The sequence below is a fragment of the Eptesicus fuscus genome, chromosome 5, assembly GCF_027574615.1.
Source record: "Eptesicus fuscus isolate TK198812 chromosome 5, DD_ASM_mEF_20220401, whole genome shotgun sequence".
Taxonomy (NCBI): domain Eukaryota; kingdom Metazoa; phylum Chordata; class Mammalia; order Chiroptera; family Vespertilionidae; genus Eptesicus; species Eptesicus fuscus.
Window position 1 is genome coordinate 75,807,403 of NC_072477.1, and position 72,089 is coordinate 75,879,491.

The following is a 72,089-nucleotide window of genomic DNA, read 5'->3' on the forward strand; positions in this document are numbered from 1 at the left end:
AGAGAGAGAGAGAGAGAGAGAGAGAGAGAGAGAGAGAGAGAAACATCTGCATACCCCCTACCTGGGATCAAACCCACAACCTAAGTATGTGCCCTGATCAGGAATTGAGCCGGCTTTTGGTGCACGGGATGATGCCCAACCAACTGAGCCATACCGACCAGGGCTGTACCACAGCATTTTAATCCACTCATCTGCTGATGGGCATTTGAACTGTTTTAAGATCTTGGCTGATGTAAACAACGCTGCTATGAACTGAGGGGTGCATATTGGTGCTTTGGGATTCTTAGGATATATTCCCAGAAGTGGGATCGCTAGATCAAGTGGCAATTCTATTTTTAAAATTTTTGAGGAAATCTCATACTGTTTTCCATAGTGGCTGCACCAATCTGCATTCCCACCAATAGTGCACTAAAGTTCCCTTTCTCCACACCCTTGCCATCACTTGTTTGTTGATTTATTGATAGTAGTCATTCTGGCATGTGTGAGGTGATATCTCATTGTAGTTTTAATTTGCATCTCTCTGATGACTAGTGACGTTGAGCATTTTTTCATATGTCTATTGGCCATCTGTATGTCCTCTTTGGAGAAGAGTCTATTCAAGTCATTTGCCAATTTTTAAATTGGGTTGCTTGTCTTCCTGGTGTTGAGTTGTGTAAGTTCTTTATGTATTTTGGAGATTAACCTCTTGTCAGATGTATCATTAGCGAATATGTTCTCTCATTCAGTGGGTTCACTTTCATTTTGTTGATGGTTTATTTTTGTTGCGCAGAAACTTTATAGTTTGATGTAGTCCCATTTGTTAATTTTTTCTTTTGTTTCCTTTGCCCTAGGAAACATACTGGCAAAAATATTGCTATGAGAGATGTCTGCCTATGAGCTTTTACTGCCTATGTTTTCTTTTAGGATTTTTATGGTTTCGTGACTCACATTTAAGTACTTTTTCCATTTTAAGTTTATTCTGTGGATGGTGTAAGTTAGTGGTCTAGTTTCATTGTTTTTGCATGTACCCGTCCAATTTTCTTTAAAAAATGTTTTTATTGCTCTCAGAGAGGAAGGGAGAGGGAGAGAGAGATAGAAACATCAATGATGAGAGAGAATTATTGATTGGCAGCCTCCTGCACACTCCCTACTGAGGATCGAGCCCACAACCCAGGCATGTGCCCTGATAGGAAATCAACCTTCCTGGTTTATAGGTCAACACTCAACCACTGAGCCACACTGGCTAGGCTACCTGTCCAATTTTCCAACACCATTTGCTGAAGAGACTGTCTTTCTCTTGCCTGCTTTGTCAAATATTAATTGACCATATAGATGTGGGTTGATTTCTGGGCTCTCTGTTCTAGTCCATTGATCCATACATATACCTGTTCTTATGCTAGTACCAGGCTCTTTTGATTACTATGGCCTTGTAGTATAGTTTGATATCAGGTATTGTAATATAGTAGCACTAGAGGCCCAGTGCACGAAATTTGTGCATGGGAGTGGGGCCCCTCAGCCCAGCCTGCGTCCTCTCACAATTCGGGAAGCTGCATGCACTAGTGACTATACTTTTCATACAAGTGAAAGGCATCTTGCTGTTGTATGGGCAGCTACATGTTTTGGCCCTGATTATAAACAGTAGTACATAACATGATCCTTCTGAGGCAGTAGTACCATTTTCCCCATCTTATGGGTGGAAAAACTGAAGCAGAGAGAAGTTAAGTCATTGGCTTTGTCCCACAGTTATGTGTCAGAATCAGGGCTGACCACAAAATGTGCCAGCCAGAGTCTATGCATGTCATCACTTCATCATCCTGTTTTTTTTTTTTTGTGTTAGAGTAGCCTTGCCAGGTTTAAATTTTAAATCTAAGAGACTATTCTCAATATATAGGGTAGGGTCCCTCGGCCTGGCCGGTGATCAGGGCCATCTGTGGGGTGACTGGCAGGTGGGGTGATCGGAAGGCCCCCGCTGGCACCTGCCTTGGCTGGTGGCCTGGCGCCACCTGCTGGCTGGCCCCACTATCCGATCGCCACAGCCAGTTGCCTCCCTCTGGGCGGGAGGGGGGCAGACACTCAACGCAGGAGCTGCCCCCACTTGGTGGTCAGTGCGCGTCATAGCAACTCGTCGTTCTATGCCATTCAGTCAATTTGCATATTAGGATTTTATTATATAGGATCTTTGTGATAAGATGAGACCAATATTTATGGTTTGTTTTCTGGGAAACTCCCTTATTCATAACTTCTTTGAATTTTGTAACATCAGTTCGGACAAAGTCTGTGGGGCTTAACAGGGCTTATGGATGATTGCATGCCTGTGATTTCTTTTACCTTCCAAAAACAAATTTGCAAAAAAAGGAAGAAAAAGCTAATGTGGTTGTTATCAGTCAAAATATTATTTTATTGGCATATTCACATTTCACGAAACTCCTATTTCTTTGAATTACTACAGTGCTAACATAGATCTGCACAGACTAGGAGAAACAAGAGTGTCAGGGTTAGGGTTAGAGGGACATGAGAAATCATTCAATTCAACTATCATCTACAGTATTTTTAAGTCATGCTCCCTGAGTAGTGAATTTTATTAGTATTTCTTAGTTCTGTTTCTTTGAGTACTTTGAGATTCATTTGATTTTTCTGCTCGTCTGACCTTTGGAACTGTCTGAACCTTTTCTCAAACTTTCTTCAAATGTCTAGTGATGGTCTATATCTTAAGAGAATACCTTGAATGTGATCATTCCCCTGCCCCCAAACTTTTGTGGTGAACTCTGTAGCTCCCAAGTCACCTTGGTGTTGAAGTATCTAGCACAGAGATCGGCACATTTTTTCTGTAAAGTGCAGATAATAAATATTTTTGGCCTTGAAGACCATATAATCTCTGTTGCATCTATTCAAGTCTGCCATTGTACATGAAAGCAGCTATAATTAGTACACTTAAAAATGGACATGGCTGCCAGACCAACATGCTCAGTGGCTGAGCATCGACCTATGAATAGGAGGTCACGGTTAGATTCCTGGTCAGGGCACATACCTGGGTTGTGGGCTCGATCCCCATTGGGGGTGTGCAGGAGGCAGCCAATCGATGGTTCTTTCTCATCATTGATGTCTCTCTCTCTCTCTCTCCCCCTCTCCCGCTCTCTTGGAAATCAATAAAAATATATTAAAAATGGACATGGCTATATTATAATAAAACTTTATTTATAGATAGCAAATTTTATATAAATTTTGTGTTTCATAAAAAATTCTTCTTTTCTTTTTTCCCAACTATTTAAAAAGTGTAAAAACCATTCTTAGCTTGCAGGGTTTACAAAAATCAGGTAGCAGGTTAAATTTGGACCACAGGTGAATAGAGGTGACAGGGGAAGAACAAAACTTGTTTGTGACTAATTAGTGAGAACTGGCCAAAAAGTGTGTGTGTGGGTAAATAGAGCCAGGTGAAAATGTTTGTCTTACCTTTTCACAGCCTGGCCTTTTCTTATATTTTGCTGCTTCCACTATTCCAGAAAGCATCATTTCAGTTGAAATAGTTTTCAGAAAGGAAACTGTTAAATTTTATGGGTCCAGGTTTGTATATTAGAACCAGAATATGTGTGAAGAAGTACTTTGTGAAATAGGGCTGTACAGGTACAGGTTCATGATTTCCTAAGTTGTTCACAACTTAATCTAGTTTCACCGTTTCAGTTGACCACCTTCTAGATCTGTTCCACAAAACTCACTCTTTTCCACAATAGTAGTTGTGTTCATTGATTAAATTAGCAATTGTGAGTGTGAGAACAAGAAAAAAGGCCTCTCTTTTTCTTTGCTGTGTTATAGAAGACTGGAGAAAAATCAAACAACGCTTAGGGTGAGGAGGCTAAAAGGGCTAATTCCAATGTAACCCTGATATTTGGGGCTAGTGATCTGAATCCAAGCCAGTAAGCTCAGTGTACATTCCTGATAACCTATAATTAAGTCACTACCTCTTTCCCAGATACTGGTCTTGCAGAACCGGTTACAGAGGCCATTGGACTGTGGACAGTACACTGCCCAGAGGGAGGGCTCCTAACTCTGATGCCAGGCCAGACCACCAGATATGGCCTGGAGACCCCCAACACCTGGGGGCCTTCTTGCAAGGCATGAGAAAAGGACCAGAAGCATGATCCATGCTTGTGGGACAAAGAGCACAGGGAGGGAGATATAAGGAAGGGCCCCATGCGTGTTCCTTCACTCAGATTTGGAGGCTGTTCCCCGAGTCCACTGGCGTTATTAAACAGTGTCCCTCCTACTTCCTTAGAAGCGTCCTTGGTCTTCTTGGTCTTCTGCAACAGCGGAAATGGAGTTACACAGTTTTATTACACCAGCGGACTCAGAGGAGGTTGCCTCTCAAATTCTGAGCAAACCAGTATGGTGGAAGCCCCTCTTTTATCCCCTTTTGGTGTCTTTGTCCCCCAAATATGGATTATACTTCTGGACCTTTCACGGGCTTTGCAAAAAGCCCCAGGTGTTGGGGGTCTTGAGACCATACCTAAGGGCCTGGCCTGGCGCCAGCGCTGATAACTCCTCTCTGGGGGCTGTGTCATTTTTTATGGCCTCTGTAAAATGTGAGCCTTTAGGTAACAGGTCTTGCAAGACCAGTTTGTGGAGAAAGGGACAATGACTTAATTATAGGTTATCAAGAATGTATACTGGGCTTGCTGGCACAGATTCAGATTGCTAGCCCCCCCAAATATCAGGGTTACATTGGAATTAGCTTTTTAGCCTTCTCAGCTGTAGCCTTCTACAATTTATGAGGAGCATCTGGTAATTAAGCCTCAAGATTGTTAGCTCCTCTGTTTCAAACAGCCCCTCTGTTCAAACTGCAAGACAGGATGAGTTATTCTCAAGGCTACATTCTTGCATACACCTCCTTCCTGCTGGTTTAACAACTCAAGGATAATTATAGAAAGTTCCTTTCCCCCTTCTCTTCTCTTCAAACATTTTGAACTCTTCATAACTTTTACTGTAAGCATGTTTTACAGGCTTGGGTGAAGATACTGATAAAGATACCTCCCTAGGACATCTGCCCAGATTTAAAAAAGCAAATCATAGACAGCCCCAAATCCTCCTCCCTTCCTTGTCACCTAGCAACAACAGCCATTATCCTTTAAAAGATCAGGGTAATGTTTATTTTTTGCCCTTGTATTGATTAGCAAGGCATCAGACCTTTCCCTTGGGGAAAGTAAAAAAAAAAAATAAACTTTCTCTCTGCATCTATCTCTTCTTTTAGTTGTGAATGCTTTCACAGCTCCTGTCACCCGCCAAAACGATAACAGTAATGATACACATACGTCTAAGAGAGTAGTTAGGTTTTATGAATTAAATGTGCATATAATCCCAAGATCTCACAGGCTTCACAGCATCTTATCTCCTCTGGTAACAATAATGAGGCCCATGAGGTTAAGTGCTACACAAAAGACATATATATTAACTCTCATTTCTTTCTAACATTATTTTAGTTGTGTCACAATTGGCAATTTTATTGCTTCTGATGAGAGAGATGCAGATAAAGAGATGGGCAGCCATTGTTGTTGCACCTCCCTCTATGTTTACAAGCTTCTCCTCTTCCAATTGAGGTAACTACCAGGGGATTTAAAGAGCTTGTGTCTTTTTCTCTTCCTTTATTTTTGCTTTTTATCTCTTCAGGAGACAGACATGAAGATATGAATATTAAAAAACAACTGCAGCCTAAGCAGTGGTTGGAGCACTGTCCTGCATATTGAAGGGTCACGGGTTCCATTCCTGGTCAAGGGCATATACCTGGGTTGCAGGCCCATCCCCAGCCCCAGTCGGGTTGTGTGCAGAAGGCAACCAATAGATGTCTCTCTCTCACATCCATGTTTCTCTCTCCCTTCCCCCTCCCTCCCTTCCATTTTCTCTTAAAAAAAAAAAAAAATAGCAACTGCACACACAGGGAAAATGAGAAAGTGACCACGTACACCCAGGGAAAAGTTAGAAAAGGCCTCAGAATATCTTAAGTTTACATTTCAGGCAGAAGTAGACTACATGCGCAACCACCCCTACCAATGAAAAACAAAACCGAAAACCCCCCAAAACCAATAAACCTGGAAAGCCCTGGGGAAGGAGGAGAATCTGATTTTCAGAGTTGCCACATTAATAGATTCAAATGTCTAGTGTTCAACAAACAAACAAAAAAATCATAAGACATTGCAAGAAATAGGAAAGTATGGCCCATTCAAAGAAAAAAAAAACAAAAACCCAACAGAAACTGTTCTTGAAAAAGACCTAATGGAAGATATAATAGACAAATATTTTAAGCAAGTGTTTCAAAGATACCCAAAGAACTACAGGAAGATGTAAATAAAATAAAGGAGAAAGTAAATAAAATTATTTGTGAACAAAATGAAAATACCAAAAAAAGATAGAAAACCTAAAAAGAAACAAATATAATTCTGGTGTTTTAAACCAGGGCATGTGCCTTGACCAGGAATCAAACCTCAACCTCCTGGTTCATAGGTGAATGCTCAACCATTGAGCCACACTGGCCAGATAGGGACAGTCTTTTTGACAGATGGTGCTGGGAACACTGGATATCCACATGTAAAGAATGAAGTTGGACCCTTACCTAACGCCATATACAGTATAGTCCCTCCTTATCTATTGTTTTGCTTTCTGTGATTTCAGTTACCTGTGGTCAATAATGGTCCCAAAATATTAAATGATAAAATTTCAGAAGTAAACAATTTATGCTTTAAATTTCTCACTGTTAGAAGTGGCATGATGAAATCTTGTGCCATCCTGCTCCATCCTGGGCTGGACATAAATCATCCCTTTGTTCAGCGTGTCCACGCTGCATATACTATCTGCCTCTTAGTTACGTAGTAGCAGTCTTGGTTATCAGATTGGCTATCAGAAGGAGAGAAAGACCATATCCACATAACTTTTATTACAGTATATTGTTATAATTGTTCTATTTTATTATTAGTTGTTGTTAATCTCTTACTGTGCTTAATTTAGAAATTAAACTTTATTACATATACAAAAAAACCTCAGACTATATGGGGTTAGTACTATTCGTGGTTACAAACATCCACTGGAAGTCTTAGGACATATTCCCCACAAATAAAAGGGAACTACTGTACAAAAGTTAATGCATAATGGATCAATAACCTAAATGTAAATCTAAAATCAATTAAACTCTTACAAGAAAACATAAGACAAAAGCTTCACAAAGTTGGATTTGGCAATGATTTATTGGCTATGATCCCAAAGGCACAGATAACAAAAGAAAAAATAGAGAAATTGGATTTCATAAGCATTAAACATGTTTGTGCATCAAAAGACACTATTAACAGAGTAAAAAGATAACCCAGAGAATGAAAGATAATATTTGCAAATTACATATCTGATAAGGGATTAATAAATACCCAGAACAGTTAAAACTCAATAAAAAACAAATAACCATATTCATTAAAAAATGGGCAAAGGAATTGAATGGACATTTTTCTAAAGAAGATATACAAGTGGCCAACAAACCATGAAAAGATTCTCAACATCACTAATCATTAGAGAAATGCAAACAAAAACTACAATGAAATACTACTTCATACCCATTAGAATGCTATTAGAAACCCCCCCAAAACGTCAAGTGTTGGCCAGAATGTGGAGAAATTAGAACTCTTGTACACAGTTAGTGGGAATGTAAAAGATACTGCTGCTGTGAAAAACAGTATGCTGGTTCCTCAAAAAATTAAAAATAGAATTAACACATGATCCAGCAATTCTTCTGGATATATACCAAAAATAGCTGAAAGCAGGGTCTCAAAGAGATATTAGAATATCCATATTCATAGTAGCATTATTCACAATACCTAAAATGTAGAAGCAACCCTAGTATCCATCAATGGATGTGTAGATAAAATGTGGTATATACATACAATGAAATATTATTTATATTTAAAGAAGAAGAAAATTCCACAATATGCTGCAACATGAATGAACTTTGAGGTGATTGAAATAGGAATTTTTATGGGTGAAATAGGCAGACTTAGGGAATTTTTAAAATTAAGGGGGTCCATGGATAAAACATAGGGTTACAGAGCTACAAAGGTTACATTTCCATAAGACAAGGGAACTGGGAGTAGCCAAAGGTATATATTTACAAAATAAAGGAGGGCCTCACATGTCCATGTGAGGTTTGACCTTTGAGCTCAGGAGTTGCTATAGTGACCAAATCACAGGGGAATAGTGGCTAATCAGAGGGGATATCGAGGCACAAAAACTGCAGCCTTCATAAACTTGGGAAAAAAGGAACTCGGTGGGACTCTTTCCCCCTCCCTACGTGAGAGTCTGTACTTGTTCTTCAATAAATTTCTACCTTTGCTATACCATCTTACATCCGTGGATTCATTTTTCGACTCCCATGAACAAAGAATCCAGGGAAGCCATCCTGCCCAGGGGAATACCACATGTTCCAGTCCAAAAATCCCATATCATTATTATGCTTAATGAAATAAACAATCACAAAAAGGCAAATACTATATAATTCTACTTATATGAGGTACTTAAGGGTAATCAAAGTCATAGAGACAGAAAATATAATGGTGATTGCCAGGTGCTGGAGGAAGGGGAGAATGAGGAGTATTATTTAATGGGCATAGAGTTTCAGTTTTATAAGATGAAAGGACTTATGGGGATGGATGATGGTGATGGTTGCTCAACAACATGAATGTATTAAATCCCACTGAATTGTACACTTAAAAATGGTTAAGATGGCCGGGCCGGCATGGTTCAGTGGTTGAGCATTGACCTATGAACCAGGAGGTCATGGTTTGATTCCCAGTCAGGGCTGTGGGCTTGATCCTCAGTGTGGGGGATGCAGGAGGCAGCTGATCAACGATTCTCTCTCATTATTGATGTTTCTATCTCTCTCTCCCTCTCCCTTCCTCTCTGAAATCAGTAAAAATATATTTCAAAAATGGTTATGATGGCAATTGTTATGTGTATTTTACCACAATAAAACAATCTGCAAAAAAAAAAAAAAAAAAAAAAGGGCTAACATGAACATACACTGCTGAGTGAAAAAACTGTCAATAAATGAACACATTTACCTGGTCTTTCATTTTCTGGAAGGAGCTATTGATACTTGTTCTGAACACTGCCCTGTACTTGAGTTCTCTGTTTCCAATTTCTTTTAAATGCTTTCTTGTTCCTCCAGGTAAGACCCGGACAGGTTACAGGGATAAATCAAGGTTATTTACCTCATTCTGGCCTAGTTAGAAGGACATTGCATGATTAATTGATTGGCTCAATGACTGACTGGCTAGTTGGTGTCCAGATTTTTGATGTTTGGCATTATGATAATTGACCAAAAGCTTTCCTGGATGCTTTGGGTAATTCAAATGTAGTTCAAAAGACTTTCCTGGTGCTGTTTTTTTTTTTTTAAATTTTAAATTCTCACCTAAGGATATGTGTGTTTTTTTTTTAAAATTGATTTTAGAGAGAGAGGAAGGTGGAGAGGGAGAAAGAAAAACATTGATCAGTTGCCTCCCATACGTGCCCCAACTGGGCATTGAATTCACAACCTAGGTATGTGCCCTGACCTGGAATCAAACCCTCAAACTTTTGGTATATGGATGACACTCCAACCAACTGAGCCACCTGGGCAGGGCTTTCCTGGTGCTGTTTTAATTTTTTTTTAAATTGTCGATTGAGCGAAATATTAATTAGGATGTGGTGAAGCTGCTATAACGAAGTAACCCAATAACAAATCCGTGGATTAAAGAAGTTAGAGGCTTATGTTCCTCTGACTTAAAATTCTGAGGTGAGTGTTCCAGCTTGGCAGATGACCCATCTCCACGTGGTTACAAAGTACTGCTAACGGATCTGGGTTCCTGTCATATGCCATTCCATCTCAGAGCAGGTAAAGAACATGGGAACGTTTCTGGGCCAGTTTTGAGGGCCAGGTCTGGAAGTATCACATATACATAAACTCTCCTCGTATTCACATTGGGAGAACTTAGATATATAAATACACTTGACTGCAAGAGGGACCGGGAAAAAGCCTAAGTGAGGCAGCCACATTCTAGCTACAGCTCTCTGACTAGGGAAGATGGGGAGAATGGATTTTGGTGGGCAATGATCCATCTCTACTACAGTGCCTACTAGTAGATATTAGGGAAAAGGGGGCTACAACACAAACACTAATAAAACATTATTTCTGGTCTCTAGGGACTCTGATCTAAACTACAGTACAGGCCAGCCTATGGTAAGTGCTGCTATAAAATTCAAAGGACTAGAGGAGTACAGGGAGGAAGTGGTAAGTTCTGACTGGGAAAAATCCAAGAAAACTTGTAGGAATAAGAATTTTTCATGGGCCATGAAGGAAGCACAAAACATCAATTTAACAATATGAGGATTATTTCTGATATAGGGATATCTTAAGCAAAGGCTCAGAGGCCCCAAAGTAAGGGGAATGTTTAAAGAATGGCACGTAGCCCTAACTGTTTTGGCTCAGTGGATAGAGTGTCAGCCTGAAAGTTCCCAGGTTCCATTCCGGTCAAGGGCATGTACCTTGGTTCGGGCACATCCCCAGTAGGAGGTGTGCAGGAGGCAGCTGATCGATGTTTCTCTCTCGTCGATGTTTCTAACTCTCCATCCCTCTCCCTTCTCTCTGTAAAAAATAAAAAATAAAAATAAAAAGAATGGCAGGTAAATTAACGGAGCCAGCAGGGAAGAGATATATTTTAGGAGATAAGGTGTGTTGGGATATGATTGTGGGGGACTTTGAATTCCAAGCTAAGAGGTCTGGCTTTATCTATATGCAGTGGAGAGGCAGTGAATATTCACAAAGAGAGAAATGACACCATTGAGTCTTATGTTTCAAAAAGGAAAATCTGGTAGCGATATGGATGAGGATGGGGATAACAAAAGGATCACTTAGGAAGCCAGAGAGACATTCCTGAGACGGAGTGAACAGAATTTGGTGAATTATTGCATGGGGGATAGAGAAGGGCTGGAAGGAAACACTGACAATCCACAGAGATTCACACCAAGTGCTTGGGAGGATAACTTTGTTTTGACCTAAGCAAAGCAATCCTGAAAGCCTAGTGCCTTGGGAAATTAGGAATGAAGAAAATGGATGAAGAGTGATGGGATGGCATTATGCTGGTTTCTCCTAAATTTGCCTGAAATAATCCCCTCTCCTCCTAGATAGAGTATTTATTCCTCATATTTATTCATGTAGAATGTGCTTTCTTCTGAGAGATGGGTTAGAAACGTGTAAAACAATTCTGGCCAATATACTGAGGTTAAATATAGCACCAGAAGCTCTTCATAGCAGATTTACATTCAATTAAGCTGAAACTAACACCTATTTGTTGAATGTTTGCCACATGCAGCAGTAGCTCTAAAACGTGGTAGCAATGAAGATGTAGGTAGTTCCTGAGCCTATGGCTACTTATTTTCACTTCCAGCCCCTCGACCTGCTTTTAGTCTCTTCAGAGCAGACTTCACTTCCTGGTTCCTCAGTGTATAGATGAGGGGGTTCAGTAATGGAGTGACAACAGTGTAAAACACAGCCACTGCTCCATCCAGGGGACTCTTGGAGCCTGGCCTGAGGTAGATGAAAATACAGGGGACGTAGTAGACTGTGACCACGGTTAGATGGGAGCCACAGGTGGAGAAGGCCCGCCGTCGCCCATCAGCAGTGCGTATCTTCAGGATGGCATGGACTATGTTGGCATAGGAGAGCAGAATCAACATGAAGCAACTGGCAGCCACTACCCCAATGTCCACAAAGGTCACAAGCTCATTGACAGTTGTGTCGGCACAGGCCAGTCTCAATACTGCAGGGATGTCACAGAAAAAATAATCCACCTGGTTGGGCCCACAGTAGGGCAGGCGGAAAGTCAAGGTGGCTTGGATAGATCCATGGATGGAGCCAGCCACCCAAGCTCCAGCCACAAGGATGGCGCATAACTTACTATTCATGAGCATGGGGTAGCGCAGAGGCCGGCATATTGCCAGGAACCTGTCGTAGGCCATCAAGGTGTAGAGGAAGCACTGGGTGCTGCCCAGGAAATGAAAGAAATACAACTGAGCCACACAACCACCAAATGGGATGGCCTTGCTGGAGGGAGTGAAATTTAGAATAATTCGAGGAACAATGACTGAGGAGAGCCACATGTCCAGGAATGAGAGCACACCCAGGAGGATGTACATGGGGCGAGCATGGAGCTTTGGGTCAGCCCACACGGTGAGCAGAATGAGCAGGTTGCCCAGCTGAGTGAGGATGTAAATGATGAAGAAGACCAGGAAGAGGAGGATCCTTAGATTTTGGGGGTGAGGTAAGCCCAGGAGAATGAAATCTGTCACCACAGTGTCCAGGGATGTGTTTTCAATGTTTTCCATGTTCTTTCTGCAGTCTGTTAAGATGAATAGTGAAGTTAGACAAGGGAAATACAACACAAGGAGGTGGTAAGAATGCTTTTTTTTGGTCTGATGACCAGGGTCTAGGAGGTAAATAAAGGATTTCTATATTTTAAGTGGAAAGCATTTGCCACCAATCATCTAGGTTTGTTTGGCAAGACAAGTCCTCAGAGGCTGCTTACTTTCTAGCTGCCCTGAAATGCACCTTCTATGGGAAACACTACATACAAGTGTTGAAAGCCAAGGCACTATCTATACTAATAAAAGGGTAATATGCTAATTAGACTGGATGTCTTCCGGACATCCATCTGGACGTCCTTCCAGACAAAGCCATGGTGGCGGGGGCTGAGGCAGAGGCGGATAGGGGTGATCAGGCTGGCAGGGAGGGAAGTTAGGGGCAACCAGGTCAGCAGGCAGAGGTAGTTAGGGACAATCAGGCAGGCAGGGGAGCAGTTAGGGGCAATCAGACAGGCAGGAGAGCAGTTAGGGGTGATCAGGCAGGCAGGGGAGGGCAGTTAGGGGAAACCAGGTCAGCAGGCAGAGGTAGTTAGGGGCAATCAGGCAGGCAGAAGAGCAGTTAGGGGTGATCAGGCAGGCAGAGGCCATTAGGGGAGATCAGGCAGGCAGGCAGAGGTGGTTAGGGGTGATCAGGCAGACAGGAGAGCAGTTAGGGGCATCAGAGAGGCAGGCAGAGTGGTTAGGGGTGATCAGGCAGGCAGGCAGTTGAGCGGTTAGGAGCCAGCAGTCCCGGATTGCGAAAGGAATGTCTGACTGCCAGTTTAGGCGTCAGTCGGACATCCCTCAAGGGGTCCTGGATTGGAGAGGTTGCAGGCCAGGCTGAGGGACCCTCCCCCTCCGTGCACACATTTTGTGCATGGGGCCTCTAGTCTGTAATAATAAAAGGGTAATATGCTAATTAGACCAGATGTCTTCTGAATGTCATTCTGGACGTCCTTCCTGATGAAGCTGGGGTCAGAGGGAAGCCAGCCTGGGTCCAGGGTGCCAGAGGGAAGCTGGTGCTGGCAGCTGGGGGAAGGAAGGCCTACTCTTGCATGGATTTTCATGCATCGGGCCACTAGTTAATAATAATAGTGTTAATGCATTTGATGGGTCTATGCCCAAAGGGGAATCACAGAGAAGTGGGTTTTGGGGCTAGGTAGCAGTGCCATCCCTAATTATTGGTCTCTGACTTATCCTTAAAATGTCTCCTTTGATGATATACAAGAATCTTTGTGATTTGACCCTTGCATATTTCCAGTCTTTTTTCCTTTGGTTCCCTCAGAGCACCACACCCTCCTTCTTTCTGTACCTACTCTTTCTGGAGTTTCCTTATTCATCCTAACAGCCTCATTCCTCAGGATTCACTTTGGCTGCCGCCTGCTTTGGGAAGAGTTTTCCTTTAGAAAACAGTCTTCTGTGAGATAAGAGTTTATATTATAAAAGTCAGTTGCAGTATAGTGTGATAAGAGCTATTTGCTTAAATGCTCATTGGTTTCTTCTACTAGGTTACAAACTCCTTTAGAACAAAACTATAGTCTATTTTGTTCTTTTTATGTTTCTGCAGCACCTGCCTTAGTGCTTGGCAATAGTAAGTTAATTAATAAATATTTATTAGCTGATTGATTGATTGCCTGGATTTTGCCAGTTCCCACTAATTCTGCATCCTGGTGCCCTCTGTGATCACATTTCTCATGCTTTATGTCACATATATTTCAGCAATTGAGTCTATTCCCAGTGTAAACAAAGTCCAAGGCATTATCCATGCTTTTCATTTGCTCTAGAATGTTACTTAAATTTATTGATTGACCCAAGTCGTTTAATAGTTTCGATGTTTTGGATTATAATAGCATTGATTAGTATTGGGTTTGACCTTTAGTATGCTGTTATTTTAAGATCTTATTTGCCTTTCAACAGATTAAATTCTTAAAAACGCTTTAAAGGTATTAAACATCTGAGTCAGATGTTATTTGAAAACTACCTTTGATGAATAGTTTGTTCCAAAAGAAATTTGCCTATTAACAAATTTTCAAATACAAATTTTCTTTTGTATTTTTACTTGTTCCTTAACCTAAACCATCGTATAATTCATAAGAAACAACAAAAATTAAAATATATTTAGATTAAACTTTAATTAAACAGATCTAAACATTAATAGATTCATCACTAAATATACCCTTTTATAAACACTAATCTCAAACATATTTAATCTTCATTATTATTTAACCTTCAAGGTCATTATCAATTAACCTTTATTATTATTTAACCTTCATTATTAATAAGCTTCATTATTATTTAACCTTTAGAGGGTTAAGTATGCCATAGCATATTACCCTTTTATTATTACAGACTAGAGGCCCCATGGAACCAAGGGCCTCTTGGTTCCTAAGTGTGGTCATCACTGGGAAAAGAAGGGTTAAGTATGCCATACTTGTGTTTGCTCAGTAATGCTGAATCTGATGCATCACTTATATCTGTACTTATACTGAACTGGAAATTAAGTCTTTGCTCTTGGCTTTATTTCCTCCCTCAAATTGGGAAAAGAAAAAATAAATGTTTAAAATTCAATTCAAAGAAGAAAGTTCCCAACTCTGGAGAGAGGCCAATTTAGTTAAAAATTAATATGCCTAACTTATTAACTCTGTGAATAGAGGTTCAGTGAGGTAAGGAAGAAGATGGGGGAGAGAGATAGACTAAATACAATTTTTGACAAAGTTACTGAAACTTTTAAAGTCTAGAAATGAAGTCTTTCCTCCTGTTGTGAATTGACCTGGCTTTAGGAATGCTTCCCTTCTTGGACTCACATGGACACGGCAGCAGAACCTTGGAGGAGACTGTTCTTTCTCAGGTAGAATAGCGCAGCAGGCGAAGCAAGTGTCTTTCAGAGCATCTCCTAGGCTTGTGATGATGCTGGATCTCTGCTTTGGAGTGGAATTAAAATCTTCCAGGGGATTGACACATTGACTATTTCAATAATTTATCAGGCCCCTTGCCCTTGGAGGCTCTTTATAGATTGCGACTTCTCTACCTAAGTGGTTTGAATTTTACATTAATTATGTTATTGGCTGTATCGCCTTTGATAGTCTTTTCTTAAAAAACAAAACAAAAACATTGTCAAGAGATTTATGGAAAACTATTTACCTCTTGAGAGTTCTACCCTGAAACATTTCCCCATGAGACATTCATTCCCTCGATCCTCATTATATTTTGTTTTGACAGCAACCTGGAATCATTTCTACATATCTAGAAAGTACACCCTGAAGAACAACATGATCTCATTGAATGACCTCCAATTTTTGTGATTCCGTTCTTTAAAATGTTGTGGGATCACATATTTACCCACATTATCTCCAGAAATACATTGAAAATGTACTTAATTTTCAATAATTGAGCTAATCTTCCCCCCATGTTTTGATCTCTCTGAATCTATATAATAAAAGTCTAAGCAACCCTTATGGTGGAATGACTGGAACCACTGGTCGCTATGATGTGCACTGACCACCAGGGGGAAGACGATCAATGCAGGAGCTGCCCCCCAGTGGTCAGTCAGAAGCTGGGATCACAGCTGGTGAGCACAGTGGCGATGGCAGGAACCTCTCCTGTCTCCGCGGCAGTGCTAAGGAGCAGCAAGCAGGCAGGTGGTAAGGAACGAGAGTTCCTGGACTGTGAGAGGGATCCCGGACTGTGAGAGGGCCAGGCCAGGCTGAGGGACCCCCTCAGTGCACAAATTTCGTGCACCGGGCCTCTAGTATTGATATAAAAATCCCTAAATTTAGAGAAGTTGAGTAAAATTTAGTCACCTCCAGTTTAGTCTTGAGGACTCCATTGTTCTCATTGCAGTAGAGACAGAGGATGGTTTCAAATAGTTGGAGTACTCCTTGGATACTTGCTCTCTTTGTTGGGGTGTGGCAGGTTTGGTAGACAACTTGGACCATACAGGTGAGAATGGTCCCATTTAAAATTATGGGGTGACTTCCTTCCCCACAAATTTATTTGGAATCAGTTGTGTGCTGGGTTTTGTTTGTACTTTCTTACAATAGCTTACTGTTAAATTTTCAGAAAATTTTAAAGCTCTGCGTTAAACTTGCTATTAAATGTAATCCTCAATTAAATATACATTTTCTTTGAAAAATATATTCAGTCTTTTTAAAAAATATGTTTTTACTGATTATAGAGAGAGGGATAGAGAGATAGAAACATTGGTGAGAGAGAAACATTGACAGGCTGCCTCCTGCATGCCCCCTTCTGGTGATCTAGCCCATAAACTGGGCATGTGCCCTGACTGAGAATTGAGCCGGTGACCTCTTGGTTCCTAGGTCAACACTCAACCACTGAGTCACCCTGCAGGGCAAATATACATTTTCAATTAAATAAATTACATTAAAATGTAATATAATATTCAAAGCTCATCACTTTCTAGTTTTTTTTTTTTACTATGTTTTACTAGTATCTATAAAGTTATTTTTAAGAACAGAAAAATGACCTTTCTTTTTCTTTGCTGTTGCCTTCCATAGCAACATGAGAAGCACCTGGTATTAAACCCCAAGATTCAACCAAACCCTCTGTTCAAAATGCAAGACAAGATAAGCTACTCTGAAGGCTACATTTTCTCTCTTTTCTAAAAATTGTCTAAAGTTTTACATATGTCTCCTTTATCCCCAATTGACCCCTCCCCTCCCCCCTCGCAGCCATTCCCACTCCGGGCAAGCCCCCACCGCCCCAGTGTCTGTGTCCATTGGTCATGCTAATATCATGTGTACAAGTCCTTTGGTTGCTCTTTAACGCCCCCCTCCCCTGCCATTTGTCTCTGGATTCTTATTTTCTCATTTTTAAAATACAGTTATTTAACTTCTTTTTTAAAATCTTCAGCAGCTTAATTCAAAGCCCATTTCTTTTGATTCACTAAGGATCACTGATATTAGCTGCCTATGTGTGCAAGTGACTGACTGTTCAGGAATTTTCTATTGTGAGTATAGTGGTTGTAAAGTTTGATAATCTTTGGCTGTGTGCCTGAGACCTGAGAAAAGCCCCTGAAGAATTTTGACCCTCAGTTTCTATGTTTCTAGCATAAAAATGAGTGAATTTGGTGTCATGTTTAAAAGGTAAGTCCTGAGTCAGACACATTTAAATAACTTAGTATTAATTGACTCAGAAACACACTTTGAGCTTTTATTTAAAAATGAATATGACTTTTAAAAAATAAAATTCTCACCCGAGGATATCTTTCCATTGATTTTTAGAGAGAGGGAGAAGAGAGAGGGAAAGATAGAGAAACATTGATGTGAGAGAGACACATCAATTGGTTGCCTCCTGTGTGTTTTCACAACTCTGGGATAATTTGCACCAAGGAGCCTTTAGTTCAGATGTGGATCTAGCCTGTGGGCCTTGTAAGGTCCAAGAAATCATTAGGTCTGGCCCTGCCAAGGCATTAGGGGTGAATTAATGAAATGTTTGACCGAATATAGCAGGCTAATTTTTAAGTTGGTAATTTTGTGTGGCCCGAGAATGATGTTATAAATATCCAAATGTCCCTTGGCAGAAAAAAGGTTCCCCACCCCTTCTCTAGTTGTTAGAAAGTTCCCATACTACCTCCCCTTCAAACAAGCCTCTTTTGAACTTTTCATAACTTTTGCTCTAAACATGTTTTACAGGTTTGGAAAAATACTCCTTAGGACATCTGTTGGACTGTCTCCTGGAAAGCAAACAAACTGTAACTTTTAAAGATAACCCCAGATATCTGTTCAACCTTAACAGAATTACCCTCCCTTCCTTGGTGCTTAGCAACATCCTCTGCTTAAAAGAGTAGGCTACCCTTTGTTCCCTGCCCTGTATTGACTAGTAATACACAGGCCCTTTCCTCCCTTGGAAATGAAAATAAACTTTCTTTGCATCTCTTCTCTTAGTTGTGAATTCTTTCACAGTCTGCATCACCAACCAAACCCTAACAGTTATTAATATTATATCTTTATGATGGAAATACTATATAATGGTGTACTGTCAAATACAATGATGTCATGTTGGAGTTTGAAATTGACTGTGCTGGGAGTATTTAAACCATGGAAATTAGCAACCAAGGGCTGTTTGGGAGTTTGAGGGTTGGGGGAGTCAGTTTTTAAACATTACTAGCATGCCACTAGCTGGAATCCACAGTCTCTGTTCTTGGCCTCAAGTTTGAAAGTCACTGCATGCAATGATGACTTCGCTTTGACTCCAGCTGCTGCATGTCATTTCCAATACTTTTCTGTCTTCCCTGGCAAATATGCAAGCATGGGTGGGCTTGAGAAGTTCTGTTATGTTCTGAGTGTATGCCTGCTCACACCTCTAATTATAAACTTGTTTAGAATAATGTAGCAGAGGACTCTGAAAGTTAATTCTAGTATTTCTGATCCTTGGATTTCTACAAGGATGGTTGAACTGCTCTCTCTTTTGTTATTGTTAATCTTCACCAGAGGATATTTTTTCCATTGATTTTTAGACTGAGTGGAAGGGAGGGAGAGGGAGAGAGAAAGAGACAGAGAGAGAGAGAGAGAGAGAGAGAGAGAGAGAGAGAGAGAGAGAGAGAGAGATATGGATGTGAGAGAGACATATTGATTGGTTGCCTCCTGAATGCATACCGACTGGGGCAGGGATCGAACCTGCAATACAGGTTCATGTCCTTCACTGGGAATCGAATCTGAGACCCTTTAGTGTGCAGGCCTGAACTCATGCAAGTATAGGAGCAACACTGGCCAGGGCCTGCTCTCTCTCTTTCTTCTCTTTCCCCTCCTCATCCTATTTATCCTGTGGTCCTAAGGATGGAAGATAGAATTTGTTTTTAGAGAAAGCTCATTATTCAAAGGAAGGACACCTTGCTGAGTGCTTTTGTTTATGCAATGGCAAGTCATATACTTATTCATTTATCCCTGGAGGGCTCTAAAACTTTTGAAGTAAAGGGAAATGCCTCAGCTTGAGATATTAAGATTCCATTTAATTCTGAAAAATCTGTCCTTATTTTTGTATTTCTTGGAGGAATTATTTAAATTTTTTAAAAAAATATATTTTATTGATTTTTTACAGAGAGGAAGGGAGAGGGATAGAGAGCTAGAAACATCGATGAGAGAGAAACATTGATCAGCTGCTTCCTGCACACCTCCCACTGGGGATGTGCCCGCAACCAAGGTACATGCCCTTGACCGGAATCGAACCTGGGACCCTTGAGTCTGCAGGATGACGCTCTATCCACTGAGCCAAACCGGTTTCGGCTATTTAAATTTTTTGTGGTCCAAAGTTGGAGCAGTTTGGTGAGTGCAGCATCTGTGGACTTAAGGAGTGAAGGGAAGATTGAGGAGAACTTCTCTCCACGGAACAGAAGACTGAGGCCATGCAATGAGGTAGAGAGTGGGGTGGGAAAGACATGGCCAATAGGGAATTCCCATGAAAGCACTGGACGATGAACATGAAGAAGAGTAAAATCTGGTATCCAGTTTAAAGATTTTCTTTTTCTGAATTGTAATTCTTGTATGCTATCCCAAAGTCTTTGATGTTATTTAAGCATTATAGCCTATGTATTCTGTATATAGAGGGAAATACAGATTTTCCCCCTTATGTGTGAATTCCGCTTTCTCTACATCTTATTACATACTAGAGGCCTGGTGCATGAAATTCATGCGGGGGGGGGGGTAACGGGGGTCCCCCTCAGCCCAGCCTGCACCCTCTCCAATCCGGGACCCCTTGGGGGATGTCCTGGGGATCAAGCCTAAACCAGCAGTCAGACATCCCTCTCACAATCTGGGACCACTGGCTCCTAACTGTTCACCTGCCTGCCTGCCTGATCGCCCCTAACTGCCTCCTCTGCTGGCTTGGTCGCCTCCAACTGCCCTCCCCTGCTGGCCTGGTCATCCCTTACTGCCCTCCCATGCCAGCCTGGTTGCCCCCAACTGCCCCCCCTGCTGGCCTGGTCATCCCTTACTGCCCTCCCATGCTGGCCTGGTTGCCCCTCACTGCCGGCCTGGTCGCCCCACGCAGCCTGCTGCTCAGTCGTTTGGTCTCCCCTCACTAATTCCCCTGCCAGCCTAGTTGCCTCATGCAGCCTGTTCGGTCGTCCATTCAGTTGCGATGGTTACTTAGGCTTTTATTATTATAGATACTTATTTCTATATATTTTTACCTTTAATTTTGGATGCTTACATTTTTCTATCAGTTAATTTTGGTTCACTCTTTTGGGAAAAATAGGATAAGAGGGATTTAGTGGTAGGAGCTAGGAGATAAAGATAAAGTGAATGTTTTTCATGCGAAAAATACTTTATTGAGCACCTAATATGTGCCAGGCTTTCTTTCAGTTTCTGGAGTGCATAACTGAATAAAATATCCCTGAACTCATGCAAGTATAGGAGAAATAAACTTGACCCTCAGAATTGGACTTCATTGTCTTTAGGAGGAAGAAAACTGAGATGTATAAAAACAATGCTGATGTCATGTGCTTATAGTATATGGAAGGAGACTTGACTTTGGATGGTGAATGCATAATACAATATACAGATGATGTATCTTAGAGTTGTACACTTTAAACTTGTATAATTTTATTAACCAATGTCCCCCCAATAAATTCAATAAAAAATTTAAAAATTTTATAATATGAATTAGTCGTGAGCTGAGTAAGGGTCGGATAATTACAAAACTACAAGTCAAGTTGTCCAAAGAATATTTAAAAAATAATTTTATTGATGTCAGAGAGGAATGGAGAGGGAAAGAGAGATAGAAACATCAATGATGAGAGAGAATCATTGGTCATCTGTCCCCTGCATGACCTGCACTGGGAATTGAGCCCACAACCCGGGCATGTGTCCTGACCGGGAATCGAATCATGACTCCCTGGTTCATAGGTTAATGCTCAACAACGGAGCCACACCGGCTGGGCTATACAAAGAATCTTAATTTTCAAATTACTCAAAGATATCTGGGTTCATAATGGGAGACTCTAAGATATAAAAGCAGAATGATACTGAACATTTGAATGGAGAATTTAACACTGTAGCAAATGACTTATGTGCTATTAGTAAAAATAAAAATTCAAGCACCTCATTGAGATGAGTAGGTAGATTCTAAAAGAGTTCCAGCAAATAGTAAATGGTAAATGGAAATGAACTATAGAATATCAACTATCTGGAATTTGAAGACATGTAAGTTATTGATATTTTCTTTACTCAGCATGCTATCCTAGTATTTAATTAAATGACTATGAGGAATATTCATAAGGACTTATGTAGGCTCATTCTGATCTTGTTTTCATACCTATTTCCCCCTAAAGTTTTAAGTTTTAAAACCACATGTTTTTCAACCACAGAGATTTTCAAGGAGCAACACCTCTCTTTTTTATGTCTGCCAATAGAATTTCTCTCCTCTAGCTGACCTTTTCCCATTTCCACCTGGGTGCTAGAGTTGGAGCAAGTCATTGTTAGAGGGTAGGAACCAAGGTATTTAGAAGTACTGTGGTTCAGACTGGGGAGTCAGCTTAGTTGTCACATTCAAAGAGCAGTAGCTGTGTAAAGACTCAAGAGTCAGAAACTTCTAAGTTCAACCCTGGCTCCACAGGTGCTCAGATAAAATCTCACTGCATAAAAGAAAGGTAGGTTCTCAAGATTAGGAGGAATGTGGGGTGCATCTAATTCAATGATCTACTATGTTTAGAGTGAAGCTTCCTGAGCTCTGATTTTTGAACATCTCTCCACCTTGTTCCCTTGGGTATGTAGGAATGAATCCAGCTTTAGTGTCGTTTGACTTGAGACTATTGGTGCTCTCTGTTCTCAGTGTGAGCAAGATAGAACATCCTTGTCCAGTTATTTTCTAGTCCTTGTGGTGTCTGTGGAGTTTCCAGAGCCATACTGATACTCGGATGTTTGGAGCATGTTCTCACTGTAGCAGTTTAATTCTCTTTAGATCTAGTTCCTGGAAAAAATAACCAAAAGAGTGGTGGTAGAAGATACTCTCATCAACAAGAGTATACCCTATCTCAGGGGTAATTGTTCACTGTTACACATGTAGCTCAGGAAATCCAAGACATGTATAGGGCTGTATATAAGTGTGTCATTACTCTGGAGGAGAGGAATTGGGAAAGTTATGTGACCCCTTTTCTTCTGGCTCTCCTAATTTCCCCCTTCTTTGTCTTATCTGGTCTAGGGGTGGTAAATAGTTTGAATGTCACTAAGCCCCAGGTTACTCAACTTTTTTTGTGTGTGATTCCCCTACTCCCGCATCTTTGTAAATAGAAATCCTCCTCAAATTATCCTGTTTTGAGTGTGCCATATATTTTATTTTGGGAAATCAGAACCATCTATATGCCTTAAGAGTTACTTGCATGTGTACTCTGGGGTTCAGGGCATTGAAAGAGATCAGTTGGAAGAAATGTAAAGGCCAAGATCCTCATTAAAAAGTTTTTTTTTTTTTTTTTTAAAGAAATTATGAAGGCATAGTTGGACACTCTTTTAAGAAAAGTCCTTAAGAAGTTAGACAATATGGATTTGGTTGGGAAGTGTATTCCATGTAGAGGAGAGAGCTTGGCAGGCAAGTATTAGGCATGCTGAAGGAATGGTAGTAAAGCAGTGAGGATGGGAGAGGGAAAGGAGAGTAGAGATGTCTTGGGAAATAAGGTTTGTTGGGTCCAGATATGTTTTGGACTTTAAATTTCAGATTAAGGAGTCTGGCTTTATTTTACATTCATCGGAGAGTCCTAAAAATTATATGTTTCAGAAGGATACTTTTGACTGTGGTGTGGATGAGAAGGGAAAAGGACAAATGACTATTTAGAAATTAAGAGAGACATTCTAAAAGTAAAGGGGACAGATTTTGATGTCTGAACTCATGGGAAGAGTGAGAGACAGGAGGGAAACATAAATGATCCAGTATTTTCAAGTTCAAGTGCTTTTAAATGTTTATGCCATGCACAAACAAAGAAACAGAATTTATAGAAGTCTAGGGTTTAGGGACAGAAATAATGAAAAGGGGCTAGGCCAAACATTATATCATTTTTTCCTCTTTTGCACTTTCTGGCATAATATAACTCTGAAGAAGTTGACACATTCTCATTCTATTCAAGCTTTGATAAGGCATTTTCTTATACCACAAAAAAGGTGGTAGAAGTAACATATTCATATTTCTAAACAAATAATGTAAAACATTTGAGCCAGTTTAATGAGATGAAAAGATTATGAATCCAAAGAGTTCAGAAGTTTCTTCTAAATATAATTAAATTGAGTTTAATTCATTAACAGTTTATTGAAGGTTTGCCACATGCTACAGTAGCTCAAACGAGTGGTCGTGACAGTGATGTAGGTAGTTCCTGAGCCTATGGCTACTTATTTTCACTTCCAGCCCCTCGACCTGCTGTTATTCTCTTCAGAGCAGACTTCACTTCCTGGTTCCTCAGTGTATAGATGAGGGGGTTCAGTAATGGAGTGACAACAGTGTAAAACACAGCCACTGCTCCATCCAGGGGACTCTTGGATCCAGCCCGAAGGTAGATGAAAATACAGGGGACATAGTAGACTGTGACCACAGTTAGATGGGAGCCACAGGTGGAGAAGGCCCGCCGTCGCCCATCAGCAGTGCGTATCTTCAGGATGGCATGGACTATGTTGGCATAGGAGAGCAGAATCAACATGAAGCAACTGGCAGCCACTACCCCAATGTCCACAAAGGTCACAAGCTCATTGACAGTTGTGTCGGCACAGGCCAGTCTCAATACTGCAGGGATGTCACAGATAAAGTAATCCACCTGGTTGGGCCCACAGTAGGGCAGGCGGAAAGTCAAGGTGGCTTGGATAGATCCATGGATGGAGCCAGCCACCCAAGCTCCAGCCACAAGGATGGCGCATAACTTACTATTCATGAGCATGGGGTAGCGCAGAGGCCGGCATATTGCCAGGAACCTGTCGTAGGCCATCAAGGTGTAGAGGAAGCACTGGGTGCTGCCCAGGAAATGAAAGGCATATAACTGAGCCACACAACCACCAAATGGGATGGCCTTGCTGGAGGGAGTGAAATTTAGAATAATTCGAGGAACAATGACTGAGGAGAGCCACATGTCCAGGAATGAGAGCACACCCAGGAGGATGTACATGGGGCGAGCATGGAGCTTTGGGTCAGCCCACACGGTGAGCAGAATGAGCAGGTTGCCCAGCTGAGTGAGGACGTAAATGATGAAGAAGACCAGGAAGAGGAGGATCCTCAGATTTTGGGGGTGAGGTAAGCCCAGGAGAATGAAATCTGTAACCATGGTGTCCAGCGATGTGTTTTTGGTCTTTCTCATGTCTTTTTGTAGTCTGCTAAGATGAATGGTGAAGTCAGACAAGGGAAATACAACACACAAAGGTGATAAGAATGCTTTTGTCTGATGAATAATGCCTATGAGTTGTGAGAGAAATGGAATACTATTTAAATAGTTTTTTTTTTTTAAAGAAAAGATGATGTTGCCATTAGTTATTTTGGTTTACTTGACAAGAGAAACCATCCAGAGGTTGTTTAGTTTTTTAGTTTCCTAGATGGATGGAAACTTACCTGTTGGGAGATACTGAGAAGCAGTATTTGGCAGATCAAGGAACAGGGTAACTTGTGACTGATAGGGAAGGACTTATAACTCCCACCAAAAAGGTTCAACAAAGAGGGGCTAATGTTGAGGCTGAGCAGTGTGGAATGTGTATGCTACAATTACTACATCTACTTCTCCCTCCATTTACCATCATTGCAATGCCTCCTCTTTGTGCTCAGCTAAAATCCCATCTCCTCACAATAGCATGCAGAAATATTCATTTTCTGGCCCTTACCACTGTGTCACATCACTTTTATTTATTTTCCACGCCCCTTACAATTCCTTGTTGTTCAGATGCTAGGACACCTAAAGGCTTTCCCAGTAGCATGCTCCATGCACAGGCTGTCTTCTCTGTCCCTTTACCTACATAATGCTCCCTTCATCACTTTTCCTTTAAGAAGGCTTTCTTGGTTCCCAGGGACCATGCTTCCACTTTCAGAGCACGCAACCCATTATATTGCTATTGCCAAATTTCTTAAGTAACCTCCACTAATTGTCCCATCTAGTACAGCACAGGTGATAATTATTTTCTGAATGACTGAATGGCTGATTGAATGGATGTTGCCACATCCCACTCATCTGATTCAGTGCTTCTTTCTCTCCTTGATCTTGTTTGCCAGTCCCTTGGCTCACCTGGCTGGCTGGGGACCATCTCATTGGGTCTAGTTTTATTATAACAAACTCCGTGGATCATTTATGGCTTTTATTGCTTCAGGACATTGCTTATATTGATTGATACGTTTATGTGGTCCATTGGTTTGGGATTGGATTTTTTGGTACAGAGGAATTATTATTGTTTATTATTAATGGAGGACTTGATTTTTAGTTTATATATATAAAACTTGAAGTACCTAATTCAGATGATAAGAAAAAATAGAGGGATAAAATGTGTTTGTTCCACTCCTTCTGTTGAATATCCCTACACTAGAGAGTTTGAGATACATTCATCTGTCATTTAACCATAAAATATCTTATAATTTAATGACTATTTTCAGGAAGCAATTAAAATTATAAGAGAGTTTTACCAACTTAATCTCCATCAGAAAATTATATTGGCTATTTTCTAAAATAACTTAATTCCTATATTAACATTTAAGGTCTATCAATAGTAATAGTAATACTTATTATAACTGGCTCTTCAGGATCCACAGAAAATGTTAAGCATGCCCTTTGCCACAAAGGAAGAAGAAATACCAGATGTTTACTGCTTGAGTTTCAGGAGGACACCTTGGTTTATTTGAAAATGGATGAGGCCCTGACCAGGTAGTTCACTTGGTTAGAACATCCTTCTATCGTTCTTGGTTAGAACGTCCTTGTTAGGACAAACACAAGAAGCAATCAATACATGCATAAATAAGGGGAACAACAAAATCTCTCTCTCTCTCTCTCTCTCTCTCTCTCTCTTTCATCTTTCCCTCTCTCTCTCTCAAATCAATAAATAAAAATTAAAAAAAAATTAATGGGAAGACTATTTCTTATTTCTTTAGTGAGGGTATAGAAAAGAGACAGAGTTAAGAGTAAGGTTAGACATAAAATACTAACTTTCTAATAAGGGAAAGTAACATTTTTGTCAATACAGATATTTAATATCAATGTGTTTCTACTTAGGCAAATTATATATTCCTGAAATGTTTTATAAAAATTAATTGTATATCAAATCAGATAAAACTACCATTTGGGGGATTATTTGAAGGATTTCCATAATGCAGGTTGATGTATGGTAAAAAAACTCTCCCTAATTTATTTGCTTTGCCAGTCTTACGTTTCCCACTTGTTGTGCATACATCCGATTCCACTTCTCCCAGGTGCCCTGTTGGAAGAAAGCTCCTTTACCTTCTCAGTTCTGAGTGCCCTGACTCGGTAGGACCAGGAAACAGAGGTGGCTTACAGCTGGTGGGTGTGAGGATAGGTTACCTTTTTGGGTCGACTGGGCAGAAGATGGAGGTTTTGATGTGGGGCGTGGTGTTTAGGGGTTGCAGAGGAGGGCAGTCTGGTGCAGTGAGGTGAGCACAGTGGATATCCGGAAGTGGGGTTTTGGAGAGAACAGTCTCCTCCCCACAGTCCCTGCTATTCCCCCCTCTCCTCTGGTAGATTCTTGTGTCCACTATGTAAATAATTTTAGTATATCTATCCTTAAGTAGCCAAAGAATTTACAAATTTTACAAATTTCAGACTATTTGATGTTGCTAAAACCATGTAAAATAAGTTGGAATTTAAATATGAAAGCACATTAAAACAGCACGAGGTTAAAATTCAATACAAAAACTATCTGCAAATAAGGGCCTAGTGACATTAGAGGATAAACCATACTTGCTTAAAAAGCAATTATCCTGGAAACTCTAGGGAAAGGCTGTGGGGACAGGGTGGAAGAGTGGTACTGAGAAGATAAGGACGGGTTGGGGAGTTGCCAAGAGCACTTTTTAGAGAACTCTACGGAGCCATGGGGCCATGAGATAGACTGCTTCCTGTGCACTCTGTCCACACCCCCACCCTCCCACCCCTGCTCAATTAGGCCAGTTTGATGTGAGCATATCCAGCTATTTTAAACTTTTGATTTCTATGGTGAACATTGGGATCTGGGCCATTAGGGAACAGTTATGAGATCCCAAAGACGAGGAATGAAGACTGGTCCAGTGTTAGACATTCTAGGATCAAAGGGCTTCTGTTTACCCTTGGGAGAAGACCCAGCCCAAGTCTGTTTCTGGAAAGATTTCCCTTCCTTCACATTCATTCAGTTAGAGATCCTGGTAGAGCTAGGGCAGAGTGAGGGAAACGGATAGGGTTTGGGGCACCCTAGGTATATTTTATTTCTCTCCACAAGAGGATATTCTTGCGCTTCTACCGAAAGCTTTAAAAAACGAGCTTGCTGAAAGAAAGGTACTTTGTGTCCCCCTCACTGGAAACAGAAAAAGTGACCAGTTTGGCCTGTGTTTACAGAATTACCAAAGACTCTTCCTCACAACGTCTATGACCTCATCACTGCCCAATGTGCCCTTTATCATGGCAAGAAAGAAAGAAAATAAAATAGTGTTAAGATTTATTTTCTCAACACAAAAAAGGAATTCCCTACATACAGGAAGAAGAAACTTAATTCTAGCAGTTTGTTAAAGAGGCGGTGAGAAGATAGAGAAAAGAAACTGGCTAAATTTATATTTGAATAAAGTAACAGAAAAATTTAAAGTTTCAGAATTGATGGCCTCATTCTGAAGGGAGCTGGTTTCAGGCTGGCTTTTCCATCCTCTTAGACTCACATGTACAGAGCTGCGAAATCGTGGAGGAGGGAGGCTGTCCTTGAGTGGATGGTCCAGCAGAGAGAGAGAGATGTCCTTCAGAGATTCAGGTTAGCCTGTTGCAAAGGGCTCCTGGGACTGTTTTGGAAAGGCTTTAGAATTCTTTCAGCGGTTTACCTGGCAAACAAGCATTCAGGATCTCTGAGAGCACCTGCCTTTCAGGGCTCTTCGAAGAGTGTGATTTCTATATCGCTTGAGTCAGATTTTACATTTGTTTTCATCAGCTGTTGCCTCTCTTGCTCCGAATCATAATAATTAAAAGAAAAACATTGTCAAGAGAGTTGAAGAAAAATTCGAACCTCAGGGGAAATTCTACTCTAAAGTAGTATTTCCCTAATGAGATCTTCCCTACCCAAATCTTTATTATTTTGTTTTGAGAGAGCAGCAGCAAACCTTTCTAGCAGGTCCCCCTGGAAAGGGGCTGCGGGGAACAACCTCGTCCGTATAGTTTTGGCTGGGTTCCAATTTCTTAGGGGTGCTGTGAAGTCTCAACTGATCACTGTCTCCCCCAAATTGTTACCAGGGGTCCTCCACCAGCCCTTCTGGTTTCTGTTCAGAAGTCACCTAATTAGTGAGCTCTCTTTGTAATCCTCCCCCAAGGATATGTTTTTATTGGTTTTTAGAAAGAAAGTAAGGGGGGGGGGGAGAAAAAGAGAGAGAGAGAGAGAGAGAGAGAGAGAGAGAGAGAGAGAGAGATCAATGTGACCGGGAATCGAACCCGAACCTGTTTAGTGTTCGACCAACTGAGCCACCTGGCCAGGGCAGTGAGATCTCTCTTGATCTTCCTCTCTTTCTTTCCCTGTGTTATTTTTCTCAGAAGCACTTAACACCATCTGACATATTATATTTGCTCTTATACTTGTTTATTGTTTGTTTCCCTTCACTAGAATGTAGACTTCATGAGAGGAGGTGGGTTCACTCACTATGGAATCCCCAACACTACCGCATTCCCTGGAACATAGTAGGGTCTCAAAGAAACCCCACACTTCCGAACATATGAATAAGAGAAACCGCTACACATATTAAATGCTCTGACAGAAAAAAGAGCTGTGCTCTTAAATATGAACCTCCAATTTAAAGTTACCACGTATCGATTTGATAGCAAATTGATTCTCACATTCATTGCAGGTCTAGGTAGCATATACAGTACAAGTAGCTTTGGGTATTCATTTGTTTCTTTTACAAAAGTTAATGTTAAGTAGTGGGGAATTGGCTAGCAAGGAAGAAATGAAGCCTGGAGTGTGATATAAAAGGATGTAACTGGACAGAGACTAGCTGATTCCTGAGATTCTTTTTAATTTTAAATTATTAAAGATGTTTAGCACTTTGTGTATGTACATTGCAAAGCTACATCTGGCCACAAGATGACAGTATTATCTGTGTTAAAACCAAGTACTGTACTGTGTCTGCTATATGGACTAAATCCAGAGGAATCATGAGAGATATAAATTCCTTTAGCAAAAATACTGTATTTGAGGGGTACATACATTAGCTTGGGAAAACTAAGTATCAAAGAGATAAATATTTTTGGTGAAAACTGGGAAATAGTTTGAAATATCCCTCCTTCCCTCCCTCCCTCCTTCCCTTCTTCCCTCCCTCCTTCCCTTCTTCCCTTTCTTTCTTTCTTTCTTTTCTTTCTTTCTTTCTTTCTTTCTTTTTTTCTTTCCTTCCATTTCCTTTTTTTCAAATTCTCATTTTATTACATAAAAAAATGACAGGTCAAATGAAACAGAGATGTAAAAGAAAAGGTTAATAGTCTCACCATTTCCTTTAAATCGCAACCTTCTGAAGTAACTAAAGTTAATAGTTTCCTTTCTTGTTTCACATTTCTTTCTCTATACATATGTACAGACAGATATATTGTATTCCTTTAGCTATTTTAAAAAAATCTCATTAACTGTTGGGAGATACATTTAGATGGTAGAAAACATCTCCCATCTCTTCTGTACTGTCACAAATATCACCACTGCACCACACACACACACACACACACACACACACACACACCCCCCGCAAATAAAGTGTGCATAACCCCCTCTACCAGCACCTTTTCCCACTTTCTCCTGTTTTGAGAAAGGGAAACTTGTAATAGAGAAATTGACCACTTCTGCCTTAGCTTTATGTCATTTTCCCATTTCTTATCTCTGTTCTTTACCACACAATTCTAACGTTCAATGTTCACTAAGTCACTCGGACTAAAACCTGTGGATTCATACACAGGAAATTTTCGTGTGAATACACCCCGCCAGGGGAACCCAGAGCAGCTTGGGCGGAGGCTTCACGTCACCCCTTCAGGAAAGGAGCTCCGCCCCTTGCTTTTTCTTCTCCTGGGTTTTGCATCCAGATTGAACTTCTTCCCTCCCCACAGGGCGGGGGGCCGGAGTGGACCTTCTGCTGGCTCCGGGGATGCAGTGCCTGGCTCACGGCGTCCGGCAGCAGCTGTGGGGAGTTTTCCTTCTTTGTGCTTTTCTGACAATGGGAGGTAAGTCTCCAGTGAAAAGGAATCATTGCTGGGGATGTTTGAAATGGCTTTCTTACAGCTAAATGAAGTGATGGCAACTTCTCACGCTTGTCGTGGAAGAGTCTTCCCTGACTCACATTTTCCTTATGTGGTGCTGATTGTCCCTGTTCTCATCCTTGCCCTTCTCCTCCTCCTTTTACCATAGTTTGTTTCTATCGAAGGAACTTCTCTACCAATGGCAGTTTTTTTTGTGTGACTACATGGAAACGAAGCCTTTTCATAATGGTGTGGCTTCCAGGAGCGCCGCCCTGGTAACGGTCGTGTGTCTTCCGTAGGCACCGCGGGACCAGGCGTTCAGCAGCCCGCCGAGCTGACGGCGATGGAAGGAGCTTCTGTCCAGGTCAACTGCACGTACCAGACATCGGGGTTCAACGGGCTGTTCTGGTACCAGCAGCGCGATGGCGGAGCGCCCACCTTTCTCTCTTACAACGTTCTGGATGGCTGGGGCAGGAGAGGTCGTTTGTCCTCCTTCCTTAGTCGCTCTGACACTTACAGTTACCTCCTTCTGAGGGAGCTCCAGAGTAAAGACTCCGCCTCTTACCTCTGTGCTGTGATAGACACATTGCCCACGAGGCCCCTGCAGCTGCACCAAAATCCAAAAGGCAGCCATGGCAGTGAGAAGTTACGTTTCCTGAGCAGGTACCTTCTGTGGGTTAAGACGACATTTCGGAACCAGACTGCCCGGATTGGCAGTGCATTTTAAGAGTTTCCTTCCCTGCTTTGTAGTTCTTTTATATTGTCTTCAGATTTTCAATGAAGTTTGTTACATGTTACAGCCTTCTACTATCAGCTAGATTTAAGCAGGGGTGGGGAACGTCCGGCCGGAGGGCCGTATAAGGCCCGAGAAATCATTTGGTCTGGCCCTGCCAAGGCAAAATTCAATACATCTAGGTGTTTATTCATAGCAACATACATTCATAGTAAGTGAATTATATTAAGGGAATGATGTTATAAATATCCAAATGGCCCTTAGTAGAGAAAAGGTTCCCCACCCCTGGTAGAGAATAAGTAATTATTGCTGTGGCTTTGTCCAGAAATAATACAAGACAAAGCTGATCAAAGCCTAGATGGTCAAATTGTAGGTTATTTGGCTATCAAAAGTAAAGGCCGCCTAAGTTAAAATAAGGTATAGTCAGTCATATGTTACATAATTTGTTGGAATCAAAGATTAAGCAAAATTCTCTCTGGGTGAACTTTTGAGATGGAATTTGGATGGACATAATTGTGTTGGAAAGCAATCTAACATTATGAATCAAGATCAATAAAATGCCTGTGTTTTTTTTTTTTTTTTTTTTACTGGATAATTCCATTTTTGAGCTCTCACTTAAAGAGAGGCAGTTAGAAAAGAGAATTAGGTTTAGAGGCTTTAGACTTTGGCATGTTTATATTTCTAAAATATATTTTTTATTGATTTTTTACAGAGAGGAAGGGAGAGGGATAGAGAGTTAGAAACATCGATGAGAGAGAAACATCAATCAGCTGCCTCCTGTGCACCTCCTACTGGGGATGTGCCCACAACCAAGGTACATGCCCCTTGACTTGAATTGAACCTGGGACCTTTCAGTCCACAGACTGAGGCTCTATCCACTGAGCCAAACCAGTTAGGGCTGGCATATTTATATTGCAACATTATTCATTGGGCACAATATGGGCAACAATCTTAAGTAAGTTATGATTAATGGAATATTTTTCTTTCATTTTTATTTATTGATTTGAGAAGAGAGAGAGAGAGAGAGAGAGAGAGAGAGAGAGAGAGAGAGAAGCAGAGAAACACAGAGAGAGAGAGAAAAAGAGAGAATTCTGTTTCTTGTGTTTATAGGACTGAGTCCTCATTTTCTTGCTGTTTGTGGGTCGAGGGCATCTTCTGCTCCTTAAGGGTACCTACATTCCTTCTCACATACTCCCCTACATCTTTAAACCAGCAACATCACTTCTCATGTTTGGAATCTTTGGACTTCATCTTCTGCCTTCTTCCTCTGCCACCAGACAGAGAAAGTTCCTGTACTTTTTAAGGCTCATGTGATTAAGTGAGGCCTACCTAGATATCTCCCTTTTTATTTATATTTATTTTTATTTTATTTTTTAAATCTATTTTTATTGATTTTAGAGAGGAAGGGAGAGGGGAAGGGAGAGGTAGAGAGAAACATCAATGATGAGAGAGAATCATTGATCGGTTGCCTCCTGGATGCCCCCTACTGGGGATCAAGCCTGCAAACTGGCATGTGCCCTTGGCTGGAATCGAACCTGGGACCCTTCAGTCCTCAGGCCGACGCTCTATCCACTGAGCCAAACCAGCTAGAGTGATATCTCCCTTTTTAAAGGTCAGCTGTGTCATGTGACACAACACAATAGAGTGATATTTCATCACATTCAAGGGTCTGGGGATTAAAGCATGGAATCTTGGGCCATACCTTGAAATTTTACCTACCACACAGCCAATAAAAGACATTTATAAAGACTATAAAAACTCTGAGTTACCAGAAAAGGGGACAAAGCCCAAATACACATTTATTACTACAAATCATAACATCATGATTGACTTAAAAAAAACACACAACGGTTATAAACTTTTATTACAAATTAAAAATGAGGTTTTTAAAAATCTCAACTTGACCAGATATGAAACAATTGAAAACCTTTAAAGGTGTATTGAGAAACACCAGGCTTAAAGAAAACAACTCACTATTTGCCTTTACCCAAACAGATGTGGATAATGTAAACCCCCCAAACTGACTAGATAATGCAGATAGTTTTGCTTATCTGGTCAATGGACAAAAAAAAAGAACGTATGGTCTTCAGCTCTAATCTTTTGTTCATTCCTTATTGCTGGAATTGTATATTCATTTCTTCTTTTTGGACAACTGAACTGACTGATGGTAAAGGCGGTAAGCTGACCTTTACTCAGGCTGGGCCCTGCTCAGCCTCAGACAAACAAATTCTCAGCTGGTGAATCAGCTGCTTTTGTCTCTTTGCCATGTTGTGATTTAGGTTTTTCTGGGCATCTGTAGAAGTAATTGAAGTTGTGGTGGTACTGATATTGGGGTGGATACTGACCTTGGGTCTCATCTCCTTGATTTTCCTTCTCTTTATTGCTGTCCTCTGTGCTGTCTTTGGTGAGGAGGGTCCCTGAGGAATCGTGATCTATGACCCCGATACCTATTCTATCTCCCTGGCCTACCTTGTTCTCCCGCATTCTGGTTGTCAGCACCCTCCATCACTTCTTCCTGCACAGGAGAGCTGGGATAATGTGCTCAGTGCTCAGAGGGTTTCCACAGGTAATAAGGTAAGAACTGTGGTCTGAGGTAGGCTGACACTATTGGGCCTGGTCTTCACGATCATTTTTTCATCCCTCTTTTTTTTTTTCCTACTCTCACTGTTCTGGTAATTCTGGTAATTGCATGGAGGATCCCTACCATGTGGCTAGCATATAATGGATACAGTCTACTGTATATTTACTGCCTTGCACTGGGGGAACTCCACCAGGGCCTGTAACATTTTCTGCCCCCATATCCTTTTCTCCTCAACAATTTCAAACTCTATGCACGGTCTCTCCATCTCTCACACTGCAAAGGTGGATACATGTTGTATTATATATTAGTACTCATTCCTTTTTATTACTAAACTAGTGGCCCGGTGCACAGATTTGTGCACATTGAAAGGAAATTAATTAGAAGAGATATTTTAATATCGCTATTCGCCCTTTCTCTGTAATGGAAGTGTCAACCAAATTCACGATCGACAATGACAGATCGAAACACACGTGTATGATTGGCGCCAGCGAGAGCTTTATATGTATCACACATGCACGAGTCAACATTTATTTTTAAATTGCCAGTGCACATCATACGTACCACCGGTCGGTCGGATGGTCAGACGTACATACAGTTGGTCACTTAGTCTTTTATATACAGTATATAGAAAATATTGCATTTTATTGTTATACCACATTTTGTTTATCCATTTGCCAATTAATAGACATTTTGATTATTTCTACTTTTTGGCTATTATGAATGCTGCAATAAATATTTGTGTACAAGTTTTTGTGTGGACAAGTTTTCAATACTCTTGGGTATATGAGTGAATTTTCTGGGTTATGATAACTTTGTGTTTAATATTTTGAGGAGTGGCCAAATTATATCTAAAATTGTCTGCACCATTTTACATCCCTGCTAGTAATATTTGAGGATTCTAATTTTTCCATACCCTTTTGACACATGTCATGGTCTGTTTTTTCCAATTATAATCATTATAGTGAATGTGCAGTGGTACCTCATTGTGGTTTTGATTTTCATTTCCTTGAAGGCTAATTATGTTGAAAGTATTTCATGGGTTTATTGACCATTTGTATATATTCTTTGGAGAAATGTCTATTTAAATTATAAACCAAAGAACTTATATACTTACATGCATAGCCCATGGACCTGGGCAATAGGGTGGTGAAGACCTGTGGGGAGGGGGGGTGTCTGGGCAGGGTCCGGGAGGAAATGGGTATGGGGGTGGGGGAGGGAACGGGAGACATCTGTAATACTATCAGCAATAAAAAATGTATTAACAAATTACTTGCCCATTTTTAAGTTGGGTTGTTTTTTTATTGTTGAGTTATGAGAGTTCTTCATATGCTCTGAATACAAGTTAGACTATTTATATTTAATATAATTATTGATGGGGTTTGGTTTAAATCCACCATTTTGCTATTTGTTTCTTATCCTCATTTTTCTATGCTCTTTCTTGAATTTGGATTGAGTTTTAAAAAATATTTTGTTTTATCTCTACTATTACATTATTAGCTATACCACATTGTTTTAGCTGTTTCTTTAGCATTTATAATATACTAGAGGCCCGGTTCACAAAATTCGTGCATTGGGGAGGGTGTCCCTCAGCCCAGCCTGCACCCTCTCCAATATGGGACCCCTTGGGGGATGTCTGACTGCAGGTTTAGGCTTGATCCCACAAGGATTGGGCCTAAACCTGCAGTTGGACATCCCTCTTACAATCCGGGACCGCTGGCTCCTAACCACTCACCTGCCTGCCTGATTGCCCCCTAACTGCTCCCTTGCTGGCCTGATTGACACCTAATTGCTCCTCTGCTGGCCTGATCACCTCCAAGGCTTTTATTAGTATAGATATGACCCTTCACAGAAAATTTTACTAACCCTGCTTTACAATAAGGGCTTGATGATTGAATCATTTGGACCAGACACCAAGATTTTCTTTCTTTGAATAGTGGAGGGAATAATTATCTTGTCTTTAAGTTGCTCTGAAATTAAAATGAGATAATGACTTAGAAAAGTATAAAAGCACCATATAAAGACAACTGTCTTTTTCATGTACTGAAAAGATAATAAAGTGGTAAAATGAAAACCACTATTTTTATTCTCCCCCTTCCTTCCTTTACAGCCTTTATTTAAACTTTGAAATTTATAAAAATTTCACTCCCAAAAGGAGATCCAAGATGGCGGTGTAGGTAAACATCTGGGCTGCTGCCGTCCACAACAATTTCCAAAACTACAACTAAAAGACAGAACGTCTGTCACCCAGAACCACAGGAAAGCTGGCTGAGTGGAAGCTCTACAACTAGACCAAAAGAGAGGGGAGCAAGCAGGGCACAAACACTGAAAAACTGAGGTACAGGGGAGCGCACACGTGATACAGGCTGGCTGCGGAACCCAGCTAGCGGCGAGCGTTGCTTTCTTCAATCCGTAGAGAGACAAGCTCCCAATCTCTCTGAAATCCAGTTTCTGGGGAGAGACTGGGCTGTCTGCCATTGGGTCAGAGAGTGAGGGTGGCTTGCTAGCAGAGCTGCATGGAGGTACAATTGTTGGCTGCGCTGGGGCACGAGACTTGGGGACCCGGTTGGAGGTGGCTCACTGCCAGTCATCGCTGTTTGCCACGCCCTAGCCTAGTGACACCCTGAGACTCCACCCCGCACAATCTACAAACATACCCAAGCTCCTAGCAGTGGCTTTTGCATATGAATGGCCTTCTCTATTGCAGTTTAAGCTAGTAAACTTGCAACCCGGTGCAGACAGCTCCAAAGCCTCCAAGCTCTAAGCAGGAGGAGAGGATGGCAGTTCTCGCTGTAGCTCCTGCAGGGTGGCCTCAGACAGTAGCTGAACTGCACCCCATTGGAGATCTAGAAGCCAGTGTACCTAGTGGACAGTGTGAGACACCAGATTTCAACTCCTCACATCCATAAGTGACACATTCGGGAGGCAGACTCAGTGAGCACCAAAGCCCCACTGAAATAAGTCCTGTACCATAAGCGTGTCTCCAGCGCAGCAGTGCTTCCATTATAGACACAGCGGGTCCTCACAGCCAACTGGCCTGGAGGTCAATTCCTCCCAGTGTACCAACAGCAATCAAGGCTTAACTACACCAAGACTTTGCACGCAGCCCACAAAGGAGTGTACCAAGAGCGACCACCTAGGGTGATTGGGGAAGCTGAGCTACCGGCCCCTGTAGGTCACTGACCATACAAAGCCACTCCATCAACACAGGGAGACAGCCCAAATGCGAAGACACCAAAGCATGTCACGAATAGGAGAGATGGAGGAAAGTAAACTACTGGAAGACACAGTGTTCAGAACCACATTTATAAGGTTACTCAAGAATCTTCTAAAAACCACTGAGAAACTTGAAGAGACCTCCAAGGAACTTAGTGAGACCTTCAAGGACCTTAATGAGAATGCCAAAAAAATGGAAAAGGACCAGTCAGAAATTAAGCATACACTGTCTGAAATAAAGAATATACAGAAACTCAACTGTAGATCACCGTACCCCAAGAGTCAAACCAAAGATCTGGAATATGAGGAAGCAAAAACCACCCAACCAGAGAGGCAGAAAGAAAGAAGAATCCAAAAGTGTGAGGATAGCATAAGGAGCCTCTGGGACGGCTTTAAGCGTACCAACATCTGAATTTTGGGGGTGCCAGAAAAAGAGAGAGAGCAAGATACTGAAAACCTATTTGAAGAAATAATGACAGAAAACTTCCCCCACCTGGTGAAAGAAATAGACTTACAAGTTCAGGAAGTGCACAGAACCCCAAACAAGAGGAATCCAAAGAGGACCACACTAAGACACATCATAATTAAAATGCCAAGGACAAAAGACAAAGAGAGAATCTTGAAAGCAGCAAGAGAAAAACAGTTAGTTACCTACAAGGGAGTACCCATACGACTGTCAGCTGATTTCATAACAGAAACTATGCAGGCCAGAAGGGAGTGGCAAGAAATATTCAAAGTGATGAACAGCAAGAACCTACAACCAAGATTACTCTACCCAGCAAAGCTATCATTCAGAATTGAAGGTCAGACAAAGAGCTTCACAGACAAGAAAAAGCTAAAGGAGTTCATCACCACCAAACCAGGATTACATGAAATGCTGAAGGGTATTCTTTAAGAAGAGGAAGAAGAAGAAAAAGGTAAAGGTAAAAATTATGAACAACAAAAAGACATCAAATACCTACCTACCAACAAGTGAATCTAAAAATCAAGTGAATAAAAAATCTGAAGAACAGAATGGACTGGTGAATATAATAGAATCAGGGACATAGAAAGGGAGGGGACGGACAATTCTCAGGGGGAAGGGGGTCTGAGGGGTGCAGGAAGAGACTGGACAAAAATCTTACACCTATGTATGAAGACAGTGGCGGGGGGTAAGGGCATGGGGTGGGGTGGGGAACCAGGTGGAGGGGAGCTATGGGGGAAAAAAAAGAGGAACACCTGTAATAATCTGAACAATAAAGATTTATTATTAAAAAATATATATATTTAAAAAAATTCACTCCAATTTTCATTTTTTACATTCAATATTATGTTGTATTGGTTTCAGGTTTTATATTAGTTACAGAATAGTGGTTAGACAATCATATACTTTACAAAGTGTTCCCCGATATTTCCAGTACCCACCTGGCATCATACCATCATTACAACACTATTGACTATATTCCCTATTTAAGTGACAATGGGTTTTCAGGTTCCTTCCAGTCTTTCTTTTGTGTTGTTTGCCTTTCCTTTTCTTTCTCACTTCTTCCCTCATTTTCCTTATATAGTATCTCAATTGGCCATCAAAGCTCAGTGAAGGCACTGGGACACGCTTAATCCATTTTATAGACCAGGAAACTGAGGCCAATTCCAGTTGGCTGTGGAACTTGACTCAGCACACAGGAAGCCCTCAGAGCCATGCTTTCTGCCCTTCCTAAGGGGCAGCTGCCGGGTAAACAGAACAAACCTTCCCATCAGGCTTCCGAGCCTCTTTCTCAATTACTTCTTCATTGTGGACGCTCCACATTCTTTCCTCTCCCTGGTCCCCCGCCCCCATTCTTTACTGCCCCCCTTCTCCAGAGCAGGTGGTAGGCTTCCCACTCACTGGCAAGACATGCTCTGCTGTAGGGCAGGGTGGCGCGGGCTTGCTTTTGGGTAAAGGCGGGAGCAGGAGTCACTGCCTCTGAAGTGCGAAGGCTGCCTGGGCGAGGCCGGTTAGCACTGGGAGCTTCTCTGAATCACATCAGTCAGTCCAGTACCCTGCAGTGCAGCACCCCTCCACTGAGGTGGTACCGCCCCTCAACCCCCACCTCAGGGCTGCGGGTCCTTGACCCTCCACCCGGGCATCCTTTTATGCCCCTTGATCCCTGGCCGGGCCCACCCGCATCTTGGGGCCACTGCAGAACCTCTCTCTCTGAAGGTGAGGCAGATCCCTGCCCTCGGTCTCCACAAAGCTGTGAATCTGTGGCCAGAAGCCCGGTCTGGGTCTCAGCAACCCCATGCCTGTGATGTTCCCAGGGCCCCACGGGAGTGGCTAGGCAGGCCCGCTGCCCCTCCCTGGGCCTGCGATGGACCCGGACCCCTCAGGTGGCATCTGGCACTGCCCACCCTGCCACCCCAGGCCCCGATGGACTGGTACCTTGTGGGCAGTGTCTGGCACTGCCCGCCGGGCCTCCCCTACCCCCGATGGACCTGGAAACCCAGGAGTGGGCCATGGCACTGCCTGCCCCGCCTGTGCATGCAAATTAAACACCATCTTTGTTGGGTTAATTTGCATACTCACTCTGATTGGCTGTGGGCGTAGCAGAGGTACGGTCAATTTACATGTTTGTCTATTATTAGGTAAGATAGCTTTAATGTAGTATACCATCAAATAATATTATACCACTGCCTATCTATTCTAATAAAAGGGTAATATGCTAATTAGACTGGACATCTTCCAGATGTCCTTCCTGACAAAGCCAGGGGCTTGGCCGTCCTGCAAACCACCCCAGGCCCCTCACCAAGGCTGGCCCCATCTCCCAAGGGGACTCCCACCCCAATTTGGGACCCCCTTCAGGGCAGACCAGCCGGCCCCCACCCATGCACCAGGCCTCTATATTAATAAAAGGGTAATAAGCTAATTAGACCGGACGTCCTTCTGGACAAAGCCATGGTGGCAGGGCTGAGGCAGAGGCGGTTAGGGGCAATCAGGCCTGCAGGGGAGGACAGTTAGGGGAGATCAGGCTGGCAGGCAGGTGAGCAGTTAGGAGCTAGCGGTCCTGGATTGGGAGAGTGGGTCCCAGATTGGAGAGGGTGCAGGCTAGGCTGAGGGACCCCCCGCCCCTGTGCATGAATTTTGTGCACTGGGCCTCTAGTATAAGATAAGAATCTTTCAAGCTTCTATTTTCCTTTTCTAAACCTTTTTGTTATTATTTTCATATATTTTATCCCTGCATGTTATAAATTCCACAATGTATTATTATTGTTATTATTTTGCTTTAAGCGGTCAAAATTCTTTTAATGCAATTTAAAAACTGACTGGTTATAAATCTCTAGATATTTTTGCCTCATTACTGAAACAGGTTATCTCATGCAGACATTCTGTTAAGTGTGGATTATATAGCTTTTGCTTTTAACTTTTATTCAATCAGTAGAAAAGACAAATGAGGTGTTGAGTCAGATACTTCTGGAAATTAAGTTAGTTCTAGGCTATATATTGGACATTTTTGGTGTCCATGGTTTGGTACCAATTTACTTAGTATTCATGGGTGAGGAGGTTTCACTTGTCATTGGCCTTTGAATCCCTGGTGTGTATTGCAGTGGTTAGTACAGTGGCTAACCAAACTGATATGATGCTAATTGCCAAAGTTTGGAACTCTTCCATATTTGGAAGCTGCTGGTTTTATTGTCCAGGTATTAAATTGCTAAATGAATGAGATGACTTACCAGAAATTAATTGAAATGGAAAACTTTTAATAATACTCCTGAGTATTCATTGATGGCAAGTTCAGTCACAGTTATTCAGTGATCACTTCAAAATCCTACGTCAGATAGATAAAAATCCCAAAGCTTTCAAGCTTGAAATCCATCCTGTGCAGAATTTTGTGCTTTGTATTTTACAGCCGAAGCTTCTGTAACATAGGATAAGAGAAGAAATGAATCATTAGAAGATGCACAGGAGATTATGGTAAGTGCTTGATGTTAGTGGAAAACCTATTTTCAATGAGTAAGTGAAGTCCATAAATGTTACTGAGTATACATTGAAGAATATTGCTTTGGCCTTTAAAAGAGAGCCAGACTTTAATAGAGTTACTAGTTTTATTGAGTTGATTGGATTACACTGAGTTTTCCTATCCTCTTGCTGCCTCACCTTTATAAAGTGATAATAATCATTGTAAGTTATCTAAGGTGGATGTTGAGGGAGGAAGAGAAGAGATAATGAGATCTTCAAAGGAAGTTTATTCCTTGAGAGTGATAAATATATCTAAACTTTCCTAACCCTAAACCACATTCCCATCTTTACCAGTAATACCATTGCAAAACAGGTAATTGTATTAGTCAGGGTTCTCCAGAGAAACATAACCAATAGGATTGATCTAACTATCATCTAACTATCTATCTATCTATCTATCTATCTATCTATCTATCTATCTATCATCTATCTATCTATCATCTATCTATCTCTCTCTATCTATCTATCACCTATCGATCTACAAATTACATTTACATGGAAAGAGAAAGAGAGATTTATTTTAAGGAATTGGCTTATGAGATTGTGAGGCCTGGTTAATCTGGAGTTTGCAGGATGAAAATTCTGGCAGGAGTCAGTCTTACAGTCTTGACTCGGAAGACAGTCTGTAGGCAGAATTATTTCTTCTGGAAACCTCAGTCTTTTCTTTTAAGGCCCTCCACTGATTGTATTAGGCCTATCCAATTTATGGAGGGTTAATCTGCCTTACTCTAAGTCTACTGATTTAGATGTTAATCACATTTGAAAAACACCTTCATAACAGCATCTAGACTGGTATTTGGTAACACCACTGGGTGCCATGGCCTAGCGAAGTTGACAGATAAAATTAACCATCACAATAATTAAAGGAATAAAAGTATTACTTACTTTCCAAATAATGAAAATCAAATCAAATGACTTGCCCAAGAAACAGAATCTAAATTTTTAGATATATTAGCTCACAAAATAGATCTTTATTCAATAATGTTTATTGGAAAATGGCGACGGAATAGAGTCGGGTTTGGAGTCTGTTCCTGGGGCGGAGAGTCGGAGCAGCAGAGGCTCGCAGAGGGAGTGTATGTGGGCAAGCCAAGGGACAGCTAAACTCCAGGAGAAGGCGGGGGAGTGCTGGGCAGTGTTCCTCTGACCGCGCAGCACCCACAGGGGCTGGGTCCCCTCCTGGAGCTGCGGGCTCGCCGGGCGCCTCGCCATCTTGCAAGGAAAGGAGGATTTTAGTGGAAACCTGGCTTTATGCGACAACTGCTAACACTGAACTGCTGGGAGCACCAGACCACCGGTCCCCTATCAGCGCAAACATTCGGATTCAAAGAAACTCTTCACTGCACCACGGAAAGGTCAGATTTCGCCTGAAATGAGGGGCGGTTTCTAATCCCCGCGGTGGGTGAGGGAAGCGCTGGGTGAGGGAAGTGCGGCAGCCGCAGGACCGGCAGGAGCCGGGAGGTCTGTGCCTAGAAAAATCGGCGGCAGTTGGAGCTGCCGTGATCCGTGAATGAGGAGGGGGGTCTTCTGAGCTGCTAACAGAAGTGACCTCTTGAAAGCAACTCATTTTAATCTGAGGAGGAGGGTCAGACTAAGAATTTTCAAAGGAGTGCAGGCTCCTTAGTCTGGGGCACAGACCCACGGTCCGCACACCTGGGCTCTTTCCGACTCTGATTGCTAAGCCCAACACATAGAAAAACCCAGGTGGAAACCCTGAAAGACTGCAGTGGGAAGGTGTTTTTTCGGAACCTGGGGACCAGAGCTGCGTGTGACCATCAGAGAGGCAGCTCTGAGGCACATACCTCCACAAACCGGTAGTGAGTGCCATAGAGGGGAAAAAAGAAAAAAGAAAAAAAAGAGCTAGAGAGGCCCGGAAGTCAATTCAGAAACACTGCCACCCAGGGGCTGAAACGCTAATTGTCTCTGGTGTAATTAAAAATAAATACGAGAAATTAAGAGAGGGCTGGCTTAAAAAGCAGGACTGGCTTCCAACACTGAGGAGCCCTGGAATGAAGCTGAACTGAAATACCGCCCAGACTGGGAAAAAGGCGTACCAAACAGAATAATAGAGGAAGTGAATGACAGCCGCTACTGCACATTTTAGTCTTCCTATTATTTAATTTTCAATTCTTTTTTCAATTTTTAAAATTTTTTATTCTCATATTTTTTTATTTTCATTTTTTGCATCTTTTACTTAAGAAACTATTTTTTTTCTTTTTCCTCACTCGATTTTCACCTTTTTAATTATTACATTTTTATTTTCAATCAATACTATTATTACTATTATTTTACTTTTTTTTTTTTTTTTAATGTCATTTGATTTTCTCTTTCTTTTTTTTTTGGATTAGTGTCCTACATTCGATTTGCATCTTTCCCTTACAATCGCTTTACCCTATCTCAAAGCTAACATTATGCCATCACTCTCCTCCTAACCTTTCCCATTTTGGTCCCCAGTTTATTTTAACCCTTTCTGGCTTTAGATTTTCCCTACTTTTTCAGTTTACTCCCTGCTAAAACTTCACCCTACTTATATATCTAATTCCCAACCCCCTGCTCCAAATCCATACAAACCTCTCTCTACGCTACCTTAAAAAAATTATTTTTCTCTCGGGCCTTTTGTTGTTGTTTGCTTGAATGTTGATTAGATTGAATTTTTATGCTTTTTTATGAGATTGTTTTGATTATTCTTTTTGTTGGTTTGGTTGGTTCTTTTGTTTGCTTTGTTTTTGTTTGTTTTTTACTTTTGTTTTCCCTTGCCTCACTTGATATTAGCTGCTGTTGCAGTTTGTATTAATCTCCAGGCTCGTGTTGCTGGAATTTGCTGGGAATAGTGGTTGTTCTAGTGGAGTTTACTCCCCATATATATAGTTTGTTCCCCTTTTCTCTCTTAGTATCATTCTTGTCTCTCTTACTTTTTTTTCCTTTTATTTTTCTTTTCTGTTATTTCTTTTTCTTTTCTTTCTTTCTGCTCTTTTCCCAAGTTCAGATTCACACTCGTTGTTTTTTTTGTTTTGTTTTGTTTTTTTCGTTGTTGTTCTTTCTTTTTACTCTCCCTCTTCCACTCCTATTCCCTAATTTGTCTTTCTCTGGTGGTTACCTTTATTGGAGGTTATTAATATCGTGAATACAATTCTGTTCAGTGCCTTGTCTGTTGTGCCTGGTTGTGTTGTATTTTATAACTTTAAATCAACGCCAGAGAGAGAAATCTATATAACCAGACATCCGGAGAAGAGAGACCATGGGGAGACAAAGAAACAGCCCCCACAGGAAAGAGAAACAGGCATCACCAGAAAAGGAAGTAAACGATTTAGAGGCAAACAACCTATCAGAGAAAGAATTCAGAGAAATGATCATAGGGTGGCTGAAAAGGATGGAAGACAAATTCGACAATATGAGTAAGAACCAAGAAGAAATGAAGAAGAACCAAGAAGAAATGAAAAATGACATCGCTGCTGTAAAGAACTCAATAGAAAGCATCAAGAGTAGACTAGATGAAGCAGAGGACCGCATAAGTGAGCTAGAAGACAAGATGGAAAAAAATACCCAATTACAACAGCTTCTAGAAACAAAAATTAGAAAGATTGAGGAGAGCGTAAGGGAACTTCGGGACAATACAAAACAAAACAACATCAGGATAATAGGGGTGCCAGAAGGAAAGGAAACTGAGCAAGGAATAGAAAACCTGTTTGAAGAAATAATAACAGAAAACTTCCCTGATATAGGGAAGAAAAAACCCACACAAATCCAAGAAGCTCACAGAGTTCCAAGCAAAATGAACCCCAAAAGACCGACGCCAAGGCACATTATAGTTAAGTTGGCAAACACCAACGACAAAGTAAGAATCTTACAAGCGGCCAGAGAGAGACAGACAGTTACATACAAAGGAACCCCCATCAGACTAGCAACTGATTTCTCAACAGAAACTCATCAGGCCAGAAGGGAATGGAATGAAATATACCAAGTCATGCAAAGGAAGGGTCTAAATCCAAGAATACTATACCCAGCAAGGCTATCAATCAAAATTGAAGGTGAAATCAGGAGCTTCACAGACAAAAAAGGACTAAGGGAGTTTATCACCACCAAACCAGCAATGAAAGAAATGCTAAAGGGTCTGCTGTAAAAAAAAAAAAAAAGAAAGAAAGAAATAGGAAGCAAAGAAGGTACACAGGGGTATAGAATAAAAATGGCGTCAAATAAGTACCTATCAATAATAACTTTAAATGTAAATGGATTGAATGCCCCAATCAAAAGACACAGGGTAACAGACTGGATAAGAAAACAAAACCCAGATATCTGCTGTCTACAGGAAACCCACCTCAAAAAAAAGGATGCATACAGACTGAGAGTAAAGGGATGGAAAAAGGTTTTCCAGGCAAATGGAAATGAAAAAAAAGCTGGGGTTGCAATACTTATATCTGACAAATTAGATCTCAAAGTGAAGGACATAACAAGAGATAATGAAGGCCACTTCATAATACTAAAGGGAGAAATCCAACAAGAAGAAATAACTCTGGTAAACATATATGCACCCAATACAGGAGCACCAAGATACATTAAAAAACTCCTGGAAGATATCAAAGGAGAGATTGACAGTAATACAATCATAGTAGGAGACTTCAATACCCCACTATCACCATTGGACAAATCCTCTAAACAAAAAATCAGCAAAGAAACATCAAACCTAAATGACTCACTAGAACAGATGGAATTAATCGACATCTTCAGAACATTTCACCCCAAAGCCACAGAATATACATTCTTCTCAAGTGCACATGGGTCATTTTCAAAGATAGACCATATGTTAGGACATAGGCAAAGTCTCTACAAATTCAAGAAGATAGAAATCATATCAAGTATCTTCTCAGATCACAGTGGCATAAAACTGGAAATCAACTACAATAAAAACAACCCAAAGAAATCAAATACTTGGAGACTAAACAGCATGTTATTAAACCATGACTGGGTTACCAAAGACATCAAGGAAGAAATAAAAATCATCATGGCAACAAACGACAATGAAAACACAACAATCCAAAATCTATGGGACACAATGAAAGCAGTCCTGAGAGGGAAGTTCATAGCTCTACAAGCCTACTTCAAAAAACAAGAAACAATGGTAATAAATTACCTAACCCAACAACTCAAAGAGTTAGAGAGAGAGCAACAAGATAAGCCCAGTGTAAGCAGAAGGAAAGAAATAATAAAGATCAGAGCGGAGATAAACGACATAGAGACCAAAGAAACAATACAAAAGATCAACAAAACCAAGAGCTGGTTCTTTGAAAGGATAAACAAGATTGATGGACCTCTAGCCAGGCTCACCAAGAAGCAAAGAGAGAGGACCCAAATAAACAAAATCAGAAATGAAAGAGGTGAAATAACAACAGATCCCGCTGAGATACAAAGGATTGTTACAAAATACTACGAACAACTCTATTCCAACAAACTGGACAACCTAGAGGAAATCGACATATTCCTAGAAAAATACAACCTTCCAAAACTTAATCAGGAAGATTCTAAACAGCTCAACATGCCAGTAACTATGGAAGAAATTGAAGCAGTCATCAAAAAGCTTCCGGCAAACAAAAGCCCGGGGCCAGATGGCTTCACAGGAGAGTTTTATCAAACTTTCAAGGAAGAACTAAAACCTATCCTCCTCAGACTATTCCAAAAAATTCAAGAGGAAGGAACACTTCCAGGCTCCTTCTATGAAGCCAGCATCACCCTAATACCAAAACCAGATAAAGACAACTCAATGAAAGAGAATTACAGGCCAATATCCCTCATGAACATTGATGCCAAAATCCTCAACAAAATTCTAGCAAATCGGCTCCAGCAGTACATCAGAAAGATCATACACCATGACCAAGTAGGATTTATTCCAGGAATGCAAGGATGGTACAATATCCGCAAATCAATAAACGTGATACATCACATAAACAAATTGAGAGATAAAAATCACATAGTCATATCAATAGATGCAGAAAAAGCATTTGACAAAATCCAACACCCTTTCTTGATAAAAACTCTCAACAAGGTGGGAATAGAAGGCTCGTACCTCAACATAATAAAAGCTATTTATGATAAACCCACAGCAAACATCATACTCAATGGGCAAAAACTAAAACCATTTCCCCTAAGAACAGGAACAAGACAGGGATGCCCACTCTCACCACTCCTGTTTGACATAGTACTGGAAGTATTAGCTATCGCAATTAGGCAAGAAGAAGAAATAAGAGGCATCCAAATTGGTAAAGAAGAAGTGAAGCTGTCCTTATTTGCAGATGACATGATATTGTACATAAAAAACCCAAAAGATTCCATCAAAAAACTAATAGACTTAATAAATGAATTCGGCAATGTAGCGGGATACAAAATTAACGCCAAGAAATCTATGGCTTTTCTATACACCAATAATGAACTTACAGAAAGAGAGACTAAAAAAGCAATCCCATTTACCATCGCACCAAAAAAATTAAGATACCTAGGAATAAACTTAACTAAGGAGGTAAAAGACCTATACGCAGAAAACTACAGGACACTGAAAAAAGAGATAGAGGAAGACGTAAACAGATGGAAGAACATACCATGTTCCTGGATTGGTAGAATCAACATCATTAAAATGTCCATACTACCCAAAGCAATCTACAGATTCAATGCACTCCCCATCAAAATACCAACAGCATACTTCACAGACCTAGAAAGAACTCTCCAAAAATTCATCTGGAATAAAAAAAGACCCCGACTAGCCTCAGCAATCCTCAGAAAGAAGAATAAAGTAGGTGGGATCTCAATACCAGATTTCAAGCTGTATTACAAAGCCACTGTTCTCAAAACAGCCTGGTACTGGCACAAGAACAGACATATTGATCAATGGAACAGAATAGAGAACCCAGATATCGACCCAAACCACTATGCTCAATTAATATTTGACAAAGGAGGCATGAACATACAATGGAGTCAAGACAGTCTCTTCAATAAATGGTGTTGGGTAAACTGGACAGATACATGCAAAAAAATGAAACTAGATCACCAACTTACACCATACACAAAAATAAACTCAAAATGGATACAGGACTTAAACATAAGACGGGAAACCATAAAAATACTAGAGGACTCCACAGGCAACAAAATCTCAGACATATGCCAAAAGAACTTCTTCACTGACACTGCCCCTAGGGCAATGGAAGCTAAAGAGAAAATTAACAAATGGGACTACATCAAAATAAAAAGCTTTTTTACAGCAAAAGAAACCATCAACAAAACAACAAGAAAGCCCACCGCATGGGAAAACATATTTGCAAATGCTATCACTGATAAAGGTTTAATCTCCAACATCTACAGGCAGCTTATGCAACTTAATAAGAGGAAGATAAATGATCCAATAAAAAAATGGGCAACAGACCTAAACAGAATATTTTCAAAAGAAGACAGAAGGAAGGCCAAGAGACACATGAAAACATGTTCAAAGTCACTTATTATCCGAGAGATGCAAATCAAAACAACAATGAGGTACCATCTCACACCTGTCAGAATGGCTATCATCAACAAATCAACAAACAACAAGTGTTGGCGAGGATGCGGAGAAAAAGGAACCCTCGTGCACTGCTGGTGGGAATGCAGACTGGTGCAGCCACTGTGGAGAACAGTATGGAGTTTCCTCAAAAAACTGAAAATGGAACTCCCATTTGACCCAGTAATCCCACTCCTGGGAATATATCCGAAGAAACTAGAAACACCAATCAGAAAGGATATATGCACCACTATGTTCATAGCAGCACAATTTACAATAGCTAAGATTTGGAAACAGCCTAGGTGCCCATCAGCAGATGACTGGATCGGAAAACTGTGGTACATCTACACAATGGAATACTATGCTGCCATAAAAAAGAAGGAATTCTCATCATTTGCAGCAACCTGGATGGAATTGGAGAACATTATGCTAAGTGAAATAAGCCAGTCAATGAAAGAAAAATACCACATGATCTCACTCATTTAGGGATAGTAAAGAACATTATAAAGTGGTGAACAAAAAGATAGATACAGAGACAGTAAAGCATCAAACAGACTTTCAAAGTACAGGGGGAAAGTTTGGGAAAGGTGGGGGAGTTATGAAATCAAACGAAGGACTTGTATGCATGCATATAAGCATAAACAATGGACGCAAAACTCTGGGGGGGGAGGGCATGTGTGGGTGTGGGGTGGGGGGTAATAGTAAGATATGTACACATATAATACCTCAATAAAAATATTAAAAAAAAAAAAATAATGTTTATTATGTCAGCAATAGAATAAAATACTAACTCGCTCTGATTTGACACAATTGCTTAAAAACCTTTATATTTTCTTTTCTTTCCAGCTTTAATGAGGTGATGATTTTATATTTAGAGTGACATGATTACCACAATCAAAACACTCCTATATTTTCTTGATACAAAATTTTAAGCTTAAAGTTAATATCAAATAATATCTCTTAAAGTAGTCATTTGTTTATTAAAAATAATTGCTTTTCTTCTATAGTAAATGTTTGTTGGAACCAGTGAAAATATAATTCTATAATGCCATAGTAGTTACTCATTAAAGTGCAAATGGCAAGTAGGCTTATTTCTACCTCACTTGGCCAGAGGAAGACAAAGCTATTGAAAAAGACAAATGCAAAATTTACAGAGAATGAAAAGGTTTAAAAAAAATTCAGGGACCAACATTGAAAGGGTGGAACTATTTAAACAGAAAACCAGTTACTAATATCCAAATCAGAATGTTTTTATTTGGTATTTAAAAAATATTTTTGTTTTCTCTGTTTTATTTCATAAGGAATTATGAAATAAGTGAATTAAAGAATATTATAACAATCAGCCAAATCACCCCTGCTTACTTGGGGAGAATTGGTAAGCTTTGGCACCTCTTTACCTGCCATGCTTATTGTGGGTATGCACATATGTACATGGTGTTGAGCAAGACCCCATCTCAATCACTTGTCTGATATGTTGCACAAGTGTGTGGTGTTTAGAAGTTTAATAGGTGGCCTTTTAACTTATGATAATTCTTTTAACTTCTCTTCTGTCTCAGGGCTCAATGCATTTTTTCATTGTGTTGTTTTCTACGAGGGCACCTTACACACACACCACAAATACACACATTCTCCAAGATTTCTCAAAATGCCTAGTATTATGACTTGTCACCTTTTAGATTTTGCCATGGCACTTGTTCTTTTTTATCTAGTTATAAAAAAAAAAATCATAGAATTGTGAAGTTTGGGGGTTGGGAGGGATTGAGACCATCACTTCCCTCTGCCTCTTTGCATTTGAATCCCTAACACAATTTCCGGCTAGGCACTCACAATGTTTATAGAATGAATGTTAAATATGCTACAACCTTCCGAACAAAGAATGAGTCCCTTCTACAGTCTTTACTTGTTTGTCTAAGCAAGGTTGTCCTTATTGCCACTGGAGGAAGCCTGTCCTTTCTGTGCTCTGAAAGCCAGTGTACAGACTAGATTTGGGCCGTTCTGAGGAAATGGAAGACCACAGTCGGCCGTATGACAGCTCTGCCCCACTGGGCTTCCCTGCTCAGTGTCACTCTCTGGGCCATCACTCACCGTGACTACATCCTTGGAACATATGGGGGAAGTGCTTTCTCTGTATGCAGGCAAGAGGACACCGTATAGTTCTTACTATAAAAACAATTCTTACCTTTAAAACCTCAGAGCAGCTTTCTTTCTCAGGATTTTTTTTTCCTCCTGTTTTGGTTGACAGTCTGGTAGATAATGTCATGACATACTATGAAGGATCAAATACATATTTTAAAAAATTTATCTTTATGGTTGAAAGCATTACAGGTGGAGCTAATGGTAATTTTCTGAACCACTAATGAAGCCAGAGATCCTTCCTATTCCCTGGCTTTTCTCGTAAGCTTTTCAATAGAAGACCTAGACATGTGCTACACCTCATCACGTAGCAGAGCTGCATCTAGTTCCTATTTCATAGCTCAGAAAACCGAGGCTTGGGGAGGTGAAGTCGAAGGTCAGTTACTTGAATTCATTGAATGTGCTCTTATGAGGAGCCTCTGTCTCTCCTTTCTTTGTGAAAGCAAAGCAGTTCCTGGTTCTCTGCTGCTAATGCACTGCTGACCAGCAGTTTATAGGGAAGATATTCCCCATCTTCAGAACATTGCTTTATAAGAAATACAACCATATTATAAACTCTCAGACATGGATGAGTAAAATTGTACTCATGATCCCATGAAATCCGCATTGTAGTTTTTTTGTTTTTCTCCCCCTACATAGGCTTTTTTTTTCCTTTTTAAAATCCTCACCGGAGGATATTTTTCCATTGATTTTAGAGAGAGGGAAAGACAGAGAGAAACATCAACATGAGAGAAACACATCAATTGGTTGCCTCCTGTACAAGCCCTGACCAGGGCTCAGGCCAGGGAGGAGCCTGCAACTGAGATACGTGCCCTTGACCGGAATCAAACCCGGGACCCTTGGGTCCACAGGCCGACACTCTATTCACTGAGCCAAACCGGCTACATATACTTTTTAATACTTTGTTTTTTAAACAAAGTAACCCATGCTTATTATACAAATTTAAACAACACAGATTAATGTAAACATTAATAAAATCCTACTATCCCTTTCAATTATTTACTTCACAGGTAACCAATGTTACAATAAATGTATATTCTTCAACACCTATCTTCTATCCTTTTAGGAATAAATACTACATACAAACATAAGTCATCAATATGTATATGTGTTTGAATATGTATAAATATATTCAAGCATACATGCATATATATATATATATATATAGATATATATATATATATATCTACACATAAAAATCTCTCTTCATTTTTTCCTTCATGTCTTCATTTGTTTGTTCCTTCTTTCTTCCCTACCTTTCTCTCTCTCTCCCTCCCTCCCTTCCTTCCTGGTTCACAGCATATTTATAATATGGTTTTTTCGCCAAGAAGTTAATAATCCATGAAGCTAATAGTTTGCAATCTTGGCTGTTTGGAATCAACAAGGAACTTTAAAAGTACTGGTGGGTCTGAATTAATTGTCTGAGATGAGGCCTGGGCAGCAAAATTTATACCCCCCACCCTAGGCATTGTGAATCACTGCTTCACTATACTTAGACCTGACTCATTCTTATTAGTGACTATATACTAATAATATTGTGATTGTACTAAATTTATTTACCTATTCCTCTATTGATAAACATTCAGTTTATTTCCAGTACCTTGTTTTGCTAAAAATATTTAAATAAACATATATCCTTAATTACTGATTCCTTTATATCTATGAAATACAGGGTAGGGAAAAAGTAGGTTTACAATTGTTTGAATGGAAAATTATACAATAATTGTAAATAAATAATACAATAAAAAGAACAATTATTTTATCTCAATTTTTATTCTTCATAATATTTCAATATTTTTTCATATTGATAATTCTTTATTACTTCCATTCCTAATAGCTGCACACAATTCTATTCAAGTTCCACTATATTTATTCAGGCTTCAAAAACAAATGCCATTGGGATTTTGATGGGGAAGAAAAGCCCCATGACTGCTATATTAAATAATGCTGTAATTAATATTTTCTTGCATTTAGTTTTTTTCATAGTTAGAATGCTTAAGAGATTCCTACAAGTGAAATAATTGAATCAAAAATATAAGTATTTTTTATGATTTGTGGTAATTATTTCCTAAACCCTGTTATAGTTTTTGGCCAGCCCATCAGTATAGAAAATTATGGGTAATATAACATTAGTATTTATAAAATAATATGTCCTCAGGGACAAATCATATTGCAAAATTAAAAAAATTATGTTTTAGTTACTTATTAGCTCTACTGTGAAGGAAGGGTTGGATTCTTTTTCAGGTTACTTCAGTCAAATAAAAGCATTTTTACATACCTACTGTGTGCAAGTAACCATCCTAAGGGCTACAAGGAATAAGTCATATGTGGTTATTGCTTTTAAAGAAAATGCCAACTTGTCCAGTCCTTGTGGCTCAGTGGTTGAGCATTGACCTATGATCCAGGAGGCTGCAGTCCCGGTCAGGCATATGCCCGGGGTTGCAGGCTCGTGTAGGAGGCAGCCGAACAATGACTCTCTCTCATTATTGATGTTTCCATCTTTCTCTCCCTCTCCCTTCCTTTCTGAAATCAATAAAAAAAATATAAAAAAGAAAATGCCAACTTAATGGGGAGCAAAGCCAAATATTTTCTTTTCTTTTACAGTTAAATTCCATATAAAAAATATGGAAAGGAAGAGATAAGATTTGATTGTGTCAGGAAAGTTTCATGAAAGGTATTGGTCTTTGAGAGACTTGAAAGATGAATAATATTTAAATAATCAGTGATGAGGTGAAGAGAGTACATTTGATTAGAGGGTATGTTTTTTGAGCAGAGGAAACAATAAATAGAGACAAAGATTTTGAAAGTAAGTAGGTGGAGGCAGCATGGCTGAAGCATAGTAACTTGCTTGGCTGGAGGAAAGAATGCATAGGGGGAAAGAAGGGATGCCATCGTGGGGAAATTAATGTGCAGCAGACTGTTGCAGGCTTTGAAGGTACATTTAATTTGATAGGAAGAGTGAAACAATGAATGCTTTTATCTGGGAGTTGTGTTTTGAATATTAATTTGGTGGTATCTACGGATTAGACTAAAATGAAAAGAACTAGCTAACTAGTGACTAGGGATTTTGGGCAACTTATTTATTCTTGCAAAGCTCACTTATCTCATCTGCAAGACAGAACAGTCATGCCTATGTCAGGGTGTGGTTGTTGTTAAATAGAATTGTGGATATAAAGTGTCTGGAATGGCTCCTGACACATGGTGGGTATATTGTAACAATTATTATTAAATCGGTCTTAATTATAAATGCTCTAAAAAGAAATAAGCAATTCAGATAGGAATGCAGAGTCACTTCAGTTAGTTCCATTCCTATAACAGTGGAGCTAAATTAGATTTTATTCTACCTCCTTCCCACCCAGGTCCCTCAGAAACCTCAGTGGATGGATGCACTAAACCAAACAAGAGTGACTGAATTTGTCTTCTTGGGACTTACTGATAACTGGGTACTGAAGGTATTATTTTTCATGGCATTCTTAGCCATATATGTGCTGACTCTTTGGGGGAACATTCTCATCATGGTCACCATAATCTTTACTGAACATCTCCATAGCCCTATGTATTTCTTCCTGAGCAACCTGTCGTTTATTGACATCTGCCACTCATCTGTCACTGTGCCCAAGATGCTGGAGGGTTTCCTTTTAAAGAGAAAGACCATTTCCTTTGACAATTGCATCGCACAGCTCTTCTTCCTCCATCTGTTTGCCTGTGCTGAGATCTTTCTGCTGACCATTATGGCTTATGACCGTTACATAGCCATCTGCACGCCATTACACTACACCAGTGTGATGAATATGAGGGTCTGCATACAGCTTGTCATTGCTCTCTGGTTGGGGGGTACTGTTCACTCTCTGGTGCAGACCTTCTTGACCATTCGTCTGCCTTACTGTGGCCCCAACATTATTGACAGCTACTTCTGTGATGTGCCTCCTGTCATCAAGCTGGCCTGTACAGACACATATCTCACAGGAATGCTGATGGTGTCCAATAGTGGAATCATCTCCCTCACCTGTTTCCTGGCTTTGGTCACCTCCTACACAGTCATCTTGGTTTCTCTTAGAAAACAGTCAGCAGAAGGGCGCTGGAAAGCCCTGTCTACCTGCTCAGCTCACTTCACGGTGGTTGCCCTCTTCTTTGGACCATGTATCTTCATCTATACTCGGCCCGATACCAGCTTCTCCCTTGACAAGGTGGTATCTGTCTTTTACACGGTGATCACCCCTTTGCTGAATCCCCTCATTTACAGTTTGAGGAATGAGGAAGTAAAAAGTGCCATCAAGCATCTCAGACAGAGACAAGTTTTTGGCGTGAAATCGTGTACATGATGGTCTTGGGATTGCACATATAATCATGGCCAAATCTTCAATGAGAGAGCAAAAAATAAACAAGATCATTAGGTGAAATGGCATGCAGCAATTCAGACTTGTGCATGAAAGAGAGGGACTTGTTAACTATTACTCAAATAAAGAAAAAGATCATGGTGGAACATGTAAGGAAAAAGAACACGGAAAAGTTTAGAGAAGGTTTCTGATTTCACCAGTAAAAGAACATAATTTGGGCACAGACTCATTTTTAGGAACAGGTTATAGTTGAGAGTGAACTTACTTTCTTGATTTGTACTGTTCTGTGGGTTACTGGCTCTGGGAAGCTATACACCATACCTGTGTTTTATACATTACACTGGTTTCAATCTTGCTCTCAAATGCAGGGTGTTCCAAAAAAATGTATACGCACTTTAACAGCTCATAGCTCAAATTTATTGAAAATGAAATTTATTTTACCAAACGCTGCTTTTATAATTATTCAAAGTGTGTGTATACATATTTTTGTGCACCCTATTTATTTTCAATGTGTTTAAGCCTTTACTTATTTACATTGAATTAAATTTTGCTACTTTTGAAGGTGAGTCTCTACCAAACTTATGGACCTTGGTCGTAGAGAACATTTTGTAACTTGACCCCAAAGGCAAGGGAAATAAAGGCAAAAACAAATGAATGGGACTACATAAAACTAAAAAGCTTCTGTACAGCAAAAGAAATTGACAACAAAACAAAGAGCAGCCAACCAAATGGAACATATTTGCAAACAGTAGCTCTGACAAAGGTTTAATTTCCAAAATATATAAAGAACTCATAAAACTCAACATCAAACAAACAATCCAATCAAAAAATGGGTAGAGGACCTGAAAATACACTTCTTTTAAGAAAACATAAGAACAGCCAATAGATATATGAAAAGATGTTCAACCTCACTAGCAATTAGGGAAATGTAAATGAAAATTACAATGAGATACCATCTCACACCTGTTAGTGGCTATTATCAACAAGTCAAGCAATAACAAGTGTTGGAGAGGCTGTGGAAAAAAGGGAACCCTCATGTATTGCTGGTGGGAATGTAGACTGGTATAACCACTACGGAAAGCAGTCTGGCAATTCCTCAAAAAAACTAAGAATAGAGCAACCATACGACCCAGCAATCCCTCTCCTGGGTATATACCCAAAAACCTTGAAAACATCCTATATAATAAAGATGTAATATGCAAATGGTTGTTATGCCATGAAGCATAACCACCGACCACTTAGCGACCGGATCACGGATCAGCAGGAGGGTGGGGCAGTGAGCTACAAGTGGACGGTGGAGAGCTACAGGAGGGGACAGGGCAACAAGCTAAGAAGGGGGGTGGGAGGAGGGGTTGGGGGAATTACAGGAGGGAGGGGCAACAGGCGGAGAGCTCCTGGAGGGTGGTAGTGAGCTACTAGCACACGGATTCGTGTGCAGGGCTACTAGTGTATTCATAAAGATACATATACTCCTATGTTCATTGCAGCATTATTCATGATGGTCAAGACATGGAAACAAACAAAATGTCCTGTAATAGAGGACTGGATACAGAAGATGTGGTACATATACACAATGGAATACTACTCAGCCATAAGAAAGGATGAAATACTGCCATGTGCAACAACATGGATGGACCTTGAGAGCATCATGCTAAGTGAAATAAGTCAGTCAGAAAAAGCTAAGAACTATGATTTCACTCACATGTGGGATATAAAACTAAAACTCAGGAACACAAACAGCAGTGTGGTGGTTGCCAGAGTGAAGGGGGTCCTTTGTGTTCATATTTGACTTTGGGTGATGGGCACACAGTATAATATACAGATCTTGTAACATAGAAACCCACACCTGAAACCTATATGGTCACATTAACCAATGTCACCCCAATAAATTAAAAACAACAACAACCCAGCTCTTAGGGAAAAAAGTGATTTCCTTATTATTTCTAATATTCTTTGTATTTTTATTTGGCCGGAATTGAACCTGGGACCCCTCAGTCAGCAGGATGACGCTCTATCCATTGAGCCAAACCAGCTAGGGCAACATTATTCTTTTTAAAATTACAGTTGATGTACAATACTATATTAGCTTCAGGTATACAGCCCTGTGATTAGACATTTACATAACTTATGAAGTGATCACCCCGATAAATCTAGTACCTTGATAAATCTGATACCATGTATAGTTATTTAAATGTTATTGACTATACTAGAGGCCCGGTGGGGGTGGGGGTGGGGGGGTGGTGTGTGTGTGTCCCTCAGCCCAGCCTGTACCCTCTCACAATCCAGGACTGCTGGCTCCCAACCAATCACTTGCCTGCCTGCCTGATTGCTCCTAACCGTTTCTGCCCAGCAGCCTGATCACCCCCTAACCACTCCCTTGCCAGCCTGATAGATGCCTAACTACTCCGCTGCCGGCCGGATTGCCCCTAACTGCCCTCCTCTGCTGGCCCGGTAACCCCTAACTGCCCTCCATTGCCAGCCTGATTGCCCCCAACTGCCATCCCCTGCAGGCCTGTTTGCCCCTAACTGTCCTCCCCTGCAGGCCTGTTCCCCCCTCAACTGCCCTTCCCTGCAGGCCTGGTCCCTCCCAACTGCCCTCTCCTGCAGGCCTGGTTCCCCCAACTTCCCTTCCCTGCAGGTCTGGTCCCTCCCAACTGCCCTCTCCTGCAGGCCTGGGTCCCCCCCCAAATGCCCACCTCTGCCGGCCCAGTCACCCCTAACTGCCCTCCCCTGCCAGCCATCTTGTGGTGGCCATCTTGTGTCCACATGGGGGTGGCCATCTTTGACCACATGGGGGCAGCCATCTTGTGTGTTGGAGTGATGGTCATTTTGCATATTACTCTTTTATTAGATAGAATTCCCTATGCTGTACTTTACATCCTCATGACTATTCTGTAACTACCGATTTATACTTCTAAATCCCTTCACCTTTTTCACCCATCCCCCAACTCCTCTTCAATCTCAAAACCATCAAAATGTTCTCTGTATCTATGAATCTGTTTCTGTTCCACTTGCTTATTTTGTGTTTTAGATTCCACATATAAGTTAAATCAACTGGTATTTGTCTTTCTGACTTATTTCACTTATCATAATATCCTCGAGGTCTATCCATGTTGTTGCAGATAGCAAGATTTCATTCTTTTTTAAATGAATCATATTCCATTGTATATATGCACCACTTCTTTATCCATTCATCTATTGATGGACACTTAAGTTGCTTCCATGTCTTGGCTATTGCAAATAATGTGGCAATAAACAAAAGGATGGATCTGTCTTTTCAATTTAGCATTTTGGGTTTCTTTGGATAAATGCCCAGAAGTGTAGTTGCTGGGTCCTTCTTTGTATCTTGTTATAGCCTTTGTTTTAAAGTCTATTTGTTTGGTATACATATTATTACCTCAGCTTTTTGATTTGTTTTGTTTCCATCTTCATGATATATTTTTTTTCCATCCCTTTACTTTCAGTCTGTGTGCATCTTTCCATCTGAAGTGAGTCTTGTAGACAGCATATGTAAGAGTCTTGTTTTGTGACCCATCACTCACCATATGTGTTTTTTTTTTTTTAAATTTCTTTATTGATTAAGGTGTCACATATTTGTCCTCATCCCCCCATTCCCATCCCACCCCTCTCCCCACGCATGCCCCAATCCCCTGTTGAACTTAACCGTTGGATAGGCTTATATGCATGCATACAGGTCCTTTGGTTGAACTCTCCCCCTCCCCCCACCCTCCCCCTTCCCTCCCCTATCCTCCCTCTGAGGCCCGATAGTCCGATCGATGCCTCCTTGCTTCTGGTTCTGTTCTTGTTCCTCAGTCTATGTTGTTCATCATTTCCTCTAGATGAACGAGATCATATGTCACTAGATATATACTAATAAGAACTGAATGTGAGACGAGCAATAATATTTATGCTGACAGGCAAATGAATCAATCTGTAGCGAGCTTCCCCCTGGACCAACAGTTCTTTTGAGACCCAATTTCGATGTCCAGTAGTTCCTTATGTGTACATGTCAGCACTGACCCCTCAGCTCTGGATGGTGGACAAATGGTGGTAATGGAGGTCCGACTCCCTCTGGTTTGGTCTCGGCCGAACCCAGGGGCACGGCGTCACCCGGACTAAGGGGCACGTGGCCTCACCCATACCCAAGGGGTGCGTGGTCTCACCCGGGCCTGGGACCCAGCCTCACCCGGATGGATCCAGGGGCGCACGGCCTCACCCGGACCCAGGATCTGGCTTCCCCCGTACCCAGGGACGCTTGGCCTCTCCCAGACCCAGGGGCACGTGGCCTCACCCGGGCTTAGTTGCACAAGGCCTCACCTGGATCCAGGGACACATGGTCTCTCCCGGACCCAGGGACGCTTGGCCTCTCCCAGACCCAGGGCCACTTGGGCTCACCCGGGCCTAGGTGCACGAGGCCTCATCCGGATCCAGGGACGCATGGTCTCACCCGGACCCAGGGACGCTTGGCCTCTCCCCGACCCAGGGGCACGTGGCCTCACCCGGGCCTAGGTTCACGAGGCCTCACCCGGATCCAGGGACACATGGTCTCACCCAGACCCAGGAACGTTTGGCCACTCCCAGACCCAGGGCCACTTGGGCTCACCCGGGCCTAGGTGCACGAGGCCTCACCCGGATCCAGGGACACATGGTCTCGCCTGGACCCAGGGGTGTGTGGGCTCTCCCAGACCCAGGGGCGCTTGGCCTCGCCCGGGCACGGGATCCAGCGTCATCCGGGTCCAGGGGCACTTGGCCTCACCCGGACCCGGAGTCCGGCCTCACCTGGACCCAGGGGCATGTGGCCTCACCTAGACCCAGGGACGTGAGGCCTCACTTATACCCAGAGGCGTGTGACCACACCCGAGCCCAGAGGCGCGCAACCCCACCCGCACCCGGGTCTCAGCGGGGCCCCGTCTTCCCGATCCCAATTCCTGCCGGTCAATCCCCCCTCAGCAATTCCCCTGGCCATCCTTCCAGAGCTCCAGTATGGCTGCTGCAGAACTCGTCGGGCGGCGGCTCGGCGAAGCTCCGGTGCACCCGGTGCATGGCGGTGGGCCCGTCTGGCGTCGCTGCATCGGCCCTTGGGTCTGCATCAGTGGCCGGTCGCCGAGCATGCGCACCTGGCCGCTTCCGGGGCGTTGAGATTCTTGACGGACTCAGAGGTCAGCAAGCGCGGAGTCTCCCACCCCATGTCTCATAGGGGCTCGTCTGTCCGTGCTTGGCTGTCAGTGGAGCCGTCCCCTCAGCCGGAGACTGCCGGAGGAACTGCGCCGAGCACGTTCCAGGCCGCTGTTGTATCGCCTGAGCCATAGTTCTTTTGTGTCGCCTGAGCCGTAGTTCTTAAAGTGTGGTCTTTGGGTCACCGGCATCAGCATCATCCCACATACCCCTCTTTTATTCTAGTTGTAGAGCATCTACTCATCCAGCCCTATGGTGGTCTTGGATGGTGTCTGCTCTGCTCTCTTGTCATAGTCTCAAAGTTGTTGTGGTAGGCAACAATCAGGCTTCCGCCCTATGCCTCCATCTTGGTCCTCCTTTGTATAGTTAAGTCTTGATTGTTGTTGGTGTCACTGGGGGGGCTCTCTTTGTCTATAAAGGAAGAGTTGCTGTGCAGGAGACACGTTTATGGGCCGGGTCTTGGTGCAGCAAAGCTTTGGCGCTCACTGAATATTCCCGTTGAATGTGTCCCTTATGTACGTGGTTGAAATCTGGTGTCATCTCCCACAGACCACTAGATGCCCTCGTTTCTGGGTCTCCAATGGGGTGTAGATCAGCTACTGCCTTAGGCACTCAGCAAGGATTACAGCAAAAACTGTCGTTTCTTCCTCCTGTCTGAGTGGCCCTGGAGCAGTCCGACTAGAACAGCAGATCATCTGGTCCGCTGCCAGAGGGCAGGCCACCCACATGCATAAGCTGTTGCTTGGGGCGCAGGTGTGCCTGTAAGACTTGCGGGGCAGGTCTTCAAAACGTGCGGGGCGGGTCCCTGGGCGGGGCGGGGTCTCAGGGCGCCAACAGGCCATGGTGCGGCGAGCCGCGATGGCTGTGAGTCTGGTCCTTCTGCCTTCCACGTATCTAAGTCCCTCGTTCCGCACTCCAGCGCAGCAAACACTGATTGCTGGGCGCACCTCCGCAAGAGTCCCGCCTCTCCCCGCAGGCATCTGGGTCTCCCGGGGTTCGCCAGAAGATGGGTTTCAGGGTGATGGAGAGCTAATCTCCCTTAGGTTTGGAACAAAAGCCCCTTTCCCCCGCCACCAGCCAGACCCACGCACCTCCACACCTCATCCCCTCCGATTTCGCTGGGTGCGAGGCAACAGAACAGCCTTTAACCTCCGCCGCCATCTTTTTCAAACTTCTCAATTTGTACTTCTTAATCCCTTCATTTCAGTCAACTCTACTGAAGTCTAGCGCCGCCGGGAGGTGCATGGAAAGGGCGCCCGGGCCTCCATCCGGTGCGCGGTGCGCACGTCCCGCGGAACCAGGCGCGTGAGGGCCGCGCGGCTGGGACGGGCGCTGGGCGGCCGAGCTCCAGGCACCGCCATCGCCGCGTTCCGAATGTCGCCGCCGCGGCGTCCCCCTAATTTATACTTCTTAATCCCTTGAATTCAGTCAACTCTACTGAAGTCTAGCGCCGCCGGGAGGTGCACGGAGAGGGCGCCCGGGCCTCCGTCCGGTGTGTGGGGCGCGCGGCCCACGGCACCAGGCGGAGGCCGCCGGGCTCCGGGCGCCGTCGCTGCGGCGGCGTCCCCAGCGTCCCGGGCCAGGCGGCCTGCGGGGGCGGCGGAGTTGCGAAAGTGAGTGAGTTTCCCAGGGTTTCGCCCGGAATGGGGTTCAGTGCAATCGGAGCCGGCGCTCAGCGCACTCCGGAGCCTTTATCTCCTTCCTGCCAGTGAACGCCGGCCAGGTCATCAGCCATCCCTTCCTCTCCGGTTCCATCCTCCCCGCAGGCGCGTGTGCTCGTGTCTCCGCCCGTTTCTCCATACCTCAGGCTTTTACGGCTTCCCCGACTGTCCCCGTGGCCTTCTCCTTCCCCCCAGCTGTGGGCATTTCAGTCCACCAACTTTCCTGTGGTTCTGGACGATGTCCGTTCTGACCTCTAGTTGTATTTTTGAAATTGTTGTGCCCGGCTGCAGGTTAGGTGTTTAACCTATGCCGCCATCTTGGTTTCTCCACCATATGTGTTTTGATTGAAGCATTTAATGCACCATTTGCATTTAAAGAAATTGTTGCTCAGCCCTAGTCAGTTTGACTCAGTGGATAGAGTGTCAGCCCTTGGACTGAAGGGTCTCGGGTTCAATTCCAGTCATGGGTACATACCTCGGTTGCAGGCTTGATTCCCCACCCGAGTCACTGTGCCTCGGGGAGGCAACCAATGAATGTGTCTCTCGCACATTGATGTTTCTCCCTCTCTGTCTCTCCCTCTCCCTTTCACTCTCTCTAAAAATCAATGGAAATACTCTAGCCAGTTTAGCTCAGTGGATAGAGCATCAGCCTGCAGACTGAAGAGCCCTGGGTTCAATTCCAGTTAAGGACACATACCTGGGTTGTAGGCTCCTCCATGGCCTGGGGCCCTGATCAGGGCTTGTGTTTCTTTCACATTGATATTTCTCTCTGTCTTTCCCTCCCTCTTCTACTCTCTCTAAAAATTCCTAGAAAAATTCCTCGGGTGAGGATTAAAACAAAAAAATATGGAAAAATATCTCTGGGTGAGGATTAACAGTAACAACAAAAAAGTAATTGTTGCCTGGCTGGTGTGGCTCAGTGGTTGAGTGTTGACACATGAACCAAGAGATCTCATTTCAATCCCACGTCAGGGCACATGCCTGGGTTGTGGGCTCAATTCTCAGTAGGGGGCATGCAAGAGGCAGCCGATTGATGTTTTTCTCTCATCAATGTTTCTGTATCTTTATCCCTCTCACTTTTTCTTTTCATTTCTTCCTTCATTGATAGATATGTATTTATTGCCATTTTATTACACTAGAGGCCCGGTGCACAGATTTGTGCACTGGTGGGGTCCCTCAGCCTGGCCTGCACCTCTTGCAATCTGGGACCCCTCGGGGGATATTAGACTGTCTGTTTTGGTCTGGCCTGTGGGGATTGGGCAGAAACCAGCAATCTGACATCCCCCGAAGGATGTAGTAATGCACAAATGGCAGGAGCTGGGGAGTAGGCCGAGCCTGGGCTGAGCGCTGCTCCCACTCATCCTGGCCCCACTGCACCTGCCGCCGCTGGGTAGCGCTGCTACGGAGGCGGAAGAGGCTTGCGCCGTGGCAGCTGTGCTTGCCAGCCGTGACCCCGGTGTCTGGCAATGCTCATCAGCTGAGCAGCGCTCCCACTGTGGGAGCTCACTGACCACCAGGGGGCACCTCCTGCATTGAGCATCTGCCCCTGCTGGTCAGTGCGCGTCATAGCGACCGGCCGACTGGTTGTTTGAGCGTTCAGTCATTAGGTCACTTAGGCTTTTATATAAACAGATTATTTATTTATTTTTTCTTCATTTTAAAGAAGACTTTGTAACATTTCTTGTAATACTGGTTTGGTAGTGATGAACTCCTTTACCTTTATCTTGTTTGGGAAGCTCTTTATCTGTCCTTTGATTAGGAATGATAGCTTTTTTGAGTAGAGTAATCTTGGTTGTAGATCCTTGCTTTTCATCACTTTGAACATTTTGTGCCAATCTTTTTTGGCCTGCAAATTTTCCTTTGAGAAATTGGCTGATAGTTTTATGGGAGTCCCTTTGTAGGCAACTAATTGCATTTCTTATGCTTCTTTTAAGATTATTTCTTTGTCTTTAACCTTTTGCATTTTAATTCTGATATGTCTTGGTGTGGGCCTTTTTGGGTTCATCCTATTTGGGACTCTCTGCACTTCCTGGACTTGTATGTTTGTTTTCTTTATCAGGTTAAGAAAGTTTTCCATTATTACTTTTTGAAATAGGTTTTCAATTTCTTGCTTCTCCTTCTGGTACCCCCATAATGTGACTGTTGGTGTGCTTAAAGTTTTTGGATATTCATTTTTCTTCTTTTTTTTTTTCTGATTTGATTGGGTGTTTTCTGCTTCCTTATATTTCAAATCACTGATCTGATTCTCTGTTTCACTATCCTACTCTTGATTCTCTGTAATTTAGTCTTCATTTTAGTGTATCCTTCATTTCTGACTGGTTCTTCTTTATTGTTTCCATATTATTTTTATGCTGTTGAAATTCTAAGTTCCCTGAGTGTGCTTATAACCATTGTTTTGAACTCTGTTTGCCTCCATTTAATTTAGTTTTATTTTGGATATTTCTTCTGTTCTTTCATTTGAGACCTGTTTCTTTGTCTCCTCATTTTGGCTGCTTCCCTGTGGTTGTTTCTATGTATTGGGTAGAGCTGCTATATATCCTGGACTTATGTAGTAGGTGTCCTGTAGGGCCCAGTGACATGGCCTCCCTGGTCACCTAAGCTGGGCACTTCAGGTACACACCTGTGTGGGCTGTGTGCATTGTCTTGTTGTAGTTGAACCTTGATTGCTGTTGGTGCATCACTGGCCAATAGGCTTCGAGGACTGGCTGAGATTACAGTGGAGGAGCTGCTGTGCAGGGGACAACCCCATGGAGCAGAACTCACTTTAGTGGGGCTTTGGTGTCTGCTGAGTCTTCCCCTTGCGTGTGTTGCACGTGGAGATGGTTGTGTTATAATCCAGTGTGGTTGAAGTTGACCACTAGGTGCACTGGCTCTGTGGCCTTCCAGGAGGTACAAGGTCAGTTACTACCTGTGCGATGCCTGGGACCACCTGGCATGAGCTAGAGAAACTGCTTGGGTGGGCCAGCAAGTTGGGTGGGGCATGGTCTCAGGGAATCACCAGGGCAGGTTGAACAGTGTTAGCTGCGATGATGGAGACTTAGATATGGCATCAGCCTACCTGCTCTGTGTGTGTGTGTGTGGGGTGGGGTGGGGGGGGAGGGGGGAAAGGCTTAGCAAAGGAACAATGGCCTCTGCCAGCACTTCTGTCTGGGAGAAAGTGCCCTTCCAGCTGTTGTCCTGAAGCCAGACAGTTCAGTTTCTCCCTTGTGTCCTGGTGCCGTTTGAATTGTGGCCCCAGAGCTGGAGCCCAGGGCAAGTGAGTCCAAGTAAGTCTGTGCTTGGACCCTATAAGAGGAATGCCTGGGACTCCAGGAGCCCTCCATCTCACTCAGCCGCTGTCCCTGCTGGTTTTCACAGTCAGAAGTTATGGAGACTTCTTTTTCTGGCCCTGGAAACCTGGGCTGGGGATTCTTTTGTGGGGCCAGGACCTCTTGTTCCTTAGGGGGAACCTCTGCAGCTGAGATATTCCTCTCAAATTTTAACCACCACACATGGGTGTAGGACCAGCCCAACTACATCTCACCTCCTCCTACCGTCTCTATGTGGCTTCTTCTTTACATCCTTAGTTATAGGACTTCTGTTCAGCTAGATTTCAGGTGTTCTATTATTGAGTTGTAATTTTGATGTGGTTATGAGAGGTTCTAAGTACTGCTTTTTGTTTGTTTGTTTGTTTGTTTGTTAATCCTCACCAGAGGATATTTGTAGAGAGAGTGAAAGGGAGAGGGAGAGACACAGAGAGAGAAACATTGATGTGAGAGAGACACATCAGTTGGTTGCCTCTCACATGCACCCTGGCCAGGGCCAGGGTTTGAGCCTGCAACTGAGGTACGTGCCCTTGACTGAAATTGAACCCATGACCCTTCAGTCCATGGGCTAATGCTCTAACCACTGAGCAAAACCAGCTAGGGCCCAAGTACCGCTTTTACTTATAAACACTCCATCTTGACCAGAATTGGGTGGTTCCGGTTTTTGATAATTATGAAGAAAGTAGCTATAAACATTTATATGCAGGTTATTTTGGACACATTTTAATTTCTCTTAAGTAGATTTATTGGGTTACAAGAGGACTGTATGTTTAACTTTGTAAGAAAGTACAAGACTTTATCAAAGTAGTTGTATGATTTTATACTTTCATCAGAAGTATGAGTTCAACATTCAACAATTGGTATTATAAATTTTTAATTTTAGGTATTCTAGTGAGTGTGTGGTTTTATCCTTCATTTTCTTAATGACCGATAATGTTGAGCATCTTTTCATTTGCTTATTATCCTTTTATATATCTTGTTTTGTGTCCATTCAAATATTTTGCTCACTTATTATTTTTTTGTCTTCTTGTCATTGTGTTGTCAGAATTCTTTGTATTTTCTGGATACAAGACCTTTGTTGAATAGATGTGTTGTCAATATTTTTTTCTCACTCTCTGGCTTGCAGTTTTACTTTCTGAATGATATATTTTGAAGAGCAGACATTTAAATTTTGATTAAGCCCAATTATTAATTTTTTACTTTTAGAGTTTATGTTTTTTTTTGTGTCCTAAGAAATCTTTGCTTACCCTAAATTCTCAAAGATTTTCTTCTGTTTTATTCTATAAATTTTATAGCTTCAGCTTTAAATTTTAGTTCTGTGATCCATTTTGGTATATGGTGTGAGATAAGGGTTGCAATAAAATTTTCTCATTTGTATAGTTGATTCAGCACCATTTGAAAAGAGTCCCCCCCTCAATCCCCCAACATTGCGTTACCTTGGCACCTTTGTTGAAAGTCAGTTGACCCCTTAAATGTCAATTTATTTTTGGATTTCTTATTCTGTTCCATTAACCTATGTGAATTCTGATCTTATTAAATATGTGAGCATAATAAAAAAGTTGTTATTTTCACCACTGAGTTAAGAGTAGCTTAGGATATAGTAAGAGTAATCTGAACAGAAGGCATCTAGGACCCAAATTTTCTTCGTAGAAAAGTTTTAAATTGTAAATTAAACTTCTTTAAAAAAATATAGGATTATTTACATTTTCTGTTTGTTCTTGTGTCAGTTATGGAAATTTATGTTGGTCAAGGAATTTGTAATACTAATTTTTTTATTGTGTAAATGGTAGTGCCGTTAACTGAAATAGAAATGACTGAGGGAGAAGTTTTTCTTTTTTTAGGGTGGGAATTTAAAGTTCTTATTTGGTCATGATACATTGAGATTCCTATTAGACATTTAAGTAGAAATGATATATGAAGTCTGGTATTTGGGGCAGAAGTCATGTCTGAAGACACAAACACAGTACTAGTAGTATATACAATGAATATTTAAAGTAATGGGACTGGATGAGGTCATTAGGAAATACTGAATGATGTCTTTAGTTAATAGAACTCTATTGTATACTTAAAAGTTGCTAAGAGAGTAGATGTTAATTAAGTGTTCTGACCACACACTCACAAAAGATAACTATGTGAAGTAGTAGATGTGTTAATTAGCTTGATTGTGTAATCATTTCACAATATATACATATATCAAATCGTCATGTTGTACACTTTAAATATGCACAATTTTTGTCAATTATACCTCAATAATACTGTTTAAAAAAGAACTAGAAAATAATGTGGAACTAGAAAATAATGTTGATACCAGTGAGATTCATATTTATTTTCTTACTTATAGAACTGTAAGATAATAAATTTATGTTGCTTTAAGCTTCTAAGTTTGTGGTATGTATTATAGTTGCAATAAAAAATTAATACAGATATTTTTATATGGGATTTTTTTTGTCCAATAAAGGAATCATATGTGCTGAATGAAAAATCAAACAAAAACTGCAAAGATCTACTGAGAAAACGTGAAGATATAGTGATTTATACATATTCCTACACCAGAGGCCCAGTGCATGAAAATTTGTGCACTTGGGGGTGGTCCCTCAGCCTGGCCTGTGCCCTCTCGCAGTCTGGGACCCCTCAGGGGATGTCCACCTGCCAGCTTAGGCCCCACTCTGAGTTGAACATCGTTAGTGCTGCCATCGTTAGTGGAGGTGGGAGAGGCTCCCGCCACCACTGCTGCACTCACAGAAGTCAGCCCGGCTTGTGGCTGAGCTGAGCTCCCCCAGTGGGAGCGCACTGACCATCAGGGGGCAGCTCCTGCATTGAGCGTCTGCCCCCGGTAGTCAGTGCACATCATAGCAACCGGTCGTTCCAGGTTGTTCCACCATTAGGGTCAATTTGCATATTACCCTTTTATTATATAGTATTATATAGGATAGGAATAAAATATACTATTAAAGGGGATGGGAGGAGGTTGAAGAGGATATGGGAGGATAAATGGTGATGAAAGCAGACTTGATTTGGGGTGTTGAACACATAAGGCAATATACAGATGATGTATTATAGAGTTGTACAGTTGAAAACTATATAATTTTATTAACCAATTTCATCCCAATAAATTCAATAAAAATAAATAAAAAATTTCATTAAAATATTAAAACATTATTAATATAATATACCTTCTTAAAGTGGTTTATAAATTTAATATAATCATAAAAAACTCACAGAACTTTTTGAGTAAGTTTTCCAATAATACTATAAAGTTTATTTGAAGAAGTAAACAGCTGAGAATAGTTAAGAGGATGATTGGACTTGCATAATTTTTGAGCTGTTGATTTATGAATTAACTGGTATCACTCACTAGACTAAAATATGTCAGTTTTTGTGGAATGGACAAGTCCAACCAAGAAGACTATGTGACACACTCCTTAGGTAAAGAGGATGATGCTATACTGTGGTCGAAAGGAGTAGGATTAGAGGTCAGAGAGCTGCCATATGAAATTAATATAATGTCAATTTTAATGGAGTGATGAAATGGTATAGAATACACTTAATACTAAAAATATGTCTGATCTTTCTTTGCTTATTCTGAATGGAATTTAGAATTGATTGGGGCCTTTGGGTAACGATTCTGCCAAATTCTCTTACCTTATAGAAATAATGCTTACGAGTACTCTAGAGAATTGGCTGCCAGAAAATACAAACATCTGCATATATAATAGAGAATGAGCATAGGTCTTCGCACCTGCCATTTCCTCTGCCTAGAATGTTCATCACCTCTTTTTTCTTATGGTTGGCTCCTTTCTATCTTTCAGATCTTAGTTTAATTGTCATTTCCTCAGAGGGCTCTTCCTGATTACCCAATGCCGAGACACTCTCTTCTCTAACTAACAGCATCCTGCTGCCTTCTTTCACAGTATTTGTCACCATCTGTAATTCAAATTTGTTTATATTTTTGTTTTCTATTTTCACTAGACTCTAAACTACAGGAAGAAGGGACTATATGTATATTTTATTTATGACTATAAACCTAGTACTTAGCACATAATAGGTGCTCAGTATGTAAATATTAGTCAAATGAATGAATAATAAGACATCCCCATTTCATTGCCCTGATAGCAGACTTTTCCTGGACACTTGAAAAATATCAATAATTTCAGTGGTTCAAAGTCTTCTTTCTTTTCCCCTTTATTTTATTTTTATTTAAATTCTTTATTGTTGAAAGTATTACATATGTCTCCTTTTCCCCCATTGACCTCTCCCCACCCATTCCTGCCCCCCCCAGCACAGGCCCTCACCCCCCTACTGTCTGTGTCCATTGGTTATGCTAATATGCATGCATACAAGTCCTTTGGTTGATCTCTTATCCCCTCACCCCCACTTTCCCCTGCCTTCTCTATGAGGTTTGTTGGTCTGTTCGATGCTTCTGTGTCTCTATATCTGTTTTTATTAATCAGTTTATGTTGTTCATTATATTCCACAAATGAGTGAGATCACGTGATATTTATCTTTCTCTGACTGGCTTATTTCGCTTAGCATAATGCTCTCCAGGTCCATTCATGCTGTTGCAAATGGTACCAGTTCTTTCTTTTTTACACTGGTGTAGTATTCCATTGTATAGATGTACCACAGTTTTTATTTTTTATTTTTAAATTTATTTTTATTTTTTAAAATATATTTTATTGATTTTAGAGGGGAAAGGAGAGGGAGAGAGAGAGAGAAACATCAATGATGAGAGAGAATCATTGATCAGCTGCCTCCTGCACGCCCCCTACTGGGGATTGAGCCTGCAACCCAGGCATGTGGCCTTGGCTGGAATCAAACCTGGGACCCTTCAGTCTGTAGGCCGACGCTCTAGCCATTGAGCCAAACCAACCAGGGCTGTACCACAGTTTTTTAATCCACTCATCTGCTGATGGGCACTTAGGCTATTTCCAAATCTTAGATATTGTAAATTGTGCTGCTATGAACATAGGTGTGCATATATTCTTTCGGATTGGTGTTTATGATTTCTTGGAATATATTCTTAGAAGTGGGATTATTTGGGTCAAATGGGAGTTTCATTTTTAATTTTTGGAGGGAACTCCATACTGTTTTCCACAGTAGCTGCACTATTCTGCATTCCCACCAGCAGTGTACGAGGGTTCCTTTTTCTTCATATCCTCACCAGCACTTGTCATTTGTTGATCTGTTGCAAAGTCTTCTTTATAAGTCACCAAAGTCATATGAAAATTCAATTTGTCTTATTTACCAGTGTTTGGGACCACTGTCATATATGCAGCCCATCTTTGGCCCAAGTGTCAATATATGGCATATGACTATAGTCTGATAGATATGGTATGTAAATTATTCTTAGCAAGGCATTTCTTTGATTTGGAGCACAAAGCATCTTAAGGACTTAGACATTTTTTTTTTCTTTCCTCTTCTTTCTACGCATTAACTTTTTCAAGGTATTCTTTATGTCTTCATTCCTTAGGGCATAGATGATGGGATTCAGCAGGAGGGTGACAACAATGAAAAACAGACACCATCTTGTCCTCTGGAAGACTGATGGATAGATGAGAGTAGATGAAGATACGATATCCCAGGAAGAGTGTGACTATGGTGAGGTGGGCTGCACGGGTAGATAGGGCCTTCCACCGGATCTGCTGTTTCAGATTCACCAGGATGATTGTGTAGGGCACCACAAGAACTGCAAACAGACCACAGCATTTAGTCCACTGTTGGAAACGATGAGAAACTCCATGGTGTGGGTATCAGTGCAGGCCAGTTTGTTCACCTGAGGTACATCGCAGAAGAAGTTGTCACTCTCATCAGCATCACAGTAGGGCTCTGTCATGATGCCCTAAGACCGTAATTTCAATTATCTAGTTTCCAGAAGGCAGAAGCTTTTCACCAAGCTACTGGACAACTGGCAATGTGGCTGAGCATTTTTAAAAACAATTATTTAGAGAAAGCTGGATAAAACCCTGGAAACCTTTAAAAATATGGAGAGGGTGAGGGAAGCTTGCTTCTTTTCCATCCCTCAATTGAGGGCTGACTTGTTCATTCTTTTCTTTTCTTTTTAAATTAATATATCTTCTTGATTTTTTAGAGAGAGGAATAGAGAGTTAGAAACATCAATCAATATCCCCCAACCAAGGTACATGCCCTTGACTGGAATTGAACCTGGGACCCTTGAGTCCGCAGGCTGACGCTCTATCCACTGAGCCAAACCAGTTAGGGCCTGACTTGCTCATTCTTAAGCTGGAGGTTAAGGTTGCAGCCTAATGTCATCACTATATTGATTAGATTATCCTCAGCTCTTTTTAAGGTCTAATTCTGTTGCATGGCCCACAAATAAAGCAAAGTAATTGTTTTATTTTATTTTAAATTAGTCTAATTTTTAAATTTAAATATATTTTATTGATTTCAGAGAGAGGAAGGGAGAGGGAGAGAGAGTTATGGATTGGCTGCCTCCTGCACGCCCCCTACTGGGGATCGAGCCACAACCTGGGCATGTCCCCTGATGTGGTTCATGGGTCAATGCTCAACCATTGAGCCACACCGGCTGGGGGCTAAATTAATCTACCTTTGACCCAAGTCTCATTATTTTTTAATAAGAAATGTATATATTATATAGATCACAAAATCTTAGCCCTTAAAGGGACTTGAGAGAGTTTACCTATTCTATTTGTTTTCATCTCACAAATAGAGAAAATGAGGCTCAGAGAGGTAAAGCAACTGGCCCAAATTCACAGAGAATTG

At 41.6% G+C, this 72,089-nt stretch overlaps 3 protein-coding genes, 1 pseudogene and 1 gene segment (V, D, J or C); 2 read left to right on the forward strand and 3 right to left on the reverse strand.

The window, feature by feature from the left end:
• Positions 1-11,406: 11,406 nt before the first annotated feature.
• On the reverse strand, positions 11,407-12,363 carry LOC103302767 (olfactory receptor 10G2-like). Its single transcript, XM_008159819.2, has one exon. It carries the CDS (start codon positions 12,361-12,363, stop codon positions 11,407-11,409), a length of 957 nt encoding a protein of 318 aa, XP_008158041.2.
• Positions 12,364-23,704: 11,341 nt separating this feature from the next.
• LOC103302751 (olfactory receptor 10G2) lies at positions 23,705-24,661 on the reverse strand. Its single transcript, XM_008159808.2, has one exon. The coding sequence runs from the start codon at positions 24,659-24,661 to the stop codon at positions 23,705-23,707; it is 957 nt and encodes a 318-aa protein (XP_008158030.2).
• A 5,806-nt stretch (positions 24,662-30,467) lies between these two features.
• Positions 30,468-31,454, forward strand: LOC129149045 (T cell receptor alpha variable 1-2-like). The segment is given in 2 exon segments: positions 30,468-30,712; positions 31,027-31,454. Coding segments are annotated over 2 exon segments (504 nt in total).
• A 2,220-nt stretch (positions 31,455-33,674) lies between these two features.
• Positions 33,675-36,629, reverse strand: LOC103302768 (Y-box-binding protein 1-like; annotated as a pseudogene).
• A 17,621-nt stretch (positions 36,630-54,250) lies between these two features.
• Positions 54,251-55,192, forward strand: LOC103302769 (olfactory receptor 1509). Its single transcript, XM_008159821.2, has one exon. It carries the CDS (start codon positions 54,251-54,253, stop codon positions 55,190-55,192), a length of 942 nt encoding a protein of 313 aa, XP_008158043.2.
• The last annotated feature ends 16,897 nt before the right edge of the window (positions 55,193-72,089 follow it).

Bases quoted from the DNA above. Each gene is read 5' to 3' on its own strand.
- LOC103302769 (XM_008159821.2), top strand. From the start codon at position 54,251: ATGGATGCACTAAACCAAACAAGAGTGACTGAATTTGTCTTCTTGGGA.
- LOC103302751 (XM_008159808.2), bottom strand. From the start codon at position 24,661: ATGAGAAAGACCAAAAACACATCGCTGGACACCATGGTTACAGATTTC.
- LOC103302767 (XM_008159819.2), bottom strand. From the start codon at position 12,363: ATGGAAAACATTGAAAACACATCCCTGGACACTGTGGTGACAGATTTC.